The sequence below is a fragment of the Bidens hawaiensis genome, unplaced genomic scaffold (genome assembly GCF_021521415.1).
Source record: "Bidens hawaiensis isolate Kalapana, Puna unplaced genomic scaffold, B.hawaiensis_p1.1 tig00059219_1, whole genome shotgun sequence".
NCBI classification, from domain to species: Eukaryota; Viridiplantae; Streptophyta; class Magnoliopsida; order Asterales; family Asteraceae; genus Bidens; species Bidens hawaiensis.
In genome coordinates, this window is record NW_027500682.1 from 5,924 (window position 1) to 78,012 (window position 72,089).

General features: G+C 40.3%; 3 protein-coding genes across 3 annotated transcripts; 2 read left to right on the forward strand and 1 right to left on the reverse strand.

Annotated features, from left to right (window-relative positions):
• Positions 1-13,778: 13,778 nt before the first annotated feature.
• Positions 13,779-19,774, forward strand: LOC143602616 (methyl-CpG-binding domain-containing protein 2-like). The gene is made up of 7 exons (XM_077079662.1): positions 13,779-13,954; positions 14,291-14,371; positions 14,480-15,171; positions 15,267-15,320; positions 17,249-17,388; positions 18,150-18,200; positions 19,401-19,774. The coding sequence occupies exons 3-7, from the start codon at positions 14,501-14,503 to the stop codon at positions 19,529-19,531; spliced, it is 1,047 nt and encodes a 348-aa protein (XP_076935777.1). The 5' UTR covers positions 13,779-13,954; positions 14,291-14,371; positions 14,480-14,500; the 3' UTR covers positions 19,532-19,774.
• A 1,186-nt stretch (positions 19,775-20,960) lies between these two features.
• LOC143602617 (uncharacterized) lies at positions 20,961-24,830 on the reverse strand. Its single transcript, XM_077079663.1, has 4 exons — positions 24,748-24,830; positions 24,608-24,649; positions 23,114-23,626; positions 20,961-22,024 (listed from the first exon to the last, which is right to left on the reverse strand). The coding sequence occupies exons 1-4, from the start codon at positions 24,769-24,771 to the stop codon at positions 21,002-21,004; spliced, it is 1,602 nt and encodes a 533-aa protein (XP_076935778.1). The 5' UTR covers positions 24,772-24,830; the 3' UTR covers positions 20,961-21,001.
• A 14,447-nt stretch (positions 24,831-39,277) lies between these two features.
• LOC143602618 (uncharacterized) lies at positions 39,278-40,125 on the forward strand. Its single transcript, XM_077079664.1, has 4 exons — positions 39,278-39,543; positions 39,614-39,779; positions 39,867-39,917; positions 40,013-40,125. The coding sequence occupies exons 1-4, from the start codon at positions 39,308-39,310 to the stop codon at positions 40,079-40,081; spliced, it is 522 nt and encodes a 173-aa protein (XP_076935779.1). The 5' UTR covers positions 39,278-39,307; the 3' UTR covers positions 40,082-40,125.
• The last annotated feature ends 31,964 nt before the right edge of the window (positions 40,126-72,089 follow it).

Here is a 72,089-nt window from a genome sequence, read left to right on the forward strand (position 1 = left end):
TTCTGTGCGTATCGCTTTGTGCGCATAGCTTTCTGCGTGAAGGACATTTCTTTGCTGCGGGTAGGCACGTAACCTTCTCGCAGTTAGGGACATTGAGTTTCATTTGTAGATTCTCCAGGTGGTCTTGGTATTTCAACATAGTGATCAGTTATGTTGAAGTCAATTCCATCTTGGAGCTTCAGACAAACTAGCTCTCAATGTTCCCGCCATGCGGGGAGGTTAGTTTCCCTTCCGCACGCGCATAAACGATTTAGGATGCACCCGCCTTAGCATCATGCGGGATGGTCAACCCATTAGACAACATAACGTTAAGGTACATGAAAACATAAAGCCAAAACATTCGCGCATGGCGCATATAACATATGCCCACGCTGGTTCTTAACATGGCGCGCTCGCGCAGGGCGCACATAACAAATGCACGCGCTGATTCTAACATGGCGCGCTTGCGCAGGGCGCACATAACAAATGCACGCGCTGTTTCTAACATGGCGCGCTTGCGCAGGGCGCACATAACAAATGCACGCGCTGGTTCTTAACATGGCGCGCTCGCGCAGGGCGCACATAACAAATGCACGCGCTGGTTCTTAACATGGCGCGCTCGCGCAAGGCGCATATAACATAATTACCTAATATTTAGGTTGATTACTTGGTTTAAGGGATTGGGAATTTACCGGGTGTCACAATATGCCATGATAACTTATCCATAGTGTCAAATTCCTGTGCACTAACAAGTATGCTAGACTTCATCATTTTCCCTTATTGGTACATGAAAGTTAAAACTGTCTTATAGTCATGACATATAAAGTAGTGAAACGAGTCATATTCATGTTTGATACTTGTGTTATGCGCGTCGTTTCTAACCTCTAAACTAGTTAAGACATGAATTGTCGCATGTACATCAAAGAAAATAGTTTCTCGGGTCATTTATCGGGTTGTGGATAAAAGTGACATGTATGATATAATATAACAATAATAATATAATAATCTTTTAAAATAATATTAAGTAGCATGCAATGGTGACATTATGAAATTCATTTCGTCCGGAATCATGTCTGTTGGAAACTAGGCCACCTTTGACACAACAAGATATGTACCATCCAAACTCGACGTATGTATAACAGTATAACACTCTATCACTTTGTATCTAAATCTTAGCATCCCCAAACTGAACCTCAATTTCATCAAACCAATCCATGGGAACGTTAACCTTAACAAAATCCATATTAAAAAATCTAATCACGTACACCTACGTGCTCGTCTGGATATGCCTCGGCTTCATAGTAATCGTCTACAACAAGTACATTCTCAACCGCAACATGTACAACTGGTTGTACCCGATTTCGCTAACCATGATCCACATGGCGAATTGTTTGTCAATGGCTTATGTGATTGTTAACGTTTTTAAAATAGTGGAACGACTTCAAATGACTCAAGAGGTTTATATCAAGTCGGTTGTACCCATCGGGTATCTATACTCGCTTAGCTTTTGGCTGTCAAATTTGGCGTATATTTATTTATCGGTTTCGTTTATTCGGATGATGAAGGCGTTGATATCGGTTGTTGTGTACACCATAGGTGGTTTGTTTAAGAAAGAAGCGTTTAAATCACAAATTGTGGATAATGTTTATTGTTATTTGTTATATAACTAGATGGTTAGATTTATTGTTAAACATGTTTTTCACTAGGGGTGTAAACGAGTTGAACTGGGCTCGAATTCAGCTTGTTTTATATATTTGACATTGCCTGTATTGGTCTTTAGATAGCTTGTAGATCATTGTATTAGTTGTTTGATTATTTTGTAATGTACTTACTTACTCCCCATATGCATAGTTTGTATGTGTATTCGAGTCTATGCACATGAACCATACGTATGAGCCTGTTCATGCATGTGGGAGCCTATAAATAGCTATAGTCATATGTATGGGTTAGAACTTTTTTCATTTATGATCTGATCACTATCCTTGTAAGCAACTTTATCCGTTTGATCATTATAAATTTTAAACAATTACATTTGCACTATATTGTTAATTTGATTACTATTATGATTCCAATGCCACACTCGATTATAGATACCGCACTTAATCGATGTTGAATCAATGAGATAGATTCTATTCGTGGCTTCTAAAGTTATATCAGAGCTTTTAGCTCCCGATTCATTGTGTATCGACTCTGTTTGAACCCTCAATTTGATTAATTCATCCTTCAAAATGCTTAATATAATGTTTACATTACCGAAAAACCTCATACTAATGGAAAATCCTAGCCATGCCCATGCATACAAGCTATGTATTCAACACAAGACTGAACCTAGTCTATTTCGATTGACACAATAAATGCCCTAACGAACCCCCCCCCCCCCCCCCCTTCCCCCCATCTTGCAAATCATCAGTCATAATAAAGTGCATTAACAAGCCTCAAAATTCAAAATGGATTAAACAAAATATACCATAATTATATTTAATATTACTATTTAATATGAGAGTGGACAGGGAAATAAAAAAAATGTAAAGGGCCTATAACGGTGACAGACGTCTTCAATTCTTTTTATTTGTTAGTATATGTATAAATATATTTGTATGGAATGTAGATTTCAAAAACTCTAGGGCTTTTTTCATGGGGTTATAAGGTAAACCTAAAGGTGAGTAGGTTAGGGTTTCCCAAGGAAACAATATAAATACAATGCTTTGGCACCACTTTTTCAACACGATTGTATTACTGAATTCAAATATTGCGAGGAGGCTTAACCTTAGGTCGCAAGTCGTCAAAACTAAGGGACAAGCTTGGTATTGATTAAAGCCTAGATCTTGAACTTTTCATGTTAGTAGTTATCGCCTACTTGAGTCGTGTTGCCTCGTATGACATTTCTCGCATCAACAAGTAAATCTCTAAAAGGTTAGGTTTCTTGAAAAATCTTATGGTTTTTTTAACGTTTCTCGCAACTTGCAATTTGAACCTTGTGAAAGATCCATGATAGGAGTGTTATGCCATATCATTGTATGTTCAATATTTTCACTACTAATGTAACTTTAAAACAAACATACAAATCACTAAAATAGGATGAAATGTCACATTAGAAAAACTTCTAAAAAAACTTACATTATAGGGATGAAACTGATATAAGAAATGACAAGAATGCATTTAAAACTTACGAGATTCTATACATAGAAAAATATATATAATTTCAATAACAAGTTATGATGTTTTAAATATACATAACTTTTATTACTTTTTAAGATGTATTATATAACTATCCATTTAAAGAATACCAACCTTACTAAAAAACACCATTTAACGTCAATAAGTGATTGCACAAGAGAATTAAATGAATTGGGAATCAGCTTGCTTCGTGCGGCCAACCTTAGTTTGTTAACAAAATGTGGTGGAGGTTATGGGGTGACGACAAAAGCCTATGGTTTAAGGTTATTTAGGCAACATATAAAACTACAAAACCATGGAGACCACTCTCAAGAAAAATTGGTATTTCGGGTACGTGAAATACTATTTCAGAGTTGGATTTGTCAAAATTCAATCTCGATATTAATAAATGCATAAGAATGGTGGTTAGGAACGGGTCAAGAATAAGATTTTGGCTGGATATTTAGGTGGAAAACACTCCTCTCAAAGATATTTTAATTATAATTTGTAATCGTAGGGAAAAAATTGTAAGATACTTGATTGCTACTAACTAGATAGTTGGCGGTACCGTGATTTAGGATTGGGCTTATGCGTCCGTCAGCTTCCTCAGATGAAATTCAACAACTAAATGAAAGCTATACCATGTCACTTAATGTAAAATTGTCATAGGAGCTTGATATATGAGTCTGGGCCGCAAACAAATGGAATATTTTTGGTAAGTTTAATTCGAGTAAAGATGGATATGTACAATGGGGATGTGAGTGATCAACGAATGCAACTTTGGGAGGATCCAAAAAAAGGTTAGCATTCCTTGTTTCAGCAATTAAAAAGGATCTCGACTTATACAACTTTGGCTAAAAGGAATGTTCAAATCAATTCGAACTTGAATCCCAATTGTTTGGATATTCTAGAAACATATAACACTGTATCCTTATGTAATGGCCGATGCAGCATGTCAAAACATCCCGGCATGCTGTAAGTTGCCACCATTTTGCCTTCTCGGTCATTGACATTATGAAGTATCACAAGTTTTGAACGATAGCAAGACTCAACAAAACATAATCTAAATTCAATGGAAACAATAAAGTCTCTAAAGAAATTACTACACACGCAAGCAAAATTGGTGAGGAAGTTATTACACTTATTTTCTGAAGGCCACAACATGATAAAAAAAAAAAGCTATCAACACGGTGAAAGTAATGATGTAGTAATCTATGATAATCTTTAATGTTCGCCATAAAAAAACGTCAATAAAAATCTACTAGATGTAAGGATGACAATGGGTCGGATATTGCTAATTCTCTACCCATACTCAGTTGTGAAATTAGGTAGGGATGAGATCGGGACTGTATCCGTACCTGTACTCATACATGTACACGAAAGTACCCGTACCTAAAATTAGTAAATCTTGGTACCCATACCCGTACCCGAATTTTATGGTACGGGTACGGGTATGGGTACATGTACTTTGGGTACAGTACTCGTTTGGTACCCTTTTGTATTTTTTTTAAATCTCCACTAAACTAGGTATTGGTAACGGTACGGTACTAACAATCAATTTTCTATAATACCAAAACCGTAATATTACAACCAAAACCGTAATACCGCAGCCAAAACATAATACCAAAACTAAAAATGAAACAAATCAACCATAATATAAAATTCATTCGAAATAAAGTAATGAATACCAAAACATAAAAAAAGTATCCAAAAATATTTTATCAAAATGTTTAAAACAAAATTAAATTATGCAAAGAAAGTCAACATTCGTTTAATCTTCGCTAGTTATTTTTTCATTTTCCTTTTTCATTTTCTTTGTCTTTTGTTTCCTTAATTTCTATAGAAAAATAAGAGAGGAGTTAATACATGTTATTTAATGATATACCCTTACACATTTATGAAATAAAAATATATGAGTACACAACATATGAATATACACATATAGATCGAGAAGGAATTTATTCAACTAATATATATTAGGTTTTGAAAATACCATTTGAAAGTTAAGTCATGAGTGTTGAGAACCTAATAAAAGCCCCTACATATTCTAAACGAGTACCAGTACCCGAAATACCCGTACGTGTACCCGTACCTATAATCAATAAAATTGGGTACCCGCACCCAATAGACACGCGCGGGTACGAGTACTGTATGTTGGGTTTTATACAAGGTTATCAAAGTTTCAAGTTAACCATTTTAACATGAAAAACGCAACGGAAGCTTAGATTTTAAAACTTGTTAATGAACATACCATTATGTTAAAACTAAAACCCGAAGCCAAGGATCAAAATTACAAGAACAAGATGCTCACAAAATGTAAATTGTATCTTCTTATACCTTATGAGAAGATGTAGGTGGATGAAGAAGATGATGTCTTCAAATGGCAAGGTTGCAAAGGAGAAACCCTCAAGCTTTTGATACCCCAAGCTTTTAAACAACAACACCAACTTGTTGCTAGGATTAGAACACTTGAATCAAGCTCACAAAACACCCCTTTTCTTTGGCCAAAGTGGCCGTGAGTTTTTGGAGAGGAAGAGAGAGTTTTTTTTGCTTGTTTCAACACTTGAAATTCAAAATGGAAGATACACCAATGCATGTCTTGTGAATGGAGGATGATAAAGTTGTCAACAAAGCTTTTGATTGGACCAAAACCTCCACCCACATGGGGTGGCCGGTTTTATTATTTATTTATTTATTTATTTTTTTTTTGATTTAACCATTTAAAACATCTCCATTTATTTTATAAAACTCATTTTTATAAAATGTACATACATTTATATAATTATTTAACCAATTAAATAATTAATTTATATATAAACAAATTATCCAGATAATTTATTTAAATCCTCAAGTGTGTTTGTTTAGAAAACCAATTTTTCTAAACATGTAGTGTTCGGTATTCGTTTAAATGATCAAATCATTAAAAGAATACATTTGGTGTTGTCTAGCTTGTTATTGGGTATGACCCGACTTGGATCAAACACAGTTAGCCACATTAGTATAAGTATGTGTCTCGGGCATACGTAATTCCAACAATCTCCCACTTGCACGAGATACATAGAAAATTAATGCAAGTGGTAAATACCGCCTAACAACAGTTCACCACCCCTAACGTGTTTGACGAAGTGCCATTCAATAACATCATCCCTTCAAGTTCCTTACTTGATATGATTTAGGTGAATCTATCATTATATCCCTTTGTTACTAGATGTCATGTTGGATCTAAGAGACATAGGCGATCATTCTCTTTACAATTCAACTTTATCAGGCCTTAGACATCTAAACTCTCAACACATAAGAGGAACAAAATCCATCTTGACTGTATACGCCTCTCACTATCACTTTCATACTCCACCTGAGCTCATCCTTATGTACCATCTTTTACGAATAGCGAAGGGGAGAGTCAAAGTGTAATACTCGGTGAAAATCAAGACCCAATATACATCTCAGGTCTAAGGATAATATGAAATTCTCCTTTACTCAAGATTACTAATGATCAAGTCAATCGACTCCATGTAGTAATATTGAGAGCGGGTCAGTCCAATATTTGTATCCCACAAATATCTATGAACTTTGGCAGCAAACCTATGCTCCATATTCATTCCTTATGAATATCCACCAATCCTAGTTCATAATAGTCTTGCTTCATATTTGTTCCCACAAATGTGATCGACTACGGACTTTTAGAATAAGATAACTTATTCATGGATTTAAACATGCAAAATTAGAATTTAACTCAAGATTCCATAATCATATAAAAGAGTTAAATTACAAAAGTCTTTTAAACGTAAATACAAAATAGATCAAATCCAATTACTAGAATATCGAAGTCCTAAGCCACTCGCATGACGCTCATGTTTCGGTCTTTCTAGGAGCTTCGTGAATGGATCCGCAAGATTTTGATCAGTTCCAACTTTGCGAATACATATCTTTCCTTTTTCAACTTCATCCCTTATGTAGTTGAATCTCCGCTCTATGTGCCTTGTCTTTTGGTGCGAACGAGGTTCCTTGATTTGTGCAATCGCACCCTCGTTGTCACAAAAGATTTCTAGGGGGTCTTGAATGGTAGAGACCACCCCTAGATCAGTAATGAATTTCTTCAACCATGCAGCTTCCTGAGCTGCCAATGAAGCGGCGATGTATTCTGATTCTGTAGTGGACAATGCTACCACTTCCTGTTTTGAGCTCTTCCAAGAGACAGCTCCTCCATTAAGAGTGAACACATACCCAGATTGTGATCGAGAATCATCTCGATCAGTTTGGAAGCTCGCATCCGTGTAACCTTTTATAGCGAGTTCCTCCTCACCAGATCCATATATCAGAAACATATCCTTAGTTCTCCTAAGGTATTTCAATATGCTCTTAACAGCCATCCAATGACTGTTTCCTGGATTCTGTTGGTATCTGCTTGTCATGCTCAAAGCGCATGACACATCCGGTCTAGTACATATCATCGCATACATGATGGATCCTATAGCAGAAGCATATGGGATTTGTTTCATCATCTCTTGCTCACCCTTTGAGCTTGGACATTGAGTTGAACTCAATATGGTCCCTCTTTGAATAGGTACAAAACCTTTCTTGGAGTTTTCCATCTTGAACCTTTTCAAGATCTTATCAATGTATGTACTTTGGTTCAAACCTATCAAGCGCCTTGACCTATCCCTATAGATCTTTATTCCCAAAATATAGGCAGCTTCACCAAGATCCTTGATGGAAAATCTACTTCCAAGCCAAGCCTTAACGCTTTCCATGGTTGGAATGTCATTTCCAAATAGTAGAATGTCATCGACATACAATACTAAGAAGGTAATTATACTCCCACTAGCCTTTTTATACACACAAGCCTCATCAGCGTTCTTGATGAATCCAAAATTTTTGATTTCTTCATCAAAACGATGATTCCAAGTTCTAGATGCTTGTTTCAATCCATAGATTGATTTCTTTAACTTGCATACTTTATTAGGATGTTTCGGATCGACAAAACCTTCAGGCTGAACCATATAGACATCTTCCTCAAGATATCCATTTAGGAAAGCGGTCTTGACATCCATTTGCCAGATTTCATAATCATAATGTGCAGCTATGGCAAATAATATCCTAATAGACTTTAGCATTGCCACAGGCGAAAAAGTTTCATCATAATCAACCCCTTGAGTTTGAATGAAACCTTTAGCTACAAGTCTCGCTTTATAAGTATCCAAGTTTCCATGCATATCAGTTTTTCTTTTGAAAACCCACTTACTTCCAACAGCTTTGGAGTTGAGTGGTGGTTCAACCAATTCCCAAACTTGGTTGTCATACATGGATTGCATCTCAACGTTCATGGCTTCGAGCCATTTGTCACAATCATTCTTGGACATTGCATCACGGTATGTGGTTGGTTCATCCGAATCTACCACGTAGCAACCTTCTACAAAAAATCCATACCTTTCAGGTGGATTGCTAACTCTACCAGATCTGCGAACGTTTTGTGTGTTTTGATCAACCACTTGATCACTTTCAACAACCTCTTGTTGAGTGCTAGTATCAACCAATTGTGTATCATCTTGTGATTCTTGATCCTCATCAAATTTCACTGTTCTACTATTAGTTCCTTCCTCAAGGAACTTAGTTTCCAAGAACTTACCCTTTCGAGCAATAATAACATTTTGCTCACTAGGGTCGTAAAAGTAATATCCTATATCATCTTTAGGATAACCTATAAAGATACATTTAGTGGATCGGACTTCTAATTTGTTTGGGGTGTATTGCTTTACATAAGCTTCACAACCCCAAACTTTTAAGAATGATAGCGATGGAGCCTTTCCATGCCATATTTCAAAAGGTGTCTTCTCCACTTTCTTGGTTGGAGCCATATTCAATATGCGAACAGCGGAAAGTAAAGCATAGCCCCAAAATGATAGAGGTAAAGTGCTTCTAGCCATCATCGATCGAACCATATCTAATAGGGTACGATTTCTCCTTTCAGACACACCATTATGTTGTGGTGTTCCAGGTGGAGTAAGTTGTGAAATAATTCCACAACTCTTAAGATGATCTTGAAAAACACCACTTAGGTATTCACCTCCTCTATCACTACGAAGTACTTTGATTGTGGTCTTGAGTTGTCTTTCTACTTCAGTTTTGAAGTCTTTGAACATTTCAAAAGCTTCATCTTTGTGTTTCATCAAGTACACATAACCATATCGACTATAATCGTCAATAAAGGTAATGAAGTATCTTTCACCATTCCTAGTCATTGGTCTAAAAGGACCACATACATCCGAATGTATGATACCCAATAATTCTTTTGACCTTTCAAAAGTTTTATTAAAGGGTTGCTTTGTCATTTTGCCTTGTAAACAAGATTCACATACATCAAATGAATCATACTCATTTGTTTCTAGAATACCACTCTTGCGAAGAGTTTGCATGCGATTCTTGCTTATATGTCCAAGGCGACAATGCCAAAGATAGGAATCACCCAAGTCCTTCTTGAGTTTCTTGGTGTTGACATTGTACATTGAACTACTATGTGACGTACCAATTTGATCTATTTCATATATACCATTTATGGGTATAGCTTTAAAATAAAATATGCCATTCATCAAAACATGAATATCATAATCAATAAATTTAAGATCAAAGCCACATTGTTTTAAAAGGGACACGGAAATAATGTTTCTTCTTAATTTAGGAGCATACAAAACATTCTTCAAAATTACTTCCAAACCACTTGGAAGCTTTAACAAGTAGTCTCCTTGGGCTTGGACTTCAACTCTTGCTCCATTGCCCATAAAGAGACTAATGTCCCCTTTGTTGAGTTGTTTACTTCTTTTGAACCCCTGCAACAAATTGCAAATGTGAGTTCCACATCCGGTATCAAGTACCCATGTATTTGAAGAAATAACATTTAGTTCAATATGTATAGTAAAGATAATACCTGAGGTATGCCCCGCATCCCTCTTATCTTTTAACGCATTGAGATAGGTCGGACAATTCCTTTTCCAATGACCTATCTCTCCACACTCAAAGCATGGATCTTGCGCCGCAACCTTTTGCTTCTTTTCCTTCGGTTTGGTGGGCGTGATGGCTTTCCTCTTTCCCTTTCCTTGGACGTGGCCCTTGCCCTTAGCAACACTTGCTTTGGGGTTGGAGTTATGTCCCCTTTTTCCTTCATTGATTGTTAGAACGGGTAAAACCCTTTTACCCATTCCCGCTTCGGCCGTTCTTAGCATTGCGTGAAGCTCACCAATGCTTTTGTCCCACCCATTCATGTTATAATTCATGACAAAGGTTTCAAACCTTTTGGTCAAAGAGTTGAGGATCAAATCCGTAGCCAACTCATTAGACACGGGACAATTCAACCTACGAAGCTTTTCGATGTAGCTTTTCATCTTTAGGACATAAGATGAGACGCTTTGGGTTTCCTCCATACGACATGCATGAAACGCTCGAACCGTTTCGAAACGTTCCGCTCTAGCTTGTTGAAGGAACATTTCCTTCAATTGAGTTATCATGTCGTATGCCCCATGATGCTCGAAATCCTTTTGGATTTCGGGAATCATAGTCCCCAACATGAGGCAAGAGGCTTGCACCGAATCTTTGGTGTACTTGACCCAATTGTTATACGCCTCCTCATCTTCCACGTTAGGCTCATCGGGAATGGGATCGTCTAAGACATATGATATCTCTTCTTGCTTGAGAACTATTCTCAAGTTGCGATACCAATCCATAAAGTTATTATGGTTTAGACGATCCTTTTCAAGGATGGTTCTTAAGGATAGGTTACGGGTGTTATGGGTAGAGGTGTTTGCATTGTTAGCGGCCATCTACAAAATTTAACAAAGTTCTATTTAGTATTATAATCAATTTAATTATTAATACCCTTTTATTCCAGATTTTAAAATAATAATTAAATTCTAGAATCCAACGATAAATCAAATTTCGGTTAGGTGACCTTTATCCCGTTATTTGATTTAACAAGGTAGTCAACCTTGACAATTGCAACCCTTTGCAACTTCTAGAGGTATGGGACCATTCGAAATCCTTATTTCGTGTTGGCATGTTTATCCCATCAACACCATTGGATCTCATGCTTAGGTGACCTTTATCACATGGTCTCCAATTCAAGTCGTCCTACTTGTATAAACATGTAAGATTAACATACAAGTGGTTAGGTGACCTTTATCCCACAAATATGTTAATATTACCCTAAGTATATTAGTTTGCTCAAAATGGTTAGGTGACCTTTATCCCATTTAAAGTTCACTAATACGTTAAGTGTCATACAAAAGGATGGTGTTAGACTTGTTTCTTTGGTAATTATGAAAAAAGGGATTTTAAATTTTTCAAATATTCTAGTTGAAAAACATTATGCCATATCCTAACATGCATTTAGAAATATGGCGATTTTGAAAACCAATTTTCAAGGTTCTAGTTATAATAAAACCAATTTTATTATAAGTGAGTGATCGCTTAGTTTTAATAAACCCATTTAATTAAACTAATTGACGCGATATTACCAAATATATATTAGAACCCGTTTTATGCTTGTTGTCGTTCCTATGTGACGGTTGGGTATCCTAATATCTATCAACCACACATTACATAAAGTAAAACAAACAACCAAGCATACACATGCAAAATATAGTCATAACCGAAAACCGCTAAATTTGACCATACTTGTTAGCCGAAACAAGTATAGGTCATAAGTCACACCTAAGGGACAAAACATGACACAAGGATGGAATGTTGACTCCCACTTGACCTTGCATCCAAATGCTTCAAGTATCCTCTCCAAGTTGTTGTGTTCTTGTTGGGCTTGTTAATGGGCTCCAAACTTCCAAAAGTCTTCTTGGGCCCAAGAGTGAAATTTATGGGCCTAATGGGCTTGAATCCCATGATGGGCCGGTGAGGCCCAACAAGCCCAAAATTTCGGTCCAAGGCCCAAATCCACCAATTCTTGCATCTTCAATTTTTACAAAATGTATCCTAATACATATTTTTCTAAAAAAAAAGAAAAATGCAACTAATCTATTTATTACATACCAATTTATGAATAAATAAATTACACAAGCCTAAGATTATGAATTATTACAACCATATTGAATAATAAACATAATCAACATACACAAACAACAATCAACACATCCAAGGTCTAGGTTTCGGTTATGACACAATCAAACATACCAAATGTTCTAAGCATGCAACCTAAGCAACCAATGCCCAAATACCCCCAAAACAAAATCGGCCCCCCCCCCCCAAGAGGCTACGGCCAAATTTTTTTTTATTTTTTTTATATATTCAACATCCAAATGTTAATAATGGTTTCCTAAGATCTTTCCATGCATGTCAAGATCTTACAAAACCATGAGGGGTAAAATCCACCAAATTTTCGGACTTCCCTTTTCACCCATGAAAATCCGAAATTTATGAATATGTAAGGAGCATAAGTCCTTGTAACCGGCTCTTGATGCCATTGTTGGGTTTTATACAAGGTTATCAAAGTTTCAAGTTAACCATTTTAAAACATCTCCATTTATTTTATAAAACTCATTTTTATAAAATGTACATACATTTATATAATTATTTAACCAATTAAATAATTAATTTATATATAAACAAATTATCCAGATAATTTATTTAAATCCTCAAGTGTGTTTGTTTAGAAAACCAATTTTTCTAAACATGTAGTGTTCGGTATTCGTTTAAATGATCAAATCATTAAAAGAATACATTTGGTGTTGTCTAGCTTGTTATTGGGTATGACCCGACTTGGATCAAACACAGTTAGCCACATTAGTATAAGTATGTGTCTCGGGCATACGTAATTCCAACACTGTACAGGTTCATGTATTCGTGAAAAAAATTTCATCCCTAATATCAGGCCCATTACCCATCGGGTATGTGTCGGGTAATTACCCGTCAAGTATCGGGTATACCCGTTAGTTTGTTAAAAAATTCCCTTTAGGATTTCCAAGTATATTTTATATATTTTTTTATTTATTTATAAACTATTACAAATTAAAATGTATCATTACGTATATATAAAAGTTATCATAAATAAATAATAGTGCTTTAATTATTATATAAGTTTATGTATGAACTTAATAGCATATAAAATATAAATAATATTTTAAAATACATATTTTAAACATAAAATGAATTTTTTTTTGTATGATAAACCTAAAAAAATCAAGTGTTACTAGGAAAAGATTAAGAAGAAATAATATTAATAATTAAAAAAACTTTGGGTTTATAATTCGTGTATATAGTTCAGGTAAACAACTATGTGTTTTCGGGTAATCGGGTCAGGTATTATTAATTCTTACACCTGACCCTTACCTGTGAAAAATTTTCGAACCTAATCACATATCTAGCTCAATACCTGTCGGGCTTTAGATATACCCATCCAGAATGCTTTGTGGTTAGGTTATTTTTGCCATCCCTAACTAGATTTTTAGTTATTACCCAACATAAAATCAATATTATCTTATCACGATAACATAAAAAACATAACTATTAATAAATTTACCTATTAATATTAATAATATATTCTAAGAAATTCATATCTATGTATGTAAATAATAATAATAATAATAAGTTTACCTATTAATATTAATAATATATTCTAAGAAATTCATATCTATGTATGTAAATAATAATAATAATAATAAGATTGCCTGAACCCAATTCACGAATCTCCAAATTCCATCTTTTTGTTTGTTGAAATGCATTTAAATCATCATCATCATCTGCTCTCTCAATCCAAACCCTAATCTAATCCCATCGAAACCCTAATTCCCAATCTTCACCTCAGATCTCCCGATTACAGGTTAATTACATCAATTATCGTACCGATTTGGTCTTAATTTTCATTATATTTTGTGGGTTTGAGTTGCCGACTAGTAATTTGATCGAATTGTTGTCTAGGGTTTAGTGATTCTGCATGTGTTTTGGTACAGATCTAGTTAAAGTTTGTTGATTTTGTGTTGTGGGTTTTTTAATTTCATCAATTTTGAATTAAGGGTTTTGTATATCATGTTTAAGATTTGTCTAATTATATGTTAATTGGGTTTTTTTGGATCTTTATAATGTTTTATCATTAGGGTGTTAGTGATTTTATTGTCTGGAAGTATTTTTAATATGTTTTAATAACTTGATGATATAGATCTAGCTTAATTCCACGCGTGTGACCATTTTGCCCTCGAAGAGCTCACGGATTCGTTTTTGAGATTTCCGGCCAAAAGAGGTAACTTTATATCCTGTTTAGTAAAATGGTCGTGTTTAATCGCTTAAGCCGTTTAAGAAACATGTCACATTTAAGATAGATTTTCACTTTATGTTACGCGTGTTTCAGGATAATATTAAATTTGTAGCAATGCAGTCACGTTCACCAAAAATCACCATAAAAATGGGAGGAAAAAGACCCGATATGACTCCACCTGCCGTTAAGCCTATTCAAGAGCCCTTACAGAATGACCAAAATGCTCTTGAGGGACCAAGTGATAACGTTGGAGGAAAAATACCCGATATGGCTGCACCGACCGTTGAACCTATTCAAGAAACGTTACAGAATGATCAAAATGCTGTTGAGGGACCAAATGATAATGCTTTAGACGCTTCTTCATCTGAATACAGCTCAGACGATGAAGACAAAAACAAACAAATGGTAGTTTATGATCATTCGTTGAACGGGTCAAACGTGGTCAAACCGGTCAAACTTCCCAAATCAGATAAACCCCGGGCTGTATCAAAAAAACCGCCTGAAGTGGGTGCGTTTACGGTCCAGTGTGCAAATTGTTTGAAGTGGAGATTAATACCTGATCAAGAAAAATATGAGGTGATTCGAGAACGTTTTACCGACGTACCGTTTACATGTGACACGACACGTCAATGGAACCGGGTCGTTTCGTGTGATGACCCGACTGATATTGAGCAAGACGGGACCCGCGTATGGGCTATTGATAAACCCGACATTGCACGACCGCCACCTGGTTGGAAACGGATTTTGAGGCTTAGAAATGAAAGCAGCTCTAAATTTGCTGACATGTACGAATCTTTTCAGTTTTTTTTGTAAAAATTTCCCTTTTTGTAGTATTTTTATATTAATGTAACGTCTGTTTGTATATCTTTATTGTTTTTAGATATTATACATCACCGACGGGCGCCAAACTTCGATCACTGCCTGATGTTACTAGGTACGTTGTCGTGACAAAATTTTCAATATAACTTTTATTTATAAATTATTCTCTTTTGAGTTATAACTTGTTTTGACCTGTTTTAGTATGTGTATGTTTCTTGAATGATTTGCTTGCATAATTGATGTTTTTTTGTCCCTTATTGGTAATTAAACAAGCTGCTTTTGCCTCAATTTAGTTATTATTTTATTCGGATTTTGTTTTATTATTACCAAAACAGGCCTTCCAAATACTTGTAGTCACCAAAACAGGTCAGAAAGTTATAATTGCGAAAACGGGCTAAATATGAATTTTCAAAATTGAAAATATAATAAACTTGAAGTGTTAAAGCTTTAGAGATTTATAAAGGTAAAATGGTCATTTTCGAATTGTTTCTCATAAATTAATAAGCTTTTTTTTGCCTCATTTTAGTTATTATTGTTTTTGTAGTCTTTTATTTAGGGGGTGTTTGGGATTCCTTATTTTGTCTCCTTATAACTTTTCATTAAGTTAATAAGTTACAAAAGTGTAACTTATGGAACTTTTCCTCTCACAATATAAGCAATCCCAAACACCTTATTACTTTTCAAAAAGTTTATAAGTTATAAGTTGGTGAAAATAAGCAATCCCAAACACCCCCTTAATTATTACCAAGTCTCCAAAACGGGCCTTTTAAAATACTTGTAAACACCAACACAGATTAAAAAGGTTATAATTACGAAAGCGGGTAAATATGAAATTTTAAGGTTAAATTTAAAAGTTTTTTTAGAAATAAAGGTAAAATGGTCATTTATTAAATTGTTTAAATTAAATGTATAAGTTTGATATTTTAACTAGTTTTAAGGACATATATGGTAATTTTAAGTTCAGGATGGGTGTATATGGTATTTAGGAAATTTGTAGGGGTATATGATACAAGGGTCTAGTTATTCTACAAAGGGGAACAAAAATGAGAAGGATGAGAAGGATTTCTAGCCACACAAAAAAACCCCTCAAAAAAATTTAAAAATAATAAATAAAAAATCATAACTCAAAAAAACGAAAAATGTAAAAACACAAAAATGTTTCCACCACCTATCTCGTTCTCATCAAAAAAAAAAAGAACACAATGGTAAGTGAAAAAAGTCGTCGTGTTGTTTTGTTTATCATTGTGTTTTGTGTTTATTTTTGTTATTGATTGTGTCTTTTTTCCTTGGCATTGTCTTTTTTTCTTTATATTGTGTTATATTACTCAACATTGTGTTATATTTTGCGATCTATTGTGTCTTTTTTAGTTATAATTGTGTATTTTGTTCAATTTCGTCGTTGTGTCTTTGATCTCGCCATTGTGTCTTTTCATCATTTTTTTTTGTATTTTTTTAACGGGATTGATGGCGGAAACATTTTAGTTTTTTAATTTTTTTCGTTTTTTATTTATATTTAGAGTTATGATTTTTTATTATTTTTTATTTATTTTTAAGGGTTTTTTTTTGTGGTCCACAATCCTTCTCACACTTCTCATTTTTGTCTCCCTTTGTATTTTAACTTTACCCTATGATACAAACCCGACTTCTCTACTGATGGGTTTTTATAGGTTCGTGTTTTAGTTTATGGATCATCGATGTTTTGTTTATCAAATTAAGGGTTTTTGTACCCTTTTAGTCGGAGATCTAATCCTTCTCGAATCGGATTAACCGGAGACTAGCCCCTCTCGAATCGGGCCAACTATCCTTGTTCTTGTTTATTTCTATCAAATTTATATTTTATTTTCGAGGTTCTATCAGTATATATGAAATTGTGCCTTGAATTTATTTTAACCAAAAAGGGCGTTCCAAAATACTTGTAAATGTAACCACCAAAACGGGTCAAAAAGTTATAATTGCGAAAACGGGCCAATTTGCAAAATGTATATTGCTGCTTTCTGATCATCTGTAAATTGAAAACCGAATATTTATGTTAATATTTATCAGATATTTTGAGAGTCACCCAGAACATGCACAAGGAATCGCGCTCGGACGGTTTTCGTTTCAGATCCCAAGACCGCTACGGGAAAACTATGTGAAAAAACGTCCTAAACCCAAAGCACCCGAAACACTTGGACCGTCACCAGGTATTTTTGAGTGTTACTTTAAAGTTAATTAGTTTTAGGAATAGATTAAGCGAACTAGGAAACTGTGTGGCAATTATGACATGGTTAGTAGGGCTTAAACGAACCAAACCAAACCAAACGTTCAGCGAACAGTTCGTGGCCTGCTTAACAGGAAGTTTTTTTATTTGATAAAAGAAGGAACATGAACAAAAAAATGTGTTCATTTAGTTAGGCGGACGAACATGGACACATGCCTCATTTGTTCATTTATGTCCATGAACGTTCGTTCATTTAAATCTGTTTGTTCACCTTTATATTCAAATAACAGTTTTGGCCCATTACAACTTAGTATAGTTTTAATAATTGTTTAGGCCATACACGTTGTTCTTCACATTACTTCCAACTGGTTTTAGCCCAGCTATGCACATTCATCTATGTTCAGTTACGCTCGTCTGTTTACCTGAACCGTTTGTATTAACAGACAATTAAACGAACACGGATATGTTCATTTTCTTAACCGGCGAACAAGAATAAGAAAACCATGTTCGTTTAAATTTTATGTTCGATCGTTTGTTCGGTTAATGTTAAACAAACAAACACGAACATGCTGCGTTTGTGTTCGTTTACATGCCTAGTGGTTAGTTTTGATTATTGAAAGATATGCAACAGATTAGTGAAAACATTTGGTATATCAAAATAGCACAAGAACATGTTAATTTGATGCATTTTTTTATTTTTTCTGTTTATTTTAATACAACATTTTTCTTGTTTACAATTTTCAGTTGAACCGTTAGCGTGGGCGGGTCCAGCCGAGAATTTGAATTTGCAGATTGGTAAGACTGGTTTCTTAGCTTCATAAATATTGTTGGCAGTTTTGACCCGCTTACATGCAAATTGGCCGTGTCTTGTTAACTGGTTAAATGGTTAAAACATTTTAAAAAAAGGTTAACTAAAGAGCAAAACGAGTCAGAAATTGCCAAAAGTGTATTTTCAATGCATAAAACCTTGTAAGTCATTGTGTTTCCAATTTAATAGGTATTGTAATTAGTGGTGTGCGTGAAATTGAAATAAACTGATCCGTAACCGAAATAACCAAGCCCAAACCGAAAGTTTGGTTTTATTGTTTCTTAAGAAACCGAATTTCCGGTTCAGTTTCGGTTTGGCGTGTACCTGAAACCGGACCGAACCAAACCGTAAAAACTTAAAAGAAAAAAACAGCCTTTTATGTTAAGAGTTTTGGATTATATATCATCATCACCGTACTCTGTAAATCCCACCAATAGCAAAGCTATGGTAGGGTCTGAGGAGGGTAAGATGTAGACAGCCTTACCTCTACCCCCTAGGAATAGCGAGACTGCTTCCGGTGAGACCCCCGGCTCGATAGTAGTAGTGCATCAAGCCTTGGACATAAGACACATAACACTCAACCATCCGGACACCGGCTTTTGGTGCATGTACCTTTGTCTTTCGGCCATCAACGCCACCACATGATGCTTGATTAACCTTCCGCCACTTTTAGCATTATTTTCACGAAAATAGTAAACTAACGTCAAAATTAGTGCAATTTCACTTTTGCCCACCCGAGGGCCCACACATAAATACATTATATGCGCGCACCACAACCAGGGCGTTTGGATTATATATATGCATATAAAAAAACTTAATTTGTGTATGCAAATAATCTAGGCCCAAATGTGTAGTAAAAATCAATCATTAATCAGCAAAAGAAAATTATGCTCGTTCTGTTTTTGGGTATTTTTTTGGCCGAAAGCCCAAATGGCAAATCCGAAAAACCTAAAAGGAACCCATTGCAAAAACGGGTTTTTGGTTTTAGCCCAAAACTGACCCAGCGTAATTGAATTAATCTAAAATCAGTATTCATATTTGACCCACTAATTATTTATAAATATATTAATTTTTTATCACAGTTTTAAGTCAGTCCAACCAACCCGACCTCTTTAAACATGATATCCAACTCGTTTAACCCCCTTTTTTGGTCACTTGGCTTAAATGTGGTTTGTATATAAATGTAGCTGAACCGTTATCGTGGGCGGGCCCCATGGAGGACAATAATGGTATGCCCGAGTATTTGAAGGCGCCTGAGGTTGACCCTGAGAATCAGGCTGCAAAGAAAGCAAAGAAAGACGATTTCAATTCTTTATGATAAGGATTGTATCTTTTACACGGTATGGTATGTTGTTGATATATCTCATTAGAGATTGTAGTGTTTGTTGGTATCTTGTAAAGATGTGTCGAATGATGGGTCTGAAGACTGTGCCATGGGTTTAGGTGTAACCGGTTTAAAATTTTGACCGGGCTTTTGATGTTAATGTAGGGCTCTAGTGAACCACGGTTTGGACCTGGCCGAATATGGTTTTAAAAAAAAGTTTAAGATTTTTTGGTGTTACTTTTAGTACTGTTATCAAGTCTAATATGAAAATTTTGAAGCTTTATAATTAGATAATTTAGTTATAAAGTATGTAGTCTTAGGGGGTGTTTGGGCATTGAAATGTTTCCAATGGTAACAAGGTTGCTTGCATGAAGTTATGAGAAAGTTTTCAATGGATAATGCAATGTAGCTTCATTGATTCTATTAACTAGTTATGATATGGTACTTTGGGAACAACTATATGTGAAGTTTCAAGCAATATTCATGAAATTCAGGGTTGGTGATCAAGTGTTAAGAGTTGAATGGGTTGGATAATAACTCATTCACTTTGTGTTAGAAGCTGATTCTTCCTTTGAAGGCTCAGGTGGTGTTCTTGTAATACCCTAGATAAATCCGGTATCGGTCGTGGTCAAGAAATATTAGTGATTGGAAGGTCATTGTATCATCCAATGTTGCACACTCGCACCCATTGAGGTCTAAACAATGACATTATTACTTGAGTCTTAACAATTTTGTCATTAGACCATAAAAGGTCAAGCATTTGTTGAGGACAAGAATCATCTTCAAATCCAATCTAACAGAACCAGTCCCTGGTCTTTGTCATCAAATCGCAGGTTGGTTTTTAATTCTTGTTCTTCCTGGTCGGTTCAAATCGCTAAATCCACGCCCACTTGGGTATGGTGTCTGAATGTAAAGCTACTCAGTTCATACGAGCTTAAAAACACTATAGAAAACGCGTTTTAGAGGCTTTTGAGAATGAACAGAGATGCATTTCATGTATAAACAGACACAAAATCCCGACTTCCGTTTGCATTTTGACTAGTAAGTTTAGTGTAAGACTTGATCCCTGTGGTTATCGATTGTTCTCGTTTTAGATTCGAACCAAATACATTTTTAAAGGAATTAATTCCGATTCAGTTGTAGTAAATTCCGCGATTTGAATACAAATGTTGAATTAAGTATAATTCACTAATTTGCACAATGCCACTATACGCATTCAATTACATAAAAGAAAAAAGATTATGTGAATCCTTTCACTTGCATCTTGCAAGAGCCCATTTCTTCAAAACTTGGTTACGTTCTTCCGGTTTGACCTGTTTTCATAAACTTTTAGGTAACTTTCAACCTCTTTGACTCGTATATCAACTTTACTCGCCATCGTCGACTACCTATTACTTGTCCTGCTTAAGATAAAACACCACCCAAATCACAGCTAGTTCGGGTCAAAAGTCGCGCCTCTACTTATTAACTACAAACAACAATCGTTGAAAGACTAGAATCAGCAGCCCCACTAACAAACCCACCATTCTTTTTCACATTAACCAAATAACTCAACGCCTCCTCACTAATCACTTCCCCCGGTATAAGCAACGGGACCCCCGGCGGGTACGGACACACCAACTCCCCGCAAACATTCCCGACACTATCTTTTAAACCAACTTTCTTCTTACTCGCAAAAAACGCCTCTCGGGGACTCAATCTCATCTCACTGGTACTCCCAATACAAGACTTCATAACCATCTCATTTAACTTTTTTTCATTTAACCGGCTCGATAAACCATATTTTTGTGACAAATGCTTCAAACCCGACATGAGCCTCAAAATATCATCTCTATGTGTACCTAAATTAATCGCAAATGTAACCGAACGGGTCCCGGTTAGTTCTGATATCACTCCAAAATCTTTATCTAAAATTTCATCCGCTTCAAAACCAGATATACCTAGATCCCACACGCCAACTGTAATTCTTAACGGATCGAGCTCAAAGGTATTAGAATCAAAGATTCTAATTCCCGGAATCTTTTCTACAAGGAATCTTGCTTCGGTAGCTATTTCAACAGGTTCATTAAAAATGGTATACGGGTTTTTGTTTATTTGGGCGCGTGCAGCATCTAATGAGGCTAAAAGGAGATAACTTGGGCTTGTGGTTTGGAGGGTTTGAAGGGATTGACATATTCGTTCTCGGTTAATAATATTATTATTATGTGACATGTGTAACATGGATGATTGTGTGAGAGAGGATAGGACCTTGTGGGTTGACTGAACCGAAAGGTCAACACGTTGACTAAGAGCAGACTGAGGGAAGTGTGGGTGGAACCCTAAGTGGGCCCCGTGAGCCTCGTCCACGATGATGGGAATGTTGTGTGAGTGGCATACTTGTGAAATTTGTTCAAGGTTGCTGCAGATTCCATGATATGTTGGTGAGGTTATTAGTACTGCTGATGCTTTTCGGCCTTCGTTCTTTAATTCGTTAATTGCAGTTTCCACCTGTGGTGGCACAGTAACTTTGGTCATACATAACAAAAAAAATATATATCCCCTAAAGATATTGAATCAAAATAAAAGAAGGTTAACACCATACAAAACCAGTATACTTTCTGGTATATTAAAGTTCCTCAACTTGTAAAAAATACCTGAAAAAAATCAGTAAACTATATTTCATATATTAATGTCCCTAAACTCATCTAAAATAAACGTACTTTTTATTTTATTTAACAATAATCACTTGTAAATGATTAAGTTGGTTAAACAAGATGGTGTAAAAAAAATTTTAGAAAATGCTGAATGCCATTTTATCAAATTCTGATCATTTAAGAGTTAAGGAGTCGTCTTTTTAAAAAAGAAATTCACATGTATGTGCATTTTAGAGAAAAGTTTAAGGACTTTAATATACAATAACTACTTTTGTAAAAGATCTTCATGCATTTCTTACAAGTTGAGAGACTTTATAAAATGCCTGAAAAAATACTAAAGTACATTGGTTTATATGGTATCAATTAACCTATAAAAGAATGCTAAAACATATTGGTTTTTATGTTATTAATTAACCCATACGGAAGTATATTGGTTTTTATGTTATTAATTAACCCATTAAAGAATGCCAATATACCTAAATTTTACTCAACTAAAAACATAAACTTGTAAAATACATGAAAAATTCAATAAACCAACTTTTATTCATTAAAGTCCCTAAGCAAATCCAAAATGCCTGCGTTTTTTAAGAAAATAATCACTTGTTAACGCTTAAATGACCAAAATAAAATGGTATTAACATTTTGTTTTCTTGCGAAATTGCTGAATTCACATTGTCACTTATCAAAATTTTTATCAATTTAGGAGTTAAAAAGTGACTGTTTTTGAAAAAAATTCGCAAGTGCATTTTAGACAAGTTTAGGAACTCTAATGTATAGAAACTAGTTTAGTGACCTTTTGTGCACATTTTTTACATGTTGAGAAACTTTAATATACCAAAATAAGGCTAGCTGACTTTTTCGTGAAACATGAGAAAGTTATCGGTTTTTAACTTTTTATAGAACTAATTAACCAATAAAAGAATAGTGAGAGAAAATCATTTACCTGCAAAGGAGTGATGCCACAGGCAATATCCCAATCAAAATCATATTCCGGAACAATATACTTTGGTATCACACCCGACAACACCATACCATTAAAAACCGACAGATGAGCGTTTCGCGGTACAATTATAACATCACCCGGCGAACAAGTAGCCAAAATACTCGCTTGAATCCCACACGTTGTACCCCCAACTAAAAACCACGTCTCTTTAGCTCCAAACAGTTTAGCTGCCTGCTTTTGTGCATCCAAAATCGGGCCCTCAGGTGCAAACAGGTTGTCAAGCTCAGGCAGCTCGGGCAGATCATGAACAAATGGTTGTAGTCCTATGAGTTCGGTTAGTGAAGACGGAGCTGCCCGGCCTCTGTTGTGACCTGGAAAGTGAAAACTGGCTACTTTTTGTTTGGCTGAAGCTTTAAGTGCAGTAACAAGTGGAGGGTTGTTATGGTTGTTTGAATCTTGACAGTGTGAAATTACCATATTGTCCTTGACGATCGGTATCCCATGGTTTGTGTCCTGGAAAATGATACAAGTTTTGTTACAAGTTCATGTATTAAAACTGGGGTATAACGATCCAAGCCGCTCATGAGCTACTTAAACCGAACCGAGCTTAAGCAACCTCAAGCCTAAACCCTTATTTTATAAGCGAGCCCGCGCTTCACTTATCTAGCTCGTGGCAGCTTGCGATTCTAAACGTGCCAAGTTACTCACAAGCTACTCGAGATAGGCTCACAAAAACGCTTGAACCGAGCTGAGCTTATACGAGCTCGAGCCTAAAAAATAAACTTGTTTAATAAACAAGCCCGAGCTTCATTCATCAAACTCGTGCCGGCTCGCAAGCCTAAACGAGCCAGACCGCTCACAGGCTACTCAAGATTGACTTGCAAAAAAGCTAGAATCGAGGCATGCTTATACGAGCTCGAGCTCGAGCTCGAGCCCGAACCTAAAAATAAGCTGGTTTAATATACAAACACGATCACAAGCTTCACTTATCAAGCTCGAGATGGCTCGTGAGCCTAAACGAGACTATTACTTATTTGTTATCATATAAATTTACTAAATAACAATTATCATATACAAATTATGATAAAAATAGCTAAATAATATCTTTTCTTCTCATTAAACTTGTTAACGAACGGTTCATGAAAGCCAGCCGAACAAAATTAATTCCAAAAAAAAATAATAAACGTAAAATTACAATTAGAAAAAATGTTAAAAATCATAAAAATATATAAAAACTGATAAAATAATTAATAAACGAGGTCGATCTCTGTTTAAGTTAAAGAAGCTGAGGTCTTTAAATTAGGGCTTCAATGAAGAAGTATAATTATTATCAATTTTTTATTTTTTGAAAATATTGATCCTTTTATATATAACACAAACAGAACTACATCAAATATGAAAAATTCGATATCAAATTATTATCCTCTTGATTAATATCAGAGCACATAACTTTAATTAGTAATAAAATATTTATTTAAGAAATAAGGAATTAACCTCAGAAATGCAGGCTCTGAATGTGCGATTACACCTGAGGTTCTGCAAGGGCATAATTGGAATAAATGACTTGAATAAATTTATTAGATGATGAAATGAAGAAAGAATGAATAGAGTGTGTGTGTGTATGAATTATGTACCGAATTTAGAACAGTAAACGCCATTGTTGATGTTTGAGGAGGCACACGAATAACCAAGATAATATTCACACTGTCGTGTTTTTTTTTTTTCAAATTTTGTGAAACAAGATATTATTAATTAGTATTAAATAAATTAAAGAGATTATTTTATTCTAAACTTTTAAATTTTAATAGATAATTTACCAATAATACATGCCAAGAAATGACACTTCTTATCTTCACTTTCGTTACTTCATTACATGTTTTTGTTCTTGTTAATGATAATCAATTTGTCACTGTTTCTTATACTATGGTTTCTTTATGCTTCCTAAACCACATCGACTCTATTCGCTCTAAGATGCTACATCGGGTTGTGGGATGCTCGTCTCGGTCATTCATCGGATTGCTTTCTTATTTTACGTATTAGTGTCATGGATAAACTTTTAAACAATCATTGTTGTAATGGTATACCGCCTATGCAACAACAACCGTTTATTTTCAAGAACCCTATATCACTCTTCCTTGTACCAGCTCTTAGGTCACTTTAAGGTCAATTATTCTCCCTTTCATCAATGGATAAAATTTCACCTATTATACCACATCTACAACAGAATTAAATCCAATTTTTTATAAATTTACTCTAAAATACTCTCTTAATTTAAATAATATGAAAATTTAAAGTTTTTTATGGATGTTTATAGAGTTGGAGAGTAAAAAGTGTTTTTCTAAAACTTTATGAATTGTAATATGGAAGATGGCTGTGCGTTTAAACTTTAAAGTGCATACAACCCGTTGCATTAGTGATTGGAAATTATAAGTGTAAATGGACTAATTTGTATAAGAGAGGCTAGTTTTTTTAAACTCCATAAGCTAATTTGTTAATTGCATCAATCAATGATGGGTCATGGGGACAATTGGCAAACATCGAATCTAAATATGGTGGTGGTGGTGGTGGTAAGTAGCGTTGAACATGGTGATGGTGGTGACATGCATTAGTGTAGGCTATGGTGGTAGCAAGTGTTGTTCACCATGATATGAATTGTTTACGAAGCATATTTCCATGCAAATGGTGTTCATCATAGGAGATGTTGTCAGGAGGAGATGACGAGAGAAGAAGAAGAAGATGTTTTATAGTGTTGTAGTGTTTTATGACCATAAGATTGTCATGAATTTATATTCAATGTTGTATAAAACAGCAAAGATCATTCAAAAATTACTTTTAATAATGATAATATTTCAAGAGATTTGTGAATCATATCAATTCTTTTCAATCAAATCTTATTAGTGCATTGTGGATTTGTTCCACTAATCAATCTTCACACTAAGAAAGAAGAAATATTTCATAAAAAGAAAAGGAAAGAAAGAAGAAAAGAAGTTAGAAATATTTTATGCCATTAACTAGTCGAATTATGTTCCACAATTTGTTGTTTTAAGTGATTTTAGATATGTTTTTAAAGTTATTATTGTAATTTAAATTATAATATTTTGTTTCTAGTGTTTAAATTTTTTTTAACCATGCACTAGTACAAAAAAGGCTTTTAACGACACACAATTTATGACACGCTGTGATTTATGACGGTAAATGTGTGTCATTAAAAAGAGTTTACTTTCTAAAATTCAAAATATTTATGACACTTATTTTTTAATGTCATCAAACCGGTGTCATAACCGTAAAAAAAACACAAGATATAAAATAATGAAGGATTATTGAAAGAATTCAATAAAAATTGAACACCCGCCTAAACATAGCCTCATAACCTGCTTCTCCATCAGTCAACAATCTAGGGTTTAGTTATCAAAATTACACACACATACATCGCCTATTATCAGAATCATACACAACCCGTCGATTATCTTCTCCATCAGTTCACGAAATTAAACCCGTCAAAGTTATTGTGGACAGATTTCAGACCATAATTGAAGGATTATTGAAAGAATTCATCCATCGTGAGGTATTTTCCTTCAATTTTACATTCTTCATAATAGGCTAGGGTTTCGTAATATGGTTATTTGGAGTTGACATTTGTTGGTTTCTGAAGAGGTAGGTCCCAGCAGAGCCCAGTTGGACCCGTAAGACTCACCTTGAAGAGGGACGTCTGCGCAAGGACCAACTGGTTCCGCAGGACCAACCATGCTCAGAGATGAAGACCTTACGCGCAGTACGCCAGCTGTTCCCGCAGGAAAAGCCTCCCAATGGTGAAGTACCCCGCCTGTTCCCGCAGCTGCGGATACACGCCATCAGGGAAGGCTACCCGAACTAATAGCAAGGCTACACGCACAAGGCACTAACTCTCAATAATTCAGTGTCACCTGAAGAAGGAATGAGCAAGGCGGGAATACTCCCGCCCAAATGAGCCAGTCCGTACGCTTCTGGAAGATCTTTTGTACTATACCTGCCAAGGTATGGACAAAATAGACAAGATCTGACCAAAGCAGCCCATGAACCAATCACAGGGTGACAGCTCACCGACAACAGTACGAGGAGGAGCAAGCTCTAGTACAAAATGTCATTATCAGCCGCTGCCTACTCCCAACCCTTGTCGTGGCACGTACATAGCCTGCAGTTGGTGGAAAAGGAATAGTACACAGCCGGGGGAAAAGGAATAGTACACAGCCGGCCATGTCACTATCAGCCGCTGCCTACCCACCAACCACCAGCATGGCACGTGCGTAGCCCACAGTTGGTAGAAAAGGAATATTATACAGCTGGCTGTACCTGCTTGGAAACCTACCTTCGGCTATAAATACTCCAACACCTTGGAACGGTATCATCATCTTATATCTTCATATATTATCTGATATATGCTCTAGCTATTTCTCTTAATATACACTTATATTCAGAGCAATCTAGTCTGATTCTCACGCCAGAGGGTGGTCACAAGGAGGTACCCCCCCTCCTTCTCAGTGATGAGCTCACGGTGTCTGTTTTGCAGGTCATCAGAAGAATAACCATCTTTGCCGGACCTAACCCTCGTGGGAAACATCTACTTAACCCTAAGATTATCCGTAATCTTCCGGGGTCACTTAGTGTTTCTTCATTGGCGCCATCCGTGCATAAAAGCTAGAACTAATTTTCTCAGTCTTTTCAAAACCTCTGGAAAGATGGTTAAGGTTACTCCGGTGCCAAAGCCAGCGAGTGACCAAGAAACCCCGGTATCCACAACCCCAGCTACTAGGGGGAACACCGGCGAGTACACAAATTTTACGAACACTGCCCCGGTTACCCAAGCCGGGGCAAGTGCAGTAAATAATCATCCCCTGGGATTCATTGATACCTAGGTAGAAAGACAACAGACGAGGCTCCCCAGCCAAACACTTGATCAAGTTAAAGCGTGGGCGGAAGCACGTCAGAAGGAATTCCAAGCTGAGTTGGATGAACGCTTACGTTCACTCCAACAGGCTGACGAATTCGGAAGCACTCGACAACAGCTCAACATGAGCAATGAGTGCGAGTACTTGGACGATGATTGGGAGGAATCCGACAGCGACGCAAACCCTCGCCATAGGGCGAAAGGGAAGCGCAAGGAAACGGACTTCCAACCGAGAAGGAATTTTGGAGAAACCTTTAAACAAAGGAACGCGGGGGGAAACCCACGTGACTTCTCCAAAACCTTTAGACCAACTGTTGCAAATGCGGGAACGTCCAAGTTTGCAAGGGACATTGCGGAAGCAATCGCCCCGAAGAGTGCCAAACAAATGTCCAACATAGGCACTTATGATGGTATATCCGACCCAGACGATCACTTGAACAGATTCATAGTGGGGGCAACCGTCAGCAACTGGACGGAACCCACGTGGTGTTATATGTTCCAGATGACGCTGGTTGGAGCGGCCAGGACGTGGTTTGATCGTTTACCGGTCCACCACATCTATGATTGGGCGAACTTCCAACACAAGTTCAGCCAACACTTCAGTCAACAGAGGAAATATACTGAAGAGCAGTGGACGATCCTCAACTGCGTTAGAGAGGAGGATGAATCTTTACTAGACTTCATCACTCGCTTCAACTCGAAAAAGATAAGTCTGGGCACCATAAGCGAAGATCTTGTTCGCGCCGCTTTTATCCAGGGCGCCGAATACCCAGAGCTTATCCGCACGTTGACGGGTAAGGACGGCATGCCATCCACATGGGATGCCATCATGACGGCGGCCAAGCGCTTTGCCGAAACGGAGAAGCAACTGGGTAGGGATCTTCCCCAGAATACACACCTCTACACGCAGAGGACTAGAGAAAATAACGTTCGGACCGCCCGGCAAAACAAAAAGAGGAAGCTAGGTATTTGGCAGTCAAGGGTAAACTTTGACACCTCATCCAGCTCTTGCCCTCTAGTAGGCGGAAGAGATAACACGCACCCATCAAACCGAAAACCCCGGTGGACGCCACTCACCAAAAGCGTCACGGAGATATTTGCCACCGAAAAACTCCCATGGCCAAAAGCTCCAATGATCCGGCAGCGACCTAATGCGGATCAGAGCAAATCCTGTGACTTCCACGGGACAAAGGGTCACACCACTGAGGAGTGTACATCCTTGAAGGATATTGTTGAAACATTCGTCAAGGATGGAAAACTTACACACCTTGTGGCATCAATCAAGAATGGAGGGAGGAATGATAACCGATACAAAGGCAACGGACGAAAGCCTGTTGACATCAGCATCCACATGGTTCATAGTAACATCGGAGGAAGAAAGAGACGAACGACAGAACCATGCGCGTGGAAGGAAGCTGAGGTGCGCTTCCCGCGAGTGCCAGGAGGACCCAGCAAAGAAGGCCCTATCGTCATCAAAAGCCAGCTGGGGCACTACATCACTTCCCGCACTCTTGCTGACAACGGCGCCTCGTCAACGGTTATGTACAGGCAGTTCTTCGACAAGCTAGACGACGAAGACAAGGAACGCCTGGAAACGGTCTACGCCTCGATGGAAGGGTTCGACGGCAGCACAAACACCCCCCTGGGTATCCTATCTTTCCCCGTCATTCTCACAGACGGGAAACACTCCCGCACAGAAGACGTGGACTTTGTCGTAATGAGGAAGCCACACCACACATACGACATTCTCTTCGGGAGAGACGGGATGGCAAGATTCAATGCCGTGGTATCTTCAGTCCACGGCATGATGGGATGGCCAACAGCTGAGGGTGTAGCGATGATCACCGGTATTCCCCAGGTATGCATCGCATCTGTCTCATCTAAACCCAAACCAAAGATGGCTAAACCAACCATTACCGAACCAGAAAAATGGGCCCTCAATGGCAAATACCCTGACCAGGCTGTTACCATTGGCCCAACAATCACTGATCCTACACACACCTTACTCAAACGCTTACTACAGAAAAACACTGACATCTTCTTGGACACCAGCTGACATGACTGGTGTACCTCGAAGTAAGGCAGAGCATAAGCTCAAGTGTGACCCGGCTTTTACGCCAGTCATACAAAAGCGCAGAGTAATGGGGTTGGAACAAGCTAACGCGTGTAGAACCCAAGTCAAGGAACTCCTTGACGCGGGCATCGTACGCGTTAGCAGATATCAAACATGGGTTGCAAATCCCGTTATGGTACCGAAGTCTAACAAACAATGGCGCATGTGCATAGATTTCAAAGACTTAAACAAAGCATGCCCCAAAGATTGTTACCCGTTACCCGAAATTGATCTTAAGGTAGATTCGTTAGCACCGTTTCGCCTTAAATGCTTCCTTGATGCGTATAAGGGATACCATCAAATCCACATGGCCGTTGACGATCAGGACAAAACCGCATTTCGGACGCCCGATGGCACATTTTGTTATCAAATGATGCCATTCGGACTTAAGAATGCAGGGTCCACATACCAACGCCTGATGGACAAAGAGTTTCATGCCCAAATTGGGAGGAACTTGGAAGTCTATATGGATGACTTGGTCATCAAAAGCCCTGAGCCAGAAGCGATGTTGAAAGACATCGAAGAAACTTTCAACACGCTCAGAAAGATAAACATGAAGTTCAACCCGAGCAAGTGTTCCTTTGGGATGGAAGAAGGGAAGTTCTTAGGAGTCATTGTTACTAAAGATGGCTTCAGAGCGAACCCTGAAAAGGTCAAAGCCATTATCAAAATGGAATCACCTACTACCATCAAGCAGCTCAGACACTGAATGGACGACTAGTCGCACTTAACCGCTTTTTGGCAAACCATGCAGATAGGTCGTTTCCATTCGTGTCAACATTGAGAAACTGCTTAAAGAAAACGCACTTCCGCTGGACACCAGAAGCGGAAGCAGCTTTTCAGGAAATTCGGTCACACTTGATCGAACTCCCAACGCTCACAGCACCAGAAGCGGGGGAGGAATTAATCCTATACCTTTCCGCCACAGATAGAGCAACCGGAGCAGTCCTGCTAGTAGAGCGAAAAGGCATCCAGATGCCAATCTACTATGTTAGCCGTGTCCTAACAGACGTAGAAACCCGGTACTCCACCCTGGAAAATTAGTCTTAGCACTTGTACAGGCTTCGCGCAGACTTAGACGATATTTCCAAGGTCACCCAATCACCATTCTCACCAACTTCAAACTTGCAAACGTTCTGGGCAAACCCGAATTGTCGGGACGCCTAGCCAAATGGGCAATAGAATTGGGAGAATACGCGATAAGGTACAAGCCGAGACCAGCCATAAAAGGCCAGGTCTTGGCCGACTTTATTGCAGAAGTCCCCGCCTCGCGGAAGAAAGAGTGCCAGGAGGAGGCTCAACCCTCCCCAGCACAGGACATCAATGATGTCTGGCGACTCTACACTGATGGAGCAGCTAGCAACGAGGGTTCAGGCGCAGGGTTGAAACTAACAAACCCAGCAGGCCAAGAATACACTTACGCTATTAAACTGGATTTTCCAAGCACGAATAACGAAGCGGAGTATGAAGCATTCTTGGCCGGGCTGAGAATTGCGCGTAAGATGGGAGTGAAGAACTTGGAAGCCCACGTGGATTCCATGTTAGTAGCCAACCAAATAAACGGGACGTACACGGTCGTGAACGACACAATGGCCCTGTACCTCGCACAAGCAAAAACCCTTATGCGCGATTTTAAAGATTGTAAAGTCATACATGTCAAGCGTAGCGAAAACAAATCTGCGGATGCGTTAAGCAAGCTTGCATCATTAGCCTTCACCCACTTGGGAAAGGATATCCGCATTGAACCCCTTGGAGCACTATCAGTCCCGCACAAGGAAATCTGTGTCATCCAAACCGGCACAGAAACGTGGATGACACCAATAATAAATTACCTTGCGGCGGGTATACTACAAGAGTCAAAAACACAGGCGAGAAAAATACGTTGCAAAGCACTGAACTATCAACTCATCGATGACATCCTTTACAGACGAAACTTTCTTGGCCCACTCCTAAGATGCGTGGACAACCAAGATGCTGGCTACCTCCTAAGGGAAGTGCACGAGGGCATCTGTGGAATACACGCAGGTCCACGCGCTGTTGTAGCCAAGCTAAACAACGCGGGATACTTTTGGCCGGGGATGCATACGGATGCGCTGGCATACATCAGAAAGTGTAGGTCTTGCCAACTCTACGCACCCAACACGCATCGCCCGAAGAATGAACTTGTTCCAGTCACCTCTTCATGGCCATTTCAGAAGTGGGCCATCGATGTGACAGGCCCACTTCCCACAGCAGCAGGAAACGTTCAGTTTCTAGTGGTAGCCATCGACTACTTCACCAAGTGGATAGAAGCAAAACCCTTAGCCCAAACAACCGCAAAACATATTAAAAAATTTATTTGGGAATTTATTATTTGTCGTTTTGGACTTCCACAGACTTTGGTGAGCGATAACGGCACCAACTTTGCTGACAAGAAGCTACAAAAGTGGCTGGAAGAACTTCAAATCACCCACACCTTTACCTCAGTGGCGCACCCGTAGGGTAACGGTGAGGTGGAAAGAGCAAATAAGAGCATCGTCGACGGCATAAGGAAAAGACTCCTGGAACACAGATCCGGCTGGGTGGACGAAGTTCCACACGTCCTTTGGGCAAACAGAACGTTGAAAAAGGCAAGTACGGGAGAAACCCCGTTCAGCCTCACTTATGGCACTGAAGCCATGGTCCCGGTCGAAATTGGTCTACCCTCACCAAGGGTCTTGATTCAGCCAGGAGACAATGATGCGGAAAGACGGTTAGACCTTATGCTGACCGAAGGCGCAGAGACTTAGCCGCAGCGCGTGAAGAGAACTACAAGCGACAAATGCAAAAGTACTACAACACGCGGGTAAAACTCTGCAACTTCAATGTAGGAGACTACATATTGCGTAACAACGAGGCTTCGAACCAAGAGCGCCCAGGAAAGCTGGCCCCGGTCTGGGAAGGACCATACATTATCAAAGAAGTTTTGGGAAAGGGCGCATACCGGCTCGAAAGGCTCGATGGCACTCCCATCCCAAGAACATGGAATGGAGCTCAATTACGCAAATGTTACATGTAGATCAATTCCAAACTTGTAAAGAAAAGGCCTAGAGCCACTTCTAATGGAAATGATTCTCCTTTATCACATTGTGTTGATAGCCTTACCTTTATACTTATGAACTTCCCACACTGATATGCCGGTATTCACCGCATAAATATGGGAAGAAGTAAGCCGTTGCGTGTGGAAGGCGGCAAAACCCGCATAAACACAAAACGGAAAAAATTTCTACGGAAAAGATGAGGAAAACCTTCACGCAGGTCAGTTATATTTAAAGTTTGGTCATCCCACTAAATGAAAGTGGCGGTCCTACCCGCACAATCATGATAGAGGAAACTGAACATTAACCTATGGACAACCGCGCGTCGAAAGGTTAACTTATTCAAAACACTTAGAAAATTTCTAAGGAAAAGATGAGGAAAACCTCCACGCAGGTCAGATATAGGTAAAGTTTAGCCATCCTACTAAGTGAAAGTGACGGTCTTATCCGCACAATCACGAAAGAGGAAGCAAAACTTTAACCTATTATCTGCCACGTTGAAAGGTTAACTTATCCAAAGTACTTAAGGAATTGCTAAGTTAAACTAGAATATGCATGAGCAAAACATATAAGGTTTACAAGGCAAGGCATTAACAAAATATTTATATTCCATAAAAATTCAAGTATTACAAGAATGGCTGGGCACATACCCGCATACAAGAGTATAAATCTATACAAAAATAAAAATCTACTCTTAACGGTGGAAATGGATCTAAAGGATCAAGCTTCAGGACCACTCCCACTTGAACCCGCACCACCAGTAGAGTGTGGCGGTTCAAGGAAAGCCTTGAGAATAGCTAGCCCATCATCAGCAGCAGTAATCTCGTTCACCTTCTCCACCACCGGATGCGGGAAGGCAGCATACTGGTTCACTGCTTGGTCATAAGTAGCTTCAGTATCCACGTCATATAGAGGGAAGTTGGAAGGCGGGATGCCCTTCTCAACAAACCCTAGACCAAGCAGGAAGCCAGCCTTTTCCTCATCCTCATGAGAAGCGTTGAGGGCTGCGCTCATGGCATCGTCATAAGATGTGTTCGTAAGAACCCGATGCACAACCACAAAACAGAAGTATATCAAAAACTCTTCTAAGTGTAGGGAAAAGCGTAAAGAAATTATGAAGCTGCGCATACCTGAGACAACGCTTCTCGAAGAAGCCATTCCTTGGTGACCAGAGCCTCCTGGAGGGCAGCTTGAGCTTCATCACGGGCGCGTTCGGCTTCGTTTTTAGTAAGGTTGGCAATCAACACATCTTTAGCTGCAGCCTCTTCGACGCCCTTCAGCTTACGCTCAGTGTGGTCAAGCATGCCCCTCTAGTCCAAGATCTCTTGGAGCTTCTTGGCGTCTTCCATGGCCAAGGCATCATGAGCCTGCTGGAGCCTCTCTAGTTTGGCTTTAAGCTCCTCATTCTCGATGCGTAGAGGCTCAGCAACAGCTTCAGCCTTGGTGGCCCTCTCAGTTGCGTTCCGTGCAGTTTCCTTAGCCAACCGAAGCTGTTCGTTAACAGCTTGGGTAGCCTTGGAACGGGCCTCGAGCCGGGCATGAACTTTAACCTCGAGGGCCTTGAAGGCCTTCTCCTTTTCCGCAGCAACGGCGGCAAGCCTCTTATTCTCCTCCCGGATAGCCCGCGCCTGAGCCACTTCAAGGCTACGTGCCGTCTTTAACTTGTCGTTTTCACGACAAAGCAACTCGACGCGCGGCTGCATCCGGGCAAGGAGAATTCGAAGCTCATTAGTCAGCCTACCCTCCTGGTAGCTTGACATGGCTTCCCCCAGCGCCCCACTTGGGGCGGCGTGGCGTGCCCACTCGACACAATCCGCAGCAGTCCGGAGGGTCGTTCCCCGGCGGATACTCCACCGAGGAGCGTACACCTCGTTGGAATCACGAACTGCAACAAAACAAAAAACAGTTAAAAAAAATGATAAAAGGGATATAAGGCCAAGATAACCCCACGCACCTGTAGGGTCGACAACAGGCCGATAGCCACCAAACCCATCACCTGAACCTAAGGGATATCCATCCAAAAGGTCAAGGAGACGGGAAGGAGGCAAAGATTGGCTAGACGCCCCAACCCTGAACATACCTGAAGGACCGGCCGTAGTCGCCGGCGCCGGAGGAGGCATGGTGGAAGCCGCCGCGGTAGAAACCAACGGAGGTGAACTCACCGGAGGTGAACTCACAACCGTGGCCGTCGCTACGGAAGAACCCGCAGGAGAAACCACCGCCGGCTCAGTAAATGATTCCGTGAAGATGGCACTGACAGCCGGCGGGGATGATGTTACAGTTGGAACAGTTGCCTCAACGGGATGAGCAACTGAACCAATACTGCAAACAGGCGTTGCCGCCTGGGTCATCGCCTCGGGTAGGTTGACCAAACCTACCGTCATGGGTCCAGAGCTGCTCCTTCTCGCTCCACTCTGGAATACGGTTGCATCCACGCCTGCATGAAAACATATTTAAATATAATGGCGGAAAGATATGCAGTTAAAGTAAATGAAGTTTATACTTACGAGTCTTCTTGAGCTTGAAGGTTCGAACAGGCGGGGACGAACCCGATGGAGCCGGCCTCTTTATGCCGGTCACCGTCGTCGTCCTGGGCTGCTCGGAGGTGACAGCTGTCTCAACCTCCGGAACAGTGGTCTCACCATCACAAGGGTTCCCCGCCGCCTCCTCACTTTCGGTCTCCGAATCAGACCGGTTCCCCTGATCGGCAGTGGAGGCAACCTTCGCCTTGCCCTTCCCGCCAGCAGCATTCTTCTTCCTCGCGAAGAAAGGACCATCTGCGGATTCCTCATCAGAAGATGACAAAATTAGAGGAATTCCAGCAGAGGTTTGAGCATTGAGAGGTCGAGGGTTAAATAATCCCTTACCTGGCCGCGTGGCGCTCAGAATCTCGTGGCCCGGCGGGTAGACCTCCACAAACCGATCCGCCGTTTGCTCAAGGATGGGCAACTCGTTCTCGTCAAGAGCACGAGTACCCAACCGAGCGGGACCACCGCTCTCCCGCGGCTGCAGAAGAGACTGCAAGTTGTTTCCCTCTGAAAATAAAAAGAAATAAATGGTTAGAACAAAAACCCTAAATTAGCAGATAATATGAAGCATACCGTAAGGGATAGAGTTCAAACCGTATTCGAGGACGATGGGAATCTGTGGCGCCTCTGCCCCAGCATCCTTCCATACCCGGCTCATCCCGAGCATCACCATCCCAGACTCCGCAAAGCGGTAAACCGGAGTCTGGATCCGGGAGATCTTGGTAAACCATTCCGCCTCCTGGTAGTTGGAGGCGTGAAGGTTGGGGAGTGCTCTCCCGTTCTTGAATGTCATCGCAATAGGGACGACACGGGCAGAGATATAGAAAAACTCCCGCTTCCAAGACCGAAGACTGCGCTCGGTAGCACAGATCTTCAAACCCTTGATCCGAGTGACCAAGGTGTACCAGCCTTGGATGCACCTCCAGGAGTAGAAGGTCATCAGGCGGTCGACATGGGGCTCCACACCCAGAATGAGGCACACCCATTCAAAATGGCGGATCTTGGCGATCGCCATTGGGTGTACCTCCGTCAGGTGCACACCGTGTCTCTCCAAAACACGGTATACAAACTTCGTCAATGGGAACCTGAGATTCCCATAGACAAAGAATGCAGCATATACCCTTATCTTGCCTTTGGGGGCATCGTACACCGTCTGATGAGGCTCAGGAAACTCAGGCTCGAAAGGCTCGAGCATGAACTTCCTGACGACGTACTGATAAAGGTCGACGGGAAGAGCACACTGGCACTCGCCAGCAGTACTCTTATCGTCCTTGTCCGACGCGGACGTCGGGTTCTCGGAATACATGTCGGATTCTTCAGCAGTAACTTCAGGATCGTGAACGGAAGACATGTTTTAGATGTAAAGAAGGAACGATTTCAGGAGAATGCTCGACAAAAGTTAGAGTATTCGCCGGAAATCGCTTAGAAGAAGAAGGAAGTGAAACTGTGAGTTGAGATGCATCCTCTCCTCCCTTTATATACTCATCGCAATGAATGCGATGAGTTTAATGCGGAAGAGAGAGAGAAACGCAGGTGCAATGAAACTATGACACGTGGAAAAAGCAAGCTGGCAACAGCTGTTGACAGGACGCGCGCCGTAAACTTCGCACCCACGCGCCCGAAAACTCGCGCCCACGCGCCTGAAAAAGCGTCTGGAATGACCATATACTGTCACGTCTCCATAACTTCCTGCACGTCCTGAAACTGTCAGAAGAAACCGTCGGACGACACTAACGTCCCTTCAACAGTTTGGACTGTTCTTATCCTTTCACCAACTCTTCGAATTTCAAAACAAAAAATTCAAAAAGATTCAAAGATTCAAAAATAAGAGGGAATATACCCCCTTACCTTGGTACCCAAGAAACCGTAAGACAAGTGCGGGTACAGTGTCAAGGCGAAACCCTTCACATACCTTGCACCTGCAGGGAATTGAAGCCAAGAATACCTTGGAAGTAAAGAAACTATAAGACGAGTGCGGGTACAGTGTCAAGGCGAAACCCTTCACATACTTAGCACTTGCAGGGAATTGAAACCAAGAAGGATCTTCTGGACCGTGCTTGCGGAAAGAGAAATAGCACCTCCGCATACTGGGAACGTTGAGAACTAGCTTGTTTGAAACTTCAAGGCGGAATTGGTGGTTTAACATAACTGATCACTATGTCCGAAACTACCAAAACCTCGTGAAGAATCTATACAAGTGAAACTCAACGCTCCCGATGTGCGAAGGGGTTAAACACCTACCCGCATCACAACCAAAGATCAGGCAGAAAAGTCGGGAATTTCTGCGAGTGACATTAGGAAAACCGCGGGAAGAATCCCCACGGAAAACCTTAAAACTAAAAACCCTTTCCAAAACCCCTTGCTTAAGTCCAAAAGTTCACCTCACTTATTAACAATTCATGAGAAGAACATTGGACTGGGGGACTTGAAGAGGTAGGTCCCAGCAGAGCCCAGTTGGACCCATAAGACTCACCTTGAAAAGGGACGTCTGCGCAAGGACCAACTGGTTCCGCAGGACCAACCATGCTCAGAGATGAAGACCTTACGCGCAGTACGCCAGCTGTTCCCGCAGGAAAAGCCTCCCAATGGTGAAGTACCCCGCCTGTTCCCGCAGCTGCGGATACAAGCCATCAGAGAAGGCTACCCGCACTAATAGCAAGGCTACACGCACAAGGCACTAACTCTCAATAATTCAGTGTCACCTGAAGAATGAATGAGCAAGGCGGGAATACTCCCGCCCAAATGAGCCAGTCCGTACGCTTCTGGAAGATCTTTTGTACTATACCTGCCAAGGTATGGACAAAATAGACAAGATCTGACCAAAGCAGCCCATGAACCAATCACAGGGTGACAGCTCACCGACAACAGTAAGAGGAGGAGCACGCTCTAGTACAAAATGTCACTATCAGCCGCTGCCTACTCACCAACCCTTGTCGTGGCACGTACATAGCCTGCAGTTGGTGGAAAAGGAATAGTACACAGCCGGCGGAAAAGGAATAATACACAGCCGGCGGAAAAGGAATAGTACACAGCCGGCCATGTCACTATCAGCCGCTGCCTACCCACCAACCAACAGCATGGCACGTGCGTAGCCCACAGTTGGTAGAAAAGGAATATTATACAGCTGGCTGTACTTGCTTGGAAACCTACCTTCGGCTATAAATACTCCAACACCTTGGAACGGTATCATCATCTTATATCTTCATATATTATCTGATATATGCTCTAGCTATTTCTCTTAATATACACTTATATTCAGAGCAATCTAGTCTGATTCTCACGCCGGAGGGTGGTCACAAGGAGGTACCCCCCCTCCTTCTCAGTGATGAGCTCACGGTGTCTGTTTTGCAGGTCATCAGAAGAATAACCATCTTTGCCGGACCTAACCCTCGTGGGAAACATCTACTTAACCCTAAGATTATCCGTATTCTGCCGGGGTCACTTAGTGTTTCTTCAGTTTCATAATAGGCTAGGGTTTTATAATCTGCTATCTAATAGATTAAATTTCATATCAGAATGCTTGCTGTTTGATTTTCAGAATCACTAGAACTAGTGAAGAAAGAAATATTTGTGATGAAATCACTTCAAGGACACCCGAATGTTGTTATGCTATGTGCACATTCTATTTTTGATATGGGGAGAACAAAGGAAGCACTCCTTGTAATGGAGTATTGTGATAAGTCTCTGGTTAGTGTTCTTGAGAGCAGAGGTGTTGGTTTCTTTGAGGAAAAACATATACTTTTAATGTTTAGGGATATCTGTAATTTAGTTTTTGCTATGCATTGTCAGTCACCACCCATTGCTCACCGGTAAATCACTATATACATTGCAATATGTGCTCTTATTGATTAGTAATCAATTTAAAATTTGCAACTGTAGTGACTTAAAGGCAGAGAATCTTTTGCTTGGACCTGATGGTTTATGGAAGTTATGTGATTTTGGTAGTACTTCAACGAATCATAAACGTTTCAAGAGGCCAGACGAAATGGGCCTTGAAGAAGACAATATACGGAAGCACACAACCCCTGCCTATAGATCACCTGAGGTTCGATAAAGGACTTGTTTTCCTCATACGATAATTAATAGTCAGATCTTTTTTTTCATTGTTTCTAACATTTGTTCTTAAATTGAGATGTGGGACTTGTTTCTTAGGGAAGTTATAAGCGAGAAAGTTGATATTTGGGTAAGTTTGCCGGTCTTTATGTGTCTTGGATGACATGCTAAAACGTGTTTGGGTTGACTCACAAATATGCTGACGTGGAGTTTTTTTTAATGCAGGCGTTCGGGTGTCTTCTGTTTCGCATATGTTATTTCAAGTCTGCATTTGATGGTGATTCGAAGCTTTAAGTTTTGAACGGAAACTATCGGATTCCAGAACAACCAAAGTACAGCTCATCCATTACGGATTTAATTAGGGACATGCTGCAATCTTCACCAAACCAGACATCACGCAGGCAAGAGCTTTGCTTGATTGGACATTCATCTCCATGAATTTAGGTTAGTTATAGATTGAACACGTTCATGGAACATAACATGTCCATGATCACTGATTCTACTTTGTTTGATTTATGCAGGTGTGGTTTCGCGTTAATGGTCTGCTACCTGATGGATTACAATAGTCGTTACCAGATAGACCACCTGAAATGCTTCAAGCTGACATGACTGAAGGTAAGACACCAAATTTTATTGAATTCTAAATTTTATTGAATTCTTTTTTGATTCTGGTTTGACTTTGACCATAATGCATTGTGCACTTACTGACATGAACATTCTATTTATTTGTATAAAAATTCTGGCTTATTAGAGTAGTTCAAAGTTTAAGTCTCAATTCATAAAGAATTGCCAGATAACATTTGTTTAACCCCAAAATAGGTATATCTAGTTTAATTTGAGTATCTTCTATTGTTATTAAGGTTTTATTTTAATATCATTCAAAGTAAAGAGGGTTCATAACAGGTTCAGGCTAAACACGCCGCTTTTTAGTATTGGTCAAAGCAGGGTGTAGGTCTTTAAATGAACTAAACGTTCAGTATTCCATGACACATTCATCGGGAATTTTGTTTATGTCCGTTTTGTTCAATAAATGGACGAACTTGAAAAAAAATTTTTTGTTCATTTAGTTAAACAAACGAACATGAACACATGCCTCGTTTGCTCATTTATGTTCGTTTACATTATCTCATCTAAATTCGTTTATGTATGTTCGTTTACGTTAATTTGTTTAAGTCCGTCAGCTTACGTTTGTTAATATATTTTTTTAAAGATTTTTTTGGCCCATTATGTCTAGTTATAAAACTTTTTAGGCCCAACACATTGTTTTTCACAGTATTTTTAGCTAGTTTTAGCGCAGTTATACTTGTTAATTTATTTTTGGTTATGTTCGTGTTGTTCAGTTAAGTTAAATGAACGGACACGAGCATGCTTTGTTCTTGTTCGTTCGGTTTATTTATACTGTTAACAAACGAGCATATTCAATTTTTTAACGAACAAACACAAACAAGGAAATGCTACATGGTGCTTTCGCTTATGTTGGAATTGAAGGATCTCAATCCCCGTTTCTCTCGAAATAGTACATGTTGCAGAACCAGCACACTCGGGCTTTTGTTAGGTGGCTTAAGAAAGAGGTGCATTAATATATAAGTTTGTTAGAAATACATTGATATTTTGTAACGTTTTCTTTTTTTATTTTTCTTCTTAGGTTGGGGGAGGCAAAGAGGAATGCACGGAGGCGGATTTTGATGAAGTTCGAGAAGAATGGTCGAGTTATGCGATACAATTTGTTTTCCAGTAGTGATATATATTGTATTGATTATTAAACAATATTTTTGTAACTTGGGAATATTTGTAATATTTTGACTTATGATGTTTAATTAAGTAATGAAACGAGTAGTTTTTCTCTATAATTGTGTCATTAATATATAGATTAGTAATTATGCAAATAAAAAAAATATATTTTTAAAAAAAGCTGTACAATGACACACATAAGTGTTGGTCATGTGTGGGTGTCATAAATGCATGTCATAAAAGCGTGTCACAAATGCATGTCATTAATGCGTGTCATTAAACATGACGAGTTCAGTTTATGACATGGGCTTCCACTACACGCATTTGTGTGTCATGAGTACCCTTTTATGACACGCTTTGCGTGTCATTAAAGGTGTGTTTTTGTAGTAGTGATGGTTATTGTCATTAAGCTTTTGCTCAACTAGGATTGAAGGGTAAATGTATATTTAGATTGGAGGGTCTTAAGTTTGAATCCGAACCCAACCGAGTTTTATTGTAGTGGGTCTTCGGACAACGGGTTTTTTTCAAAACAGAAGATGATAGGTCTGGGCTATACAATATTGTGATCGCGAGCATATGAGATCGCCTTTTATCATTGGGTTACCTTGAATAACTAGACTCCATTAATTAGTTGTTAAAAAAACGTGGTTATTACTTATTAATATTCATTCTTTGGGAAAGTTTTAACAATTTGCTTGTGGGCTTATTTAGTGTATATTGTTGCTAAGTTGGGCTTAAAATCATATTGTTATATCATATTGTAATATATGTATTTATGGGCAACAGTATTATAAAGAATTTCATCCATGCACTTTGTTACACTCTCTAATTTATAGAGTATGTTGTCCCATTCTGGCTCTAATTTATAGAATATGTTGTCCCATTCTGGCTATACTATTTGTCTTAATCGGGTGCACGTTGGCTTCAGTGTTTGGTTTGGGGTTCTCCTGGGAAACCATACCGTCGGCTGCCACTTGACAGTCGTTGTGCCGCCACAAGAGCAGAACTCTCTAGCGTAACACACGATGGGACGAAAACTCGGGTGAGCTCAAGATCCGAACTGACAACCTCGCAAAGCCTGGCTCAAACCCTTCATTGTTAATATCCACCAAAGTGACGCACGTAGGGATCGAACTTGGGTCTTCATTAGAGAAACCAATCATTCATATCACTAGGCCACAAGTAAAGGATATTCCTCGTAATAACTAACTTTAGTTTTTAAAAGCATCCATGTGTATCGACTTAATTATCTTATTTGCTTCGAGTAAATCCAATTTTTTGTTTACTTTCGTTTTCTTCTAGTAGGTGTCGGTCATGAAACTATGAAAGCAATGAGAATAGAAGTTGTACACATGAGTATTAGAGACTCTCAATTTGCTAATGTTGCTTAAATTTCTAAATCCGTCGATAAATATCTATTTGCGATTTGTTAATATTCACACCAATGTTGTACAAACTATAATTTATGCCATTTCATCTATGTTTAAAAAAATGCAATTATATGTAAATTTTTCATCACTTCGCACAAAGAAACATTTCGTGTAAAATAAATCCAATATATTGTATCATTCTAAAAAAAATATTGATGTAAATATATGTTGAAACGGCCATTAAAAGTCAGTCCAGATCAAAGTATGCATTCCAATTGAGGAGACCAATTACCAAAATCGTGCAATGACAAGAAAGAATATGTGTCGTGGGTAAGGGCTTCTCGAGAACAAACTCAAATGTAAGAATATGTGTCGTTGAAAGTTAGGAGACGAATAAGGGACTTAACGAAATTAAACGGGGGGTCGATGGGGAAATGCTAGTGGTTGGTGCATTAGATGCTCATTACTACGACCAAGTAACCAAGTTTTCAAACTTATTCATGTTTGGATTTTTTTGACATACATAGTTTAAAGTGGACGTTGGTGCTCGAAATGCTTTAACAAAGTAGTGGCTCAAACAGGAGGACGTCCAAAATACCTAACAACACGACTAGCGGTTCAGATGCAAATTCCGACAAAGCACTGAAAGAACAACACACCCAATCGAAAGGGATAAGGCAAAAGAAAAACAACTAAAGAATACTCATCTCAAGAAGAAAAATTGGAGTGGTGTCAAAAAAAATTGAAGACAGGTTCTTAGCAAACTCGGGTTGTAGTTTTCTTTTATTTAAGTTTGTTTAATTAATATTTTTTTTAACTTAAAACCTTTTTAGTTGAGTTTAAAATAATAATATTTGAGTTTAATTAATATTATATAATGTTCCAAATAATATTTGAGTTTAAGTTTTTAAAAATAAAAGTAATAACTATTTATTAAAAGAAAAATATGACGTGGCATTTGTCATATTAAGTGAAAGGTGAAATCACGCCTCACCCTTTTGAATTTGTACGAAAACAATATGAAAATGAGATGACGTCAACGTGATAGGTTTCGCGCCTCATGAGTCATGAATTATTCCAGCACACCCCCTTAGTCTTATATCTGGTCTGGACATGAATGCTAAATCGTTTGGATGGAACATCCCTCGTTAATAAATTGATAACGCAACCTTTTTTATGTGTGTGTTTTTTTACATATTATAAAGTTGCCATTAATGATAAATGTATGTGTAGGGTCTCATTGCACATGCATTTGCCCATCTTACATTTTTTATTGTTTGCATTTTTAAAACAAAGTCGTGGATGATTTGGCAAGTGGCGGAATAATCAGAGTCTTGCCAAGATCATATGAAAAGATTCACATGCAAAAACAACAATAAAAATTAATTTATTCTTTTCTCATCGAGTTAACCTTCTAAAAACACAACTTAACTTAGAAAATAAGAAGAGAAAAGTACATAGAAATTAACGTTCGTACATGATAAATAAGCAGAGGGTTCTTTTACGCGATGCGACGAGAAGCACAAATTGATGATTGATTTATATTATTGTATATGTATATGACGGGAAAAAGACATTTGTCAGTTAAGTAAAACTTAGTTAAAACGTAATCATTTTTAAATTGTTACATAACAATAGTGTTGAAGAGGTAGGTCCCAGCAGAGCCCAGTTGGACCCGCAAGACTCACCTTGAACAGGGACGTCTGCGCAATGACCAACTGCTCCAGCAGGACACACCATGCTCAAAGAACCTTACGCGCAGTACGCCAGGTGTACCCGCAGGGAAAGCCTCCCAATGGTGAAGTACCCCGCCTGTTCCCGCAGCTGCGGATACAATCCATCAGGGAAGGCTACCCGCACTAACAGCAAGGCTACACGCACAAGGCATTCGTTCAGTAGTCACATGAAGGAATGAGCAAGGCGGGAATACTCCCGCCTAAATGAGCCAGTCCGTATGCTTCTGGAAGGTCTTTCGTACTATACCTACTAAGGTATGGGCGGAACAGACAATTTGACCAGAGCAGCCCATGAACTAATCACAGGGTGACAGCTCACCGACAACAATACGAGGAGGAGCACCCTCTAGTACTGTTTGTCACTATTAGCCGCTGCCTACTCACCAACCCTTACAATGGGACGTGCGCAGCCTACAGTTGGTGGAACAGTGCGTAGGCGGCAGTAAAGGAACAGTATACAGCCGACCTTATTACTGTTGGCCGTAACCTATCCACCAACCAGCATGGCCTGTGCGTAGTCCACTGTTGGTAGAACAGGAATACTATTCAGCCGGCTGTACCTGCTTGGAAACCTACCTTCGGCTATAAATACTCCAACACCTTGGAATGGTAAGGACATCATCTGATATCTCAATCTTATCTAGCAATCTCTTAATATACACTTATATTCAGAGCAATCTAGTCTGATTCTCACGCCGGAGGGTGGTCACAAGGAGGAACCCCCCCCCTTCTCAGTGACGAGCTTACGGTGTCTGTTTTGCAGGTCCATTGAAGAACAACTCTCTGCTAGACCTCATCCTCGTGGGAAACATTACTTAAACCCCAGATTATCTATAATCTGTCCAGGGTTCACTTAGTGTTTCTTCATTGGCGCCATCCGTGCATAAAAGCTAGAACTAATTTAGTTTTTTCAAAATTTCTGAAGAAATGGTTAACGTTACTCCGGTCCCAAGGCCAGTAACCGACCAAGAAACCCCGGTAACCACAACCCCAGCAACTGGGGGGAACACCGGCGGTTATACAAATCTTACGAACACTACCCCGACTACCCAAGCCGGGGCAAGTGCAGTAAATATTCCACTGGGGTTCACTGATGCCTAGTTGGAAAAATGAACGAGGGTCCCTCGCCAAACACTAGATCAAGTGAAGGCGTGGGCCGAAGCACGTCAAAGAGAGTTCCAAGCTGAATTGGATGAACGCTTGCGTTCAGTTCAACAGGCTGACGAATTCGGCATTACTCGCCAACACCTCAATATGAACAGTGAGTGCGAGTACTCAGACGACGAGAGGGAAGAATCCGATACCGACGCAAACCCTCGCCATAAGGCAAAAGGGAAGCGTAAGGAAACGGACTTCCAACCAAAAAGGAATTTTGGGGAAGCTTTTAAACCAACAAATGCGGAGAGAAACCCGCGTGACTTCTCCAAAACCTTTAGACCAACTGCTACAAATGCAGGAAAGTCAAAATTCGCAAGGGACATTGCGGAAGCAATCGCCCCGAGAAGTGCCAAACAAATGTCCAACATTGGCACTTATGATGGTCTATCCGACCCAGACGACCATTTGAACAGGTTCATTGCGGGGGCTACCGTCAGCAACTGGACGGAACCCAAGTGGTGTTACATGTTCCAGATGACTCTGGTCGGAGCGGCTAGGGCATGGTTCGATCGCTTACCGGTCCACCACATATATGACTGGGCGGACTTTCAGAACAAGTTCAGCCAGCACTTCAGTCAACAGAGGAAATACACTGAAGAACAGTGGACGATCCTCAACTGCGTTAGAGAGGAGGATGAATCTTTATTAGACTTCATCACCCGCTTCAACTCCAAAAAACTAAGTCTCGGCAACGTAAGTGAAGATCTTGTTCGCGCCGCTTTTATCCAAGGCGCCGAATACCCGGAGCTTATCCGCACATTGACGGGTAAGGATGGCATGCCATCAACATGGGATGCCATCATGACGGCGGCCAAGCGCTTTGCCGAGACAGAGAAGCAACTGGGAAGGGATCTTCCTCAGAGTACACACCTCTACACGCAGAGGACAAGAGAGAACAATGTCCGGATCGCCCGGCAGAACAAAAAGAGGAAGCTAGGTATCTGGCAGTCAAGGGTAAACTTTGACACCTCATCCAGCTCTCACCCTCTTGTTGGCGGAAGAAACCACACAAACCCTTCAAGCCAAAAACACCGGTGGACGCCACTTACCAAAAGCGTCACGGAGATATTTGCCACTGAAAAGCTACCGTGGCCAAAAGCTCCAGTGATCCGGCACCGACCTAATGCTGATCAGAGCAAATCCTGTGACTTCCACGGGACAAAAGGTCATGGTACGGAAGAATGTACATCCTTGAAGGATATTGTTGAAGCATTCGTCAAGGATGGAAGACTGGCACACCTGGTGGCATCAATCAAGAAGGGAGGACGGAAAGACAACCGGTACCGAGGCAACGGACGAAAGCTCGTTGACATCAGCATCAACATGGTTCATGGTAACATCAGAGGAAGACAAAGGCGAACACCAGAACCATGTGCGTGGAAGGAAGCTGAGGTGCGCTTCCCGCGAGTGCCAGGAGGACCCAGCAAAGAAGGCCCTATCGTCATCAAAAGCCAGCTGGGGCACTACATCACTTCTCGCACTCTTGCTGACAACGGCGCCTCGTCAACGGTGATGTACAGGCAGTTCTTCGACAAGCTAGATGACGAAGACAAGGAACGCCTGGAAACGATCTGCGCCTCGATGGAAGGGTTTGACGGCAGCACAAACACCCCACTAGGTATCCTATCTTTCCCCGTCACTCTTACAGATGGGAAACACTCCCGCACAGAAGATGTGGACTTTGTCGTGATGAGAAAGCCACACCACACATACGACATTCTCTTCAGGAGAGACGGGATGGCAAGATTCAACGCCGTGGTATCCTCAGTCCACGGCATGATGGGATGGCCAACAGCTGAGGGTGTAGCGATGATCACCGGCATTCCCCAGGTATGCATCGCATCTGTCTCATCTAAACCCAAACCAAAGATGGCTAAACCAACCATCACCGAACCAGAAAGATGGGCCTTCAACGGCAAGTACCCGGACCAGGCCGTCTCTATTGGCCCAACAATTGTTGATCCCACACGCACCTTACTTAAGCGCTTATTACAAAGGAACGCCGACATCTTCGCGTGGACACCAGCTGACATGACTGGTGTACCCCGGAGTAAGGCAGAGCATAAGCTCAAATGCGATCCGGCTGTCACGCCGATCGTACAAAAGCGCAGAGTAATGGGGCCAGAACAAACTAACGCGTGTAGAACCCAAGTCAAGGAACTCCTTGATGCAGGCATCTTACGCGTTAGTAGATATCAAACTTGGGTTGCAAATCCCGTTATGGTACCGAAGAATGACAAACAATGGCGCATGTGCATAGATTTCAAGGATTTGAACAAAGCATGCCCCAAAGATTGTTATCCGTTACCTGAAATTGATCTTAAGGTGGATTCGTTGGCACCATTCCGCCTTAAATGCTTCCTGGACGCGTATAAGGGGTACCATTAAATCCACATGGCCGTTGATGATCAGGACAAAACCGCTTTTCGGACGCCCGATGGCACATTTTGTTATCAAATGATGCCATTTGGACTTAAGAATGCCGGGTCCACATACCAACGCCTGATGGACAAAGAGTTTCATTCCCAAATTGGGAGGAACTTGGAAGTCTACATGGATGACTTGGTCATCAAAAGCCCTGACCCAGAAGCGATGTTGAATGACATCGAAGAAACTTTCAACACGCTCAGGAAAATAAACATGAAGCTCAACCCGAGCAAGTGTGCCTTCGGAATGGAAGAAGGGAAGTTCTTGGGGGTCATCGTCACTAAAGATGGCTTCAGAGCGAACCCTGAAAAGGTCGAAGCCATTATCAAAATGGAATCACCTACTACCATCAAACAGGCTCAGACACTGAATGGACGACTAGTGGCACTTAATCGCTTTTTGGCAAACCACGCGGATAAGTCGTTTCCATTCGTGTCAACATTGAGAAACTGTTTAAAGAAAACGCACTTCCGCTGGACACCAGAAGCGGAAGCAGCTTTTCAGGAGATTTGGTCACGCTTGATCGAACTCCCAAAGCTGACAGCACCAAAAGCGGGAGAGGAATTAATCCTATACATTTCCGCAACTGATAGAGCAACCGGGGCAGTCCTGCTAGTAGAACAAAAAGGCATCCAGATGCCAATCTACTATGTTAGCCGTGTCCTAACAGACGTAGAAACCCGGTACTCTACCCTAGAAAAATTAGTCTTAGCACTAATACACGCTTCACGCAGGCTAAGACGATATTTCCAAGGTCACCCAATCACCATTCTCTCAAACTTCAAACTTGCAAACGTTCTAGGCAAACCCGAGTTATCGGGACGCCTAGCCAAATAGGCAATTGAGTTGGGGGAATACGCGATAAAGTATAAGCCAAGACCAGCCATAAAAGGCCAGGTTCTGGCCGACTTTATTGCAGAAGTGCCTGCATCGCGGGAAAAAGAGTGCCAAGAAGAGGCTCAACCCTCTCCAGCATAAGACATCAATGATGTCTGGCTACTCTACACTGATGGAGCAGCCAGTAACGAGGGTTCAGGCGCAGGGCTAAAGCTAACCAACCCGGCAGGCCAAGAATACACTTACGCTATTCGACTGGATTTTCCAAGTACGAATAACGAAGCCGAGTATGAAGCATTCCTGGCTGGGCTGAGAATTGCGCGTAAGATGGGAGTGAAAAACTTGGAAGCCCACGTGGATTCCATGTTAGTAGCCAATCAAATCAACGGGACGTACACGGCCGTGAACGACACAATGGCCCTGTACCTCGCACAAGCAAAATCCCTTATGCGCGATTTCAATGACTGCAAAGTCATACACGTCAAGCGAAGTGAAAACAAATCTGCGGATGCGTTAAGCAAGCTTGCATCATTAGCCTTCACCCACTTAGGAAAGGATATCCGCATTGAACTCCTCGAGACACCATCGGTCCCGCACAAGGAAATTTGTGTCATCCAAACCGGCACGGAAACGTGGATGACACCAATAATAAAATACCTTGCGGCAGGTACACTACCGGAGTCCAAAACACAGGCAAGAAAACTACGCTGTAAAGCACTGAATTATCAACTGATCGATGACATCCTTTACAGACGTAACTTTCTTGGCCCACTCTTAAGATGCGTGGACAACCAAGATGCTGACTACCTCCTAAGGGAAGTACACGAAGGCATCTGTGGAGTACACGCAGGTCCCCGCGCTGTTGTAGCCAAGCTAAACAACGCGGGATACTTTTGGCCGGGGATGCATACGGATGCACTGGCATACATCAGAAAATGCAGGTCTTGCCAGCTTTACGCACCCAACACGCACCGCCCGAAGAATGAACTTGTTCCAGTCACTTCTTCATGGCCATTTCAGAAGTGGGCCATCGATGTGACAGGCCCATTTCCTACAGCAGCAGGAAATGTTCAGTTCCTAGTGGTAGCCATCGACTACTTCACCAAGTGGATAGAAGCAAAACCTTTAGCCCAAACAACCGCGAAACATATCAAAAAATTTATTTGGGAATTTATTATTTGTCGTTTTGGACTTCCACAGAATTTGGTGAGCGATAACGGCACCAACTTTGCTGACAAGAAGCTACAACAGTGGCTGAAAGAACTTCAAATCACCCACACCTTTACCTCAGTGGCACACCCGCAAGGTAATGGTGAGGTGGAAAGAGCAAATAAGAGCATCGTCGAAGGCATAAAGAAAAGACTCTTGGAACACAGATCCGGCTGGGTGGACGAGCTTCCGCACGTCCTTTGGGCAAACAGAACGCTGAAGAAGGCCAGTACGGGAGAAACCCCGTTCAGTCTCACTTATGGCACTGAAGCCATGGTCCCGGTCGAAATTGGTTTACCCTCACCAAGGGTCTTGATTCAGCCAGAAGACAATGATGCGGAAAGACGGTTGGACCTTATGCTAACCGAGGAACGCAGAGACTTAGCCGCAGTGCGTGAAGAGAACTACAAGCGACAAATGCAAAAGTACTACAACACGCGGGTAAAACTCTGCAACTTCAATATAGGAGACTACATACTGCGTAACAACGAGGCTTCGAATCAAGAACGCCCAGGAAAGCTGGCCCCGGTCTGGGAAGGGCCATACATTATCAAAGAAGTCCTGGGAAAGGGCGCATACCGGCTCGAAAGGCTCGATGGCACTCCCATCCCAAGAACATGGAATGGAGCTCAATTACGCAAATGTTATATGTAGATCAATTCCAAACTTGTAAAGAAAAGGCCTAGAGCCACTTCTAATGGAAATGATTTCTCCTTTCACAATGTGTTGATAGCCTTATACTTATGCACTTCCCACACTGGTGCCGGTATTCACCGCACAAATGGGGGAAGAAGTAAGTCGTTACGTGTGGAAGGCGGCAAAACCAGCATAAACACAACGCTAAAAATAAGGAAAACCTACACGCAGGTCAGATGTAAGTAAAGTTTAGCCATCCTTGTAAGTGCAAGTGACGGTCTTACCCGCACAATCACGTACAAGGAAGCAAAACTTCAACCTATCATCTACCACGTTCAAAGGTTAACTTATTCTGAACACTTAGAAAATTTCAAAAAAAGGATGAGGAAAACCTACAAGCAGGTTAGATATGGGTAAAGTTTAGCCATCCTACTAAGTGCAAGTGACGGTCCTACCCGCACAATCACGAAAGAGGAAGCAAAACTTCACACCTATTATCTACCACGTTCAAAGGTTAACTTATCCTCAGAAAAGATGAGGAAAACTTCCACGCAGGTCAGATATAAGTAAAGTTAAGCCATCCTACTAAGTGTAAGTGACGGTCATACCCGCACAATCATGAAAGAGGAAGCGAAACAAACTTATAATTTACCACGTTAAAAAGTTAACTTATCTAAGTACTAAAGAAATTGCTAAGTTAAAACATGCGTAAAATAAACAAGGCAAAGAACAAACACAATCTTTATTTCATCAAAATTCAAATATTACAAAGAGCTATACAAAAGCAAAAATCTACGCTAGTGGTGGAAAGGGATCTTCAGAATCAAGCTTCAGGACCACTTCCACTTGGACCCGCTCCATCAGTAGAGCGTGGTGGTTCAAGGAAAGCTCTAAGGATAGCAAGCCCATCATCATCAGCAGCGACTTCGTTCACCTTCTCCACCACCAGATGCGGGAAGGCGGCATACTGGTTCACTGCTTGGTCATAAGCAGCTTCAGTATCCACATTATACAAAGGGAAGTTGGAAGGCGGGACGCCTTTCTCAACGAACCCTAGACCAAGCAGGAAGCCGGCCCGTTCCCCATCCTCGTGAGAAGCGTTGAGGGCTGCGCTCATAGCATCGTCGTAAGATGTCTCTGAGAAGATCCGATGCACAACCTACAAGAATATATACAAGTATCAGAACCCTTTCTATTTATAAAGAAAAGCGTAAAGACATGAAAGCCTACCTGAGACAACGCTTCTCGAAGAAGCCATTCCTTGGCAACCAGAGCTTCTTGGAGGGCAGCTTGAGCTTCGTTACGGGCGCGTTCGGCTTCACTCTTGTTAAGGTTGGCAAGCAACACTTCTTTAGCCGCAGCCTCTTCGACGCCCTTTAGCTTCCGCTCAGTATGGTCAAGCACCCCCCTCTGGTCCAAGATCTCCTGGAGCTTTTTGGCGTCTTCCATCGCCAAGGCATCATGAGCCTGCTGGAGAGCCTCTAATTTGGCTTTAAGTTCTTCATTCTCCACGCGTAGAGGCTCAGCAACGGCTTCAGCCTTGGTGGCCCTCTCGGTTGCGTTCCTCGCAGTTTCCTTAGCCAGCCGAAGCTGTTCATTAACAGCTTGGGCAGCCTTGGAACGGGCCTCGAGTCGAGCCTGAACTTCAACCTCGAGGGCCTTGAAGGCCTTCTCCTTCTCCGCAGCCACTGCGGCAAGTTTTTGGTTCTCCTCCCGGACAGCCCGCGCCTGAGCTACTTCCTTGAGGCGAGCTGCTTTTAACTTGTCGTTTTCACGACAAAGCAGCTCGACGCGCGGCTGCATCCGGGCCAGAAGAACCCGAAGCTCATTGGTTAGCCTACCCTCCTGGTAGCTAGCCATGGCTTCCCCCAACGCACCACTGGGAGCAGCGTGACGAGCCCATTCCACGCAGTCCACAGGGGTGCGAAGGGTTGTTCCTCGGCGAATGTTCCATCGTGGAACATACACTTCATTGGAATCCGACACTGCAAAAAACACAAAGCAGTTAGGAAAAGATGATAAAATATATATACATAAAATGGGCCAGAAGAACCCTACGCACCTGTAGGGTCAATAACAGGCCGATAGCCGCCGAACCCATCACCTGAACCCAAAGGAAATCCATCCAAGAGGTCAGGCAGATGGGAAGGTAGCAAAGATTGGCGGGAAGCCCCATGCGTACCTGATGGACCGGCCGTCGTTGCCGATGGCGGGGGCATGGTAGCAGCCGCCGTTGTCGCCGCCGCGGTCGCTGCCGCGGAATCCCCAGCAATAGTAACCGCCGGCTCGGTGAAGAATGCTGTAAAAATCGCACTCATAGCCGGCAGTGACGTCATCTCGGCTGGAACAGTCGGCTCAAAGGAGTGAGCAACTGAACCAGCGGAAGCAGGCGCAGGCGCCTGGGTCGACGCCTCAGGTAGGCTGACCAAGCCTACCGTCATTGGCGGAGAGGTACTACTCGGCGCCTCACCCTGGAATGCGTCAACATCCACGCCTGCGTAAAGAAGAAAAGTGTTAAAAGATATTAACCTATGAAGATAAAAGCTAAAGGAAAGTTGTACTTACGGGTTTTCTTGAGCCTAAAGGTACGGAGAGGCGGAGACGGACCCGATGGAGCCGGCCTCTTTGCGCCGGTCACCGTCGTCTTCTTTGGCTCTCCGGAGGTGACAGTCGCAACCTCCGGAGCTGTGGTCTTATCACCACCGGGATTCCCCGCCACCTCTTCGCTCTAGGTCTCCGAATCAGACCGAGGCGCTGGATCGGCAGTGGAAGCCTTCTCCTTCCCCTTCCCGCCGGCAGCCTTCTTCTTCCGCACCAACGGAGGACCATCTGCGGATTCCTCATCAGAACATACGATTAGAGGAATTCCAGCAGAGGTTTCAACATTGAGGGGTCGAGGGTCGAAGAGCGCCTTACCTGGCCGACGGGCGCTAAGGATCTCATGGCCTAGCGGATAGACCTCCACGAACCGATCCGCCGTTTGTTCTAGGATGGGCAACTCGTTCTCATCGAGAGCGTGAGTACCCATCCGTGCAGGACCGTCAGCCTCCCGCGGGTTCAGGAGCGACTGCAAGTCGTTCCCCTCTGAAATAAACAGGAAAGAAGTTAGAAGAAATTCAAAATCAACAAAAGGGAAAAAGGCATACCGTAAGGAACAGAGTTCGAACCGTATTCGAGGACGATCGGAATCTTGCGCGCATCAGCCTCCTTCCACACCCGGCTCATCCCCAGCATCACCATCCCGGACTCCGCAAACCGGTAAACCGGAGATTGGACCCGAGATATCTTCGCAAACCATTCCGCCTCCTGGTAGCTGGAGGCGTGAAAGCTGGGAAGTGCTTGCCCGTTCTTGAATTTCATGGCAATGGGGATGGCGCGAGCGGATATGAAAAAGAACTCTCTCTTCCACGCGCGAAGACTGCGCTCGGTCGCGCAGATCTTTAAACCCTTAATCCGGGTTTTCAACGTGTACCACCCCTGGATGCACCTCCAAGTATAGAAGGTCATCAGGCGGTCAACATAGGGCTCAACGCCCAAAATCCGGCACACCCACTCGAAGTGGCGAATCTTGGCGATCGCCATGGGGTGCAGCTCGGTCAAGTGAACACCGTGCCTCTCAAGGACACGGTAAACAAACTTTGTCAATGGGAACCTAAGATTCCCATAGACAAAGAATGCAGCATAAACCCCGATCTTGCCTCTGGGGGCATCGTACACAGTATGATGGGGTTCAGGAAACTCAGGCTCGAGAGACTCGAGCATGAACTTCCTGACGACATACCGGTACAGATCGCCAGGCAGAGCACACTGGCACTCGCCAGCAGTACTCTTGTCATCGGCTGTGGATTCAACTTCACGAGACGACATCTTGTGAAAGAAGAAAACGATTTCGGGAGAATGCTTGCCTGAAAAGGGGAGTATTCGCCGGAAATCGCTTAAAAGATGATGAGAAGAGTGAAAGTGTGGATTACAAAGAACCCTCTCCCCCTTTATATACTAATCGCAATTAATGCGATGAATTTAATGCGGAGAAGAGAGAAATCGAAGGTGCAATGAAACTATGACACGTGGCAAAAAGCAAGCTGGCAACAGCTGTTGATAGGACGCATACCATTAATTTCGCGGCCACGCGCCCGAAAAATCGCGCCCACGCGCCTGAAAAAGCGTCTGGAATGACCATGTACTGTCACGTCACCATAACTTCCTGCACGTCCTGACACAGTCAGAAGAAACCGTCGCACGACGTTTCAGAGGTTTGGACTGTTCTTTTCCTTTCACCAACTCTTCGAATTTCAAAATTCAAAATTCAAAAAGATTCAAAAGTAAGCGGGAAAATACCCCTTACCTTGGCAACCAAGTAACCGTAAGACGGATGCGGGTACAGTGTTAAGGCAAAACCCTTCACATACTTAGCACCCGCAGGGAATTGACGCCAGGAATACCTTGGAAGTAAAGTAACCGTAAGACGAGTGCGGGTACAGTGTCAAGGCAAAACCCTTCACGTACTTAGCACTCTGCAGGGAATTCAAACTAAGAAGGATCTTCTGGGCCATGTTTGCGGAAACGGGAATAACATCCCCGTACGACGGGAACGTCAAGAACTATATTGTTTGAAACTCCAAGATGGAATTGGTGGTCTTAGCATAATTGATCACTATGTTAAAAACTACCAAGACCCCATGGAGAATCCACACAAGTGGGACTCAACGCTCCTGACGTGCGAGGAGGTTACAAACCTACCCGCTTCACACCCAAAGATCAAGCAGAAAAGTCGGGAATTTCTGCGTGACATCAGGAAAACCGCGCTATGAATCACCACGGAAAACCGAAAAACTAAACCCCTTTTCAAACCCCTTGCTAAGTCCAAAAGTTCACCTCACTTATTAATAATTCATGAGAAGAACATTGGACTGGGGAGACTTGAAGAGGTAGATCCCAGCAGAGCCCAGTTGGACCCGCAAGACTCACCTTGAACAGGGACGTCTGCGTAATGACCAACTGCTCCAGCAGGACACACCATGCTCAAAGAACCTTACGCGCAGTACGCCAGCTGTACCCGCAGGGAAAGCCTCCCAATGGTGAAGTACCCCGCCTGTTCCCGCAGCTGCGGATACAAGCCATCAGGGAAGGCTACCCGCACTAACAGCAAGGCTACACGCACAAGGCATTCGTTCAGTAGTCACATGAAGGAATGAGCAAGGCGGGAATACTCCCGCCTAAATGAGCCAGTCCGTATGCTTCTGGAAGGTCTTTCGTACTATACCTACTAAGGTATGGGCGGAACAGACAATTTGACCAGAGCAGCCCATGAACTAATCACAGGGTGACAGCTCACCGACAACAATACGAGGAGGAGCACCCTCTAGTACTGTTTGTCACTATTAGCCGCTGCCTACTCACCAACCCTTACAATGGGACGTGCGCAGCCTACAGTTGGTGGAACAGTGCGTAGCCGACAGTAAAGGAACAGTATACAGCCGACCTTATTACTGTTGGCCGTAACCTATCCACCAACCAGCATGGCCTGTGCGTAGTCCACTGTTGGTAGAACAGGAATACTATTCAGCCGGCTGTACCTGCTTGGAAACCTACCTTCGGCTATAAATACTCCAACACCTTGGAATGGTAAGGACATCATCTGATATCTCAATCTTATCTAGCAATCTCTTAATATACACTTATATTCAGAGCAATCTAGTCTGATTCTCACGCCGGAGGGTGGTCACAAGGAGGAACCCCCCCCCCCCTTCTCAGTGACGAGCTTACGGTGTCTGTTTTGCAGGTCCATTGAAGAACAACTATCTGCTAGACCTCATCCTCGTGGGAAACATTACTTAAACCCCAGATTATCTATAATCTGTTCAGGGTTCACTTAGTGTTTCTTCAAGTATACTCATATAGAAGTTATAGAAACACTCGATATTATGGTGTAGGTTTTTATTTATTATATTTTTTAGATGACATACAAAATAATTATTGGCAATTAAAACAGATCGGGGAACTTGCATGTACAAGAGTCACATGTGTTAGAAAAATTTAGCTTTTAAAGAATTGTAGCGTATATTTTAGAAGTTTTAATTAATGTCGTGATTTTATCGCATATATAACACTAATTTGTTTTTTTTATCATGGGGTGCGAAGACCCCATGTACCTGCCATAACGCGCGGTTTTGATTTTATTTCTTTCAATCTGATTCCTTTTTGTTATATACTCTTTTTTATTTATTTTTAAATAACTCACACATTAAGCTAACCAATTAACCAAACACGTTATATTTTGGATTATATCTTTGGTTTCCATCGCAGCTCACAGGTTTGGGTTTTTTTTTCTTTTTAGTTTTTTTAATTAACTTACATGTTAAGCTAACCAATCAACTGAACACGTTATATTTTGAAAAAATTGTAATTAAATAATCTCAACTATAAACTATTGATAAATTACGTTCCAACTAATGAGTTGTCTGCTGACGATCTCATCTTTTAACATATATGTTCCCAAAGAGCCACGACTAACGTAAGCGTAACTTCGTTAGTCTCCCATTGTCTGAAAAACGTTTTCGGGCGGAAAACTCCTTTTTATTTTCTGGAAAACTCAACATTTTCGTCTCGAACCTCTTTGTAACATTAGATTGAACCTTTAATAATAATGTTTTTAGTAAAAGCCCAATTATGAGGTCGCCGGAACCCTAGGTGGTAGTTTCGGGGAAAGCGTTTTTGCCCGGAAAACTCAACAATTTTCGTCTTAAACCTCTTTATTACCTTAGATCGAACCTTTATGAACATTTTTTGAGTAGAAACCCTAATGTTTTAAGTTGTCGGAATCCTAGAACTACCGTTAGTGGTGGTGGCCAGGTAGTTTGTGGTGGTGTTCAATTAGTAGCGGTGGTCAGCGATGTGTTCAAGTGTTGCGCCTGCTAGTGGTGGTGTTTAGGTGTTGGTTGTCAGTTGGCGATGGGGGTGGTCAACAATGGTGTTCAAGTGGTGGTGGTGGTGTTCAAGTTGAGTTTTCCGGCCAATTACGTTTTTATGGCGATCGGAGATTAATGGAGTTGCGCTTCCATTAGTCGCAGCTCGTTAAAAACAAATATGTTAAAAGATGAAACCGTCAACAGCCAACTTGTTAGTTATTGCCTATAGTCCATGGTTGGATTATATAATCCAATTTTCCTTATATTTTTAAGGTTTTAACTTTGGTACTTTTCGCAACACGCAAGTTTGTACATTTGGTATTGCGGGTTTAGACGTTACATAATAAAATAATAAGCAACGAAACGAACCCGCTTCGATAACCTTTTGCTTATATTATGTCTATATTTTTCAGTTTTCTCTTTCATTTACTATATCAACTATGTACATCAATTGAACTAATGTTTGGTTTTTAGGTGAATCTAAATTTACTGCCGTAAAGCCCAAATTTCCTAGTTAATAGATATTAACATATAACAACACTAAAACATTGATGTTTGGTTTTTAGGTGAATCTAAATTCGTTTTGTTCAGTCCACATGAGGCATACGGCAATAACGAATTTCGGTATAGAACATCAATAGTTCAATACCTTTGAACGTACTATTTGTGGGTAAGAGAATAACTTAATAGTTAAACATGTCAAGATGAAATAATCATATTTATGGATGAGAAGAACGCAATATAGTTAAACGTGTTCATGTGAAATAATCCATTGATGGTGACATCTTTGGAAACCTACAATCGGAACAATAAATGCAATTCCATAAGCAGTTTCTGGAATGAAAAAGGAAGCATATATATGGCAATAAAGGTATATATCATTGCTATATGTATGCCTGTTACTCTGTTTGATGCATGCAATATATTTATATGCACACATTTATTTTAATGATGTATGCAATATACACACAAATTCATTTACTTAACAACTGGATTCCGTCTTTTTTTTTAACTGTTACGGTACACTCACATGTCCTACTTTTACCCCTACTCCTAAAGTACTTTATAAGAGAAAATTTATCCCATGTCAGGTTTTGAACCTCGCTCGTCAGTTGTCACTCTCAAAAGCAAATGCCTTATTACCCTGCTAAAGCTAGAATGGCGGATTCTTAGGTGAATATATGCCAATTTATACATCCATCAAACTTTATCATTAATATATTTTAGGTTATTGTATCTTAATAATCATAATTTTCGTATATTGGTCGGGATTAATACCAGCTAAGAAAATGTTTGCAGATGGTACCAACTTTGAACATGTTTTTCTCTGGCAATTCCATATGTATTTTCCATGTCATTAAAAAACCAAAGGTTTATTTTTTCAATTAGTATAAGATTGCCGGAGGTAAATAATTTCAAAGTTGAGACTGCATATAAACATTTTCTAAGTTAAAATTACTTCTGATTCTCCACCTATAGGTGAAAAGTTGGGATTATTACAATTGAATAACTTTATAATTTTCACAAAATTAAAAGACCTCAAATATTTCACGACAAAAGCTGTAATTTACTGTGTTGAAAGAAACAGAAACAGTTAGAGCATCCACAACAACAAACCTTCATAAAGCACCACATCATCGCTACATCAGATTTCAAACCTTTCCCAAAAACTTTACTTTTTTCCACAACAACAAACCTCTACAAACCTATTAAAAAATTATTAATGTTATATACATATAATGTGTATATATATATGTATGTGAGATAGAAAGAGAGAGTGAATATGCCACTCAAAGTTTGTTTCAAGTTTGCATAAGCAAACTTGATTCTCAAGGACCTCTCTCCACAATGGTGGACTTAATTTTTCTCGAGTTTGCCGCCCGCTACGTAGATCGGACCTAGGGAGATGGAGCTTGTTGTGGATGCTCTTATAAACAAATGAAAAGCAAAAAGAAGCATGTGATTACATCGATAAATTTCTTCAGAATTAACTTAATTCAGTTTAATGATTTCTTTCAGAGTATTTACTTGGAACACATTGAGTTAAGGGTTTACTGTGTGAAAACATATGGAGTCAGTGGTGTTGACGATGATGGTTGTGATGATGGAGTGTTTACATGTTGTCTCTCCAAAAACACCTTTAACAAAGGGTTGTAATTATGTGAAATCATGTGAAGAGGACACGTTGGATGATCTATATATAAAAAGTAGTCATCAGGGTTTGATTACAACACAAATTATTTAGCCAGGGTAACTAAATACTAGGTGAACCCACTTAATTAGTTTTGATTAATACCCAATATAGTTAACTCATTTGTAAATGTAACAAATAAATAAAACTAAGACCCCAGAGCGCATGCCTTGTGACAACGACTTTAAACTATACAGAAAGCGGCCGTTGAAACATTAATGCAAATAAGTACGTGGATCCACGCGTTACGACATGCACATTGATAATAAAACTTAAGATTAAGAAAAACGAAACCTTTGACGTAAACCTAGGTGTTGCGTCCTTATATAATAAAAACGAAACTGAAAAAAGTTCACTTTGAAACATTAAAAAAACAAAATCTTTAGAAATAATCACCTCGAAATGTTGGAAAAAATAAGCACATCTTAACAAAAAACCTGTTAAAAAAATCAAAGAATAGATACTATAATAAAGAAAACCGAAAATGTCAAATTTTAAAATACCAAAATACTTTTTCAAATATGTAAAATGCAAAAAAGATTATATATAAAAGAACACGGATTAAAAGGATTAAAGTGGGAAAATTCGCAAAAGGGGGTTCACGTAGAATCTACGTTGTTCCATCAATATTGATTATCTATGTATTTTTACTAGTAGGAAATGCAACGACAACAACAATTTACAACGTAACAGTGGCGATTTAGTTGGAAAATTATAGAAATGGACACCACCTTGAATGTACATATAAAAAAATAAATGATTTTTAAACTTTTTAATCTATTTAATCTTTCTGAAAATCCGCTTGTAATCATTTGGCAAAAAGCAGGGTAATTTATATGTGTGCATCGATAATCCGTTTGCAATAGAAACTTTTATTATGTCTTTAGGTTTAGTCGTGAATTTTGTCGCTAAAAATCCATTAGAAATTAGACTACCATCTTTATGTAGTATCAAATTAGTGAAATGTCCGCTGTCAACTTTACACTAATACACATGTCGTTTTTACGACCACAAAAAACATAAACGATATTCTTATCTAACTTGACATTCTAATCTAACTCTATGCCATCCTATCTGCTGGTGAAGCGTTTAGTGATACCAAGTTATCAAAACTATTATTTAAGACTCGTGTTTTGTGATAGGATTGTTAAACATAACAATAAAAAATATGTAAAAACGTTAAACCCTGAATATGTTGCAGGTCAACGCGAATTCAGTCAGTGTCATGCTACGTAATTCAAAACTAAGCATGTCCATGATAAAATACAATAAATTATAATATTTAAAAAAAATATTGCCGATGGTTAACCGTTTGAAATTCAACATGTGGTCCAAATGTCTGAAACTAGAAATAGCAAAAACAAAGAGGGGCAAATATGTCGATGACAAAAGTGATGTTGATAGTGAAGTTATTATAACAAAAACCTAATAATTATACTATTTTTTTTCTCTAGTTGGGTCGCATGTGATGGATTAGTTGAGCATGAAAACAGGAAAGTACATACATTATATTATTACAAATAAAAATAATAAACTATACGCAATGATTTGGAAACAATATTCCTATTTTAATGTATAGAATTCAAGCTAAGTTCGTCTAGTTTACGTGTGATGGATGAAAAATGAGTTGGATTTTAGATGAAAACACCGTCTTCGGGTGATATTCGGGCGATTATTATTATTATTATTATTTTTGAGGGGGGGGGGGGTGATTTTAGGCTACAAACCATTACACTTACAAAATGAAAATAGTCATTCTGCTGACATGAACCATGTATCGAAAACCTTCTATTTTTTTGCCTTCCACTATACATGGCCTTATTGTTTTTTGAAAGGGTTTTCTTTAAATTGTATTATTATTTTTTGAAAACGTTTCCTTTAAATTTTATTCTGTTATGTCTAAATGAGAGTATTTAAATATATGTACAAGATACTATGATGGGACTAAAATTATTGAAAACTAATGAACCCCAAACACCATTTTTATAGAATCGATGAGTATGATACTATGATGTCGATGATAAGTATTTGAAACTGTCAATATTATCCTTTTTTTCTTTGTTTACCAACAAAAACCAACTTCAATATCGTTGATAAAGATTTTTTAGTTTTATAGACCTTGCTAGTGATGAAGACTGTTGTTGAAGATGAGTTTCCACCGAAGGAATATGGTTTGTAACTTACGGAACCATGAATGTAAATAATTTTCTCTCAGTTATATTTCATTAAAATTATTCTAGATGATGTTTTATGTAAAAGTTAATTTATGTTTTATAAGATTTGTAACTTTCTACAATATTTAATATGGAGAATCATTTAGGAGTAATTAGGGGAGTTAATGCTTTGAACAACTAGAAGATAATCAATGGTTGAGATCGACTTCTCGCACTTCTCGCTATAATATCACTTCTCGCATGATCCATCCCCTACATACATATGCATATATATATATATATATATATATATATATAACTACCTATATAATTGCCTACCAAAAAATCCTATGTGTCGCTCTCACACCCTCTAAAACCATCAGATTGCTTGATTACAAAATAGAGAGCTCTCGGTCGTTTAATCCGCTTTTAACCCGTTTATATTACACGGGTCAAACTTCTACTCCGGTCACATCATTCAGATACCATCCGCCACCGCATCCACGTGTCCAACGAGTCTTGGTTATCTTCTTTTTCTTGTCTCCGACATCGGATCAATCAATCGTTTGAATAATCTAGCCCTAGGTTTCATGTCGAAACAGTGGGATTTCAACAAGTTTTCCAGTTTGTGACATCCGCTAATTAACAGTAAGTCTTTGGCAAACCCTAATTTGTCTTTCAGTTCGGTGTATCTGTATTTTTTATTTTAGATCTTATATTTGTACTCACTAACATCACCACCATTCTTTCCTATTCAAGTTTATTTTGATTATTAGGGTTATTTTTGACATGTAAGTTGCTTAATTAGGGCTTAGATAGTACCATGCAATGTTGAAATTGATTTGATTGGGATTACCTGAACCATATCATGCTTATGCTTCTTTTAATGTCTCCACTACATTATCTATTTGGCTGCAAATTTTTTTACTTGATCAAACAGCCATTAAGTATGTCTATGAGTATGCTAAACGATTAAGTGCGGGTTAACTTAATTAATATGGTTTACTAATTACATAGTTGTGTCACTGTGTGTGGGTTATGTATGGGCCGCGTGGCGAATGTGTTGCCTATGAGTCCTATCTGTTTGGTGAAATTGTTTCATTTGGCACACTCAGGATTATATATTGGTGAGTAAATGCTGTAGATAGTACATGGATGTGTATACACACATATGTACATTCATATTCACACATGGTGAATTGAGTAAGAATAAGCAACTATTACCGAGTCTAAATAAGTATGATAGCATCACATGGAATTGCATAATAGGTTTGTTTAGATGGGTCTTGCTTGGTAATCGTGTTCAAGTTCGGTGGTTTCGGGTCAGTTTTGGTATTCAATTACAGTGACAAACAACACCGAGTTAACATAAAAAAAGGGGGCAATTAGGATAAATAAAAAACAACACTGAGTTAAGATAAAAAAAAAGAGAGGGAAATTAAGATAAATAATAAAAAACACCGAGTTATGATAGCATAACATGGAATTGTATAATAGGTTTGTTTAGATGGGCCATGCTCTTCTGGTTCGGTTTCAATAATCGACTTCGCTTAAAAACGACAACGGGTATCATAGAAGCTGTGGTTTATCTACGATTCAATCCAAATTTGGATATATATATACTTTCATAGTCTTGCTAAACATGTTCAAGTTTTGTGGATTGCATCAGAATTGCAACAAAGATTAAAAGTCCCGGTGCATATGATTTTGAAAACATTAAATGGAAAAACAATCCCGAGAAAGCATGACCAAACTGCCAGCACTATATAGACGACAACAATGATGTAAATTTCTCTAATTTCCATTCCCATATGATATCCTTTATTGCTATGAAGAGAGGTTATGCAAGCTTCAAATAATGCATATACTGAGATCAGATCTGATGCTAGAATTTTAGTGTTTTGTTGCAGGGGCAAACATGTCTTTTTGTATAACAAACTTGCCAAAGTTTGGTTATAGAAACTTGGATTTAGCACATTTATGATGTGCAATAGAGGTGGAATGGCTATTCTATTTGCTAATTATGAGGTAACAAAATAAAATTAACTGTTAGTAGAAGATCTCAATTAACAATCGTATTAATTTGTTGATAACTAAGTGCAGGTTTCTGAGGAGAAACTAAATCCAAGGTTGGAGCAAATCAACACCTAAACAACCTAACAAACCAAAGTCAGAGTAAGTTAATACTTTATTCCTTATTAAATAGTTAATGTATCTAAAAAATGAATTGGTTAATTAAATTGGATCCATACCTGTAATGTGGGTGAATAATAATTTAATTAATTGTGCGTTATAATGTTTTAAACCTAAATGGGCTTTGTTTGGTGTGTGGACAACATCCTAACCATGGAATCACTCCAGTTCATGTTATATTTTTTGATGTTCATGTTTGGTTGATGGATGGTAGCTGACTGATTACTCCAGTTCAAGCAAATGGTCTCCCAAGATTTAGATAAAATCATAATTGAACATACTTTTGCTTTTTTGGCAGACAAGAACACGTCAGTTACTCTGTCGTTGATTTGTTGATTTGAGTATTTTTATGTGATTTGTTTTAAGATCAAATTGATATCATTAAATTAATATTGCTTTATATATGGCCTTCGTAGGACCAAGTCAAACAACCATTTGGAACAACAAGAAGTTTATCTTAATTTGGTAAGTCTACGTATTTCCTTAAAACATGTTACTATGTATTTACAAGATTAAACATTGTGTCACGATTATTAGTTGTTCATGTATTGACTCATCGGGTGGAGTGAACGTTTATGTTTTCACTGATATGTCATGAGATCCTGAAAACGCTAAGGTTTGTAATATTTGATTTATGGAATCTATTGTTTTAGAATTTGATTTTGTTTATGTTTAGCTTATTTGAGTTATATTTTGTAATTTGATTTTGTTAATATAATTTGATTGTGTTAGGGTGAAATGGTATATAGAAATGTGAAGGCAACAAAAACAGCTCAGTTATGTGGCCTTGATGGATCTTTATTAACTGCTACGATTAATTAATTTTGACTTTACTCCGTTTTATGTATTATTGTATATTGGTTTAATTTGTGTGACAGAAAAGATCATTTTGTTTTCTTATTTAGAGGTAAAAATAATGAATCCTAAACACCTCTTTATTCGCACTAGATCATATATAATAATATTGAGAAAGTTACTGATAAGACATGGATGATATTTTTGTTTGGCCGTCTTTAATTCCTGACCCGATTAGTGCTTCTGGTAATGAGTTGGGTCACATCATAAATCACAAGTCGGTGATTAGGATAAAAGCTTGAGTATTAGTAATTTAGGTATATCTTAAATTCTTTATTAAATATAAATACAAGTATTTTCAAATTTTATTAATTATTTCGTTCGATATGTTTTATTGACTTTATGTGATCTTATCCAATCTTAAGCTTATTTTTTAAAAAAATATGTCATAGAATGCCAATTCAATCAAAAAAATCTATCAAACCTTTAGGGCTATTAAATTGAAACGAAAACAATTGCAATGAAACAAATCAAGATCTGAAATTCTGGATGATTGAGTATACATATAGAATTCGATGAACCAAAGAAGCTGAAATTAACAATAAACAAAGACGAAATCTTATTTGGAATCAATAAAAGAAGTGATTTACAAATGAAATTGGCAAACAAATTATATAAAAACAACCTATTTAGCCCCAAAGGTTAGTCACAACCAATCATATAGCTTAATTTTAATGCCTAATCACAGCATACATGAAAATATATATTCACAATAATTAATAAAAAAACTAAAAGTAACTCGCGTAACAAGCGGGATAAAAACTAGTATATATATATATATACATATATATTATATATAGGGGAAATTCCTAAAAATAAGCGTTCATGAATACGTTTTCAGGTTTTAGGTGTCATTTCCAACAAATTCCCAAAATAGGTATTATAAACTAGTCGTGACGAATAGTTTATGATTACCCACGAGTAGTTTGTATAACCAATTAAAACTTGCCACGTGTCTATAAACTAACCATAACGACTAGTTTCACTAATCATCTACTCGTAAGGATTAAATAAGTTTAAAGCCTCGTAATCAACGCCCACGAGTAAATAAGAAATCCTTTAGTCGCGACGAGTAGATTCTAAAAATTTACGAGTCACGAGTAGTTTATCAAACTAACCACGACGATGCGTTTGATTACCAAATGCGTCAAACTGGTTAGTTTTACAAAAATGCTAACCGGAATGGTTAGTTTGATTGGTCAACTAGTCGTTACGAGTAGATCTTGTTCAACGACTAGTTTACATTCACCATACGAGTATTTTATTGGTAATTAACTCGTCTCGATAAGTTTACATGGTACACATTACGCATACGAGTAGTTTATATGTAGTTAACTCGTCGTGACTAGTTTATCTTGTTTACATTCCCGATACGAGTATTTTATAGACACGTGGAAAGTTTTAATTAGTTATACAAACTACTCGTGGGTAATCATAAACTATTCCTCACGACTAGTTTATAATACGTATTTTGGGAATTTGTTGGAAATGATACCTAAAAGCTGAAAAACGTGTAATTTCCCCGAATTTAAATAATAGTATATAAAAAAAAAAAAAAAGTATTTTATCATTGGTTCCCTCCTAAAAACATCGCGTCTTCTTCATTCTTTCTTCTTCTTCTTCTTCACCGGAAGAACTTCGTCCTCTACAAAATGTTACTCTGTATTTGCACGGTTCTTCGTCACTAGCTAGTCGTCGTCCTGTACAAATAAAAAGTTGAAGATCTTATATTGAAGAAACTGACGTATGGTGCTATGTGTTAGGGTTTAGTAATCTTGCTACCTCCGCTTCAATATCCGTTAGGGTTAAGGTATGTACTCTCTTTCTGTGCTACTTTTTCGTCTAATTTCACTGTGTATGCTTGATTTCTTTCACATTGTTCATACTATCTATTATTTATTTGCGATTTGGGGGGATTCTGTTCGTTCTTGATTTGTGTATAGTGTTACGTCTGTTATTTACTTGCTCTCCTGATTCTAAATTGAATGTGAATATATGCTTTTACCTAATTCTTCTTCTAGTTTGCTTGAATGTGAATACATATGATAGAATCTGGAATTGCAACTGATTTAGAGTTGTATACCTGTTGAAGAGGTATGTACCCGCCTCAACACCGAGCGAGGCGGGTCAACCCACAAGATATAGACAAGAGGCTTGAAATCAAGATATTATGAAGGCACAAAGCCAAAACCTATGCGCATGGCTCATATCACATATGCTCACGCATATCACATATGCTCATGCATCACATGCTCAGGCATCACATATGCTCATGCATCACATATGCTCAGGCATCACATATGCTCACGCATCACATATGCTCACGCGTATCACATGCTCACGCACCATATATGCTCACGCATATCACATCTGCGCGTGACGCATCCGCGCGTGACGCATATCACATGCTCACGCATATCACATCTGCGCGTGGCGCATCCGCGCGTGGCGCATATCACATGCTTGTGCATATCACATCTGCGCATGAAACATCTGCGCGTGAGAATAAAGAGAAGACCTCGCGCATCCTCAGGATAGGCGCATATCACACATGCACATAATCAACCTCGCCCTTATCCAAATCAGGATAAGGACAACCTTGATTGTGCACGTCAGACAACCTTCCAGAAGGTATCTTTTTAAGGAATAAGAATATGCTGATGTTGACAGCTGCCAATGAAAGGTGGACAACTCAGCAAAACCCATGTGCTACCACGTGATTGCACATGGGCCAGAGAATAATCAATGAAAAAGCACCAGGTGTCCCAAGGACACGTGGCGCAAAGCAATTGGAGGAGGCCAAAAAGGCCCTAATTGGGTCTGAACCCAATCATTGGAAACCCTAGCACTATAAATACCACATCAACTCCACAAGGAGAGGCATGCCCTATTACACAGTATTAAGCTATATTAAGCAATACACTCCAATTTCCTTACTCTCAGATTATTATCTTCTCCTACAAACTCTTATTCTCACACCGGAGGGTTACCCCAAAGAGGACCCCTCTGTCCCTTTCTGAGGGGTAAGTTTACGGTGCTGTTCATTTTGTAGGTGGAAGAATCCAGATCCCAGAGAACCATCGGTGAAATAGCATAATCACACCCGAGGAAAGTTGATCGTCTACCAGTGAGTCGATCCACGTTTCTTCATTGGCGCCATCACCTGTTACAACGGCAACAAAATCTCATCAGTTCTCTAAAAAAAAAATTTCACCATGGTTTCTGGTGTTCGTAACAGCGATCAAGTTCTGGAGGATATTGAGCGTGAGGATGTTAATGAGGGACAGCAGTTTCTGAGGGTGCCGCGTGATTCTACGCGCACCACCAGTAACCATCCCTTCATCACAACTCCTCATGGCCAGACTGAAACTCCTCCAGACGATCTCACGTTCCAAAATCTTACCGGCGCGAAACAAAAAGGACCAATGGGTCCAGAAGATGAAACCAATGACCCTAAAGAATGGCTCATAAACGAGCAACGACGTCTAATGGACAAGTACAATGAGCAGGTCAAACACAAAAAGTTAGCCGACTTAACACAAAGGCAAGCGTTTGATAAGCAAACCGTTCATGGAAAAAAAAGGGGCGCGCGCGCCGGAAGATGGTCACTCTGTTCACACTGAACACGCTGAGTTTAGTGATGAAGAAGTGCATAGCATGAGGAAGACGCGAGATACTCACGCAGGAGGCTCACAGCTCCGCGCTCACATGAACATGGCGCCTGGAGCCAAAGCCGATCTGGATCTGCACACACCATACAGCCCACCAGTGAGAGGGCAAGTGGACGTAACCACACCGTACAGGCCAGCCATCTTGGTGAAACATTCAAAATTCACTGAGCGCATCGCGAAGGCCCCCATTCAGCACAAAACCAAGATGCCAAGTGGTTTGGGCAAATATGACGGCACAACAGATCCAGACGATTTCTTACAAGGTTTTTACAACACTGGAAACCTAGAAAGCTGGACGATGCCAACATGGTGTCACATGTTTGCTCGCTGCCTCACGGGCGCGGCGCGTGTCTGGTTCGAAAGCTTGCCGACTGGGCAAATCGATGGGTTCGAGGAACTATTGGAAAAGTTCCAAGCTCACTTCGTACAGCAGCGCAGACACACACGCGACCCTGATGACATCATGCACTGCGTGCGCAGGAATGATGAAACGATTGAAGACTACATAACTCGTTTCAATCAGGAGTCTCTGGCAATCGGAGGTATCACTGAGCAACTATTGCGCGTGGCCTTTATACAAGGAGCGCGCAGTGATCAACTCCGCCGAGCTCTCGTGAGCAGAGATGGCATGCCAACCACTTGGGCCAAGCTAATGGAAGCATCGCGAGTCTTCGCGAGAAATGAAAAACAAATTGCCCAAGATAGAGCGAGAGAAAGAGGGCATCAAGCAGAGGCACCGCGCAACAACGAAAGAAGGGGCAAACAGAACTCTGTATGGTCCAGGTTGCAACCAACCAGTTTTTCTTCCGCAGAAAAGCAGGCGCAACCAAGCTCACCCCAGCCCCAAAAAGACGTTCGTAATCGCGAGGAGGGTGACAAGAGGGAAGGCGGCAGAGATCCTAACAGACCTCTGCCAAGAATATGGACTCCCCTCACTAAAACGCCTTCACAAGTGTTAAGCACTGAGAATGTCCAGTTCAAAAGCCCCAAGCCACTACACCACAAGGGACCATCAAACAGTGGCAAGTATTGTGAGTTTCACAAGTCCACAGGACACAACACTGATGCATGCCACCACTTGAAGGATGCAATTGAAAAAGATGTGAAATCAGGCAAGCTGGCTCACCTGGTGAAAAACTCAAGACCAGAAAAATGAACAACCAGAAGGAGCCTCTGCCAGTAAAAAGTTCAAAAGAATCTGTGTAGCCGAGGGAGGAAGGCAAGGGCAAAGATCAACAAAGAGAAGCGCGCAAATCCAAGGAGATTGGCTGCGAGCAACAAGTAATCTTCCCAACAATCAGGGGAGGCCCTTCTATCAGCAGTCCTCTTGTCATCACTACACACATTGCTCATTATGAAGTGTCAAAAGTTCTAGTGGACACTGGCAGCGAATCAGACATCATGTATGAGCAATGTTTCAGGAAGCTGGATCCAGCAGACCAAGCAAGGCTTGAAATTGTGAATGCACCAATCTCTGGTGTTTCAAATGAAATCATTCATCCCCTAGGTCAAATACAATTTGAACTAACTATGGGGGATGAGAAACACAAGCGAGCCGAAGTTGTCAACTTCTTGGTCTTGCCACCACTTCATGCCACAATATGATCTTGGGTAGAGGAACGATTGCCCAATTCAACGCCATACCGTCGCCAGCGCACGGCGCGTTGGGGTTCCCAACACCAACAGGTGTAACATTTGTATACCGAGATCATTTGTGTGCAGTGACAAGTACTCCGCGGGAAGGGAGAATGAAACTTCCAATGGCAGACAGCGCGCCAGAGGAATGGATTCTCAACCCAAAATTCCCGGAGCAGACAATCACAATTGGCGCTACGATATCAGACGACACGAGGTTGAGAATGAAAAGATTGCTCACAGCATATATGTCGGTCTTCGCGTGGCAACACTCTGATATGACTGGGGTTCCGCGAGACCTGGCGCAACATTCTCTCAACACGTTCAAGTCTGTAGAGCCAATTGCTCAAAAAAAGAGAGTCATGGGGGATGAGAAGGCGAAGGCCATGAATGAGCAGGTAGAGGATCTACTGCGCGCAAACATCATCCGCCCGATACGATACCAGACATGGGTAGCCAATCCTGTGATGGTAAAGAAAAGTAACGGGTCGTGGAGGATGTGCATTGACTTCAAGGACCTCAACAAAGCATGCCCAAAAGATTGTTACCCCCTCCCAAACATCGACGCAAAGGTGGACTCCGTGGCGCCATTCAAGCTCAAATGTTTCCTGGATGCCTACAAGGGCTATCACCAGATTCAAATGGCACCACAAGACGAGGACAAGACCGCCTTCAGAACCGACAAGGGTGTTTTTTGTTACACAAAAATGCCCTTTGGTTTGAAGAATGTGGGAGCCACCTACCAAAGACTTATGGATGCCGTTTTCAACGAGCAAATTGGAAGAAACCTAGAAGTCTACGTGGATGATTTGGTGATCAAAAGCAGGGAGGAAAAACAAATGCTCAAAGACATCGAAGAAACCCTTGGGCGCCTAAAGGAAGTTAACATGAAGCTCAATCCGAGCAAATGCACTTTCGGCGTACAAGAAGGAAAATTCCTAGGTGTAATGGTCACCAAGGATGGTTTCAAGGTGAACCCAGAGAAGGTGGAGGCCATCCTTGACATGCCCTCGCCATCCACCATGAAAGAAGTCCAAAAGTTGAATGGGAGATTGGTATCAATCAACAGGTTCCTTGCGAACCATGCAAGCAAATCTACCCCATTTGTCAACACATTGAGAAATTGCTTAAAGAAAAGCCAATTCAAATGGACTCCTGAGGCCGAGCAAGCTTTCAGTGAGATAAAAGAATGTTTGATAAATCTGCCCGCGCTCACAGCTCCACTTCCTGGTGAAATCTTGACATTGTACCTATCAGCAGGAGAGCGCGCCATCGGCACAGTATTGTTGGTGGATCGCAAGGGAATCCAAACGCCAATATACTATGTGAGTCGGGTGCTGACAGATCCTGAGACGCGCTACTCCATCATGGAAAGGTTAGTTTTGTCACTAACACACGCGTCGCGCAAGCTTCATAGATATTTCAATGGTCATCCTATTGAAGTTCTAACTGGTTACAACATCCAGCAAGTCTTGCGGCGTCCCGCGCTCTCGGGAAGGCTGACAAAATGGGCGCTGGAATTAGGAGAGCACACGATCGCCTATAAGCCCCGTCCAGCAATAAAGGGACAAGTCTTAGCTGATTTCATCGCA

Coding starts and splice junctions, on each gene's coding strand:
- LOC143602616 (XM_077079662.1), top strand. CDS start 14,501: ATGCAGTCACGTTCACCAAAAATCACCATAAAAATGGGAGGAAAAAGA. Junction 15,172..15,266: donor AGCTCTAAATTTGCTGACAT/GTACGAATCTTT, acceptor TATTGTTTTTAG/ATATTATACATCACCGACGG. Junction 15,321..17,248: donor TCACTGCCTGATGTTACTAG/GTACGTTGTCGT, acceptor AATATTTATCAG/ATATTTTGAGAGTCACCCAG.
- LOC143602617 (XM_077079663.1), bottom strand. CDS start 24,771: ATGGCGTTTACTGTTCTAAATTCG. Junction 23,627..24,607: donor TCAGAGCCTGCATTTCTGAG/GTTAATTCCTTA, acceptor ATCATTTTCCAG/GACACAAACCATGGGATACC. Junction 22,025..23,113: donor GTGGCATCACTCCTTTGCAG/GTAAATGATTTT, acceptor GTGCCACCACAG/GTGGAAACTGCAATTAACGA.
- LOC143602618 (XM_077079664.1), top strand. CDS start 39,308: ATGAAATCACTTCAAGGACACCCGAATGTTGTTATGCTATGTGCACAT. Junction 39,780..39,866: donor CTGCCTATAGATCACCTGAG/GTTCGATAAAGG, acceptor TCTTAAATTGAG/ATGTGGGACTTGTTTCTTAG. Junction 39,918..40,012: donor GCGAGAAAGTTGATATTTGG/GTAAGTTTGCCG, acceptor TTTTTAATGCAG/GCGTTCGGGTGTCTTCTGTT.